At 39.0% G+C, this 54,152-nt stretch overlaps 1 protein-coding gene across 4 annotated transcripts; it reads right to left on the minus strand.

The window, feature by feature from the left end:
* Window positions 1-7,910: 7,910 nt before the first annotated feature.
* MAPK8 (mitogen-activated protein kinase 8) lies at window positions 7,911-47,126 on the minus strand. 4 transcript variants are annotated; one of them, XM_062496876.1, is made up of 12 exons: window positions 47,099-47,126; window positions 27,652-27,818; window positions 24,966-25,095; window positions 23,727-23,785; window positions 23,461-23,599; window positions 18,652-18,817; window positions 14,039-14,110; window positions 12,062-12,244; window positions 11,159-11,283; window positions 10,140-10,203; window positions 9,352-9,429; window positions 7,911-8,914 (listed from the first exon to the last, which is right to left on the minus strand). In XM_062496876.1, exons 2-12 carry the CDS (start codon window positions 27,771-27,773, stop codon window positions 8,769-8,771), a joined length of 1,284 nt encoding a protein of 427 aa, XP_062352860.1. In that variant the 5' UTR covers window positions 27,774-27,818; window positions 47,099-47,126; the 3' UTR covers window positions 7,911-8,768. The 4 variants fall into 4 exon arrangements, 3 of the variants coding, with proteins under 3 accessions (XP_062352860.1, XP_062352862.1, XP_062352861.1); XM_062496877.1 differs by having other exon boundaries at window positions 8,790-8,919; XM_062496878.1 differs by lacking the exons at window positions 27,652-27,818; window positions 47,099-47,126 and adding an exon at window positions 23,881-23,927 and having other exon boundaries at window positions 24,966-24,998.
* Window positions 47,127-54,152: the final 7,026 nt, after the last annotated feature.

Raw genomic sequence — 54,152 nt, forward strand, 5'->3', positions numbered from 1 at the left:
CTCTCTGTACCCACAGAACATAAGATACTCTTCTCCAGAGTGTCCTGTGCCATCTTTGGACTCCAACTGCACCATCCTTTGGCTGGTTCAAGGACAGTGGAAGGCCCTGCAGGGTGGGTGGATTGCCAGAACCAATAGACAAGCTGAACCTGGAGCTGAGGAATTCCTGCACTTGTAGCAGGGAAGGTGGCAGTTCCAGTCTGCCACCACTGCAGGGTGGTTCGCCAGAAGGATTTAATGAGGTGGTTTTCACCCCACTCCCTCCATAAAGTTTGTTCAAATTTTTCATTATTTTATGGAGATATTGTGAAAACAAGGTCTGCAAACATGCTGCAGATATCAAGATCTTGACTATTCACTAAAATTGTCCCTCACCCACCCAGTGGTTTCAGTGTTCCATAAAAAAAACACAGCTTTAAATTAAACTGTGATATTAATAATCAGATTGGCTTCACAAACTCTGTGGAACTTTAAACATACACATTTTGCCCTAGGTATCTGAGGGTTTTCTCAGATGCCAAAAATCTAGCAGTATTAGCTTCAAGAAAAAAAAAAATCTCCCAAGTCAATGTATGTATTAAGGTAGAAGATGGAAGATTCTTATCATCAAAACACATCCAAACATAGCAAAACTTATGGTAAGAGGAATTAGTGCAAGTCGGATGGGGGGTGTCAGGGTGGTAAAGGGGGGAGGATGGGGATCTATCCTTAACCTTTCCTGAACAATATACACTTACCTGCCTTATTTCATGATACCAGCTGATATTTTTGTCGTTAGTTCTTACAGGAAGATGAGGGAACAGGAAGAATACTGCAAACCCCCGCCATCCCAAGTTCCTTACTTCTGCTAAGGAAAAAATACTAGAATGAAGCTGTAAGTTCTGGTAATTTGCTGCCAGGGCTGACTTCCCTTTCAAGTGATTTCAAGAAGTTCTTCATAGCATTTGTAACACCCTGAGCCATGCAGAGCCTGCACACTGAAAATCATTTTACCAGATTCAGTTTGAATTCCACCTGAGAGCTCAGCACCATTCACTCTGTCTTGGCACTCGATCTTTGGCATCCTGAGGTAGCTTGGGAGTCTCTAAGGAGAAAGAATTTTAACAACAAAGTGCCACAATATGAACTGGCTAAAGGGGAAGTATACACTGTAGCAAAGAAGATTGCTTTATTTTAAATATTTTGAAAAAGTGCCCTGAATCCCATTTTGTACTAGAGAAGACTATGACTCACTGTCTGGAAATAACCTTAGAATGGGTCTTTTACATACCAGGAGATAGTCAATATTGAAAGATACACTTTCTCCTCATCATCTCACCCATATCCATGTATTTCAATATTCAAAACATCTGGGTGTTCATTTGTTTCTACTGAACTATAACACTTCTTCCTATAGAAATGTAAACTATTTAAAGTGAGCAAAAAGCAAAAATTTAACCTAATCTTTGCTGTATAAGAAACATCAAGCAAGGTGGTACAAGAAGCAATGTGGATAGGTTCATTCAGTTATTTCAAAACCTTTTCCCTACTTTCCAGGCTTTCCAGCTGCCCTGAATTCCTTACTGCGCCTAGCAGGAGGCAGGTACCTGCATGTTCAGCAGCAGCTGCCTGCCACCTGCAGGCTCGAGTATCATCCCCATCTTTTTTTCCCACTTTTGCCTTGGATTCATTACCAATGGTCACAAGAGATCCTTTAAGGAATAAAAAGACCATTTAAAAGAAGCAGCATCAGATGAATAATGTGTGAGAGAGAAGCATTAACAGTGACAGAGCTGGAAAAGCAGAGTGTGGCAGGTAGCTGGAGGTACCAGGTCAGTCATCACAAAATAAACCTTAATATTGGAGGGTGGCCTGAACCAGGTCATAAGTAGAACAGCAGGACTGATAGAAAACAACACTCAATCCGAGTACCAGTAGCAAGCAGGGCATTTTAACACCTTCTTTTATTTCTGCCCTTCCACTGTATCCATCCTGACAGCCCACGCCTCCCTTGCACTATTTGTATTCATTATGTCCTGTATGTATTGAGTGCAGACTGTTCCCTTTAGTTCACACTACACACTCAAGAACAGAGCCCTTCTGACTGGGAGACTAAACACCAAGTATGCCAGATGAGCAACTTCTGGGTAACTCTCCTAAGTATTTAACCTTAGGTAACTGCTAACAAACCCACCTACCCCCAGCCTGCAGATCCAGGATAGGATCATGAGATCCTATAGCAGGACACAATCTGGTATCCCAGATAAAATTAATTCTTTTTAATATACAAAGAAACTCTATCTACTCAAAATGAGGAGTGAAACAAACCAGTTCCAGACTGGGTGTTGTGCTCCAGCAACATCTATGGCTCTTGTTCATGAGTAATAAATTTTAGCTGCTTTTGAAGATGAGCCACTGCAGTAAATAAACCTGGCAAGAAGCTGCAAACAACCCAGTTCACATTAAAATGCACCACAGTGGGATGTTAACCTCAAGTACAGCAACAGGACCACAACGCTAAATTCCTGATATGGGCAATTATGCAAGAAAGGAGATTCACTTGTACACAGCTTCAAAGAACACTATGCCCTTCTGTGAAGATGATACACCCTTTCCTAGCTTTAACTCCTGTTTCCATATGCTTCCCCACCAATGCATTTCCCCACAGCAAGCACAGGAGACTACTCTTTATTCTGCAGACCTTTCACTTGTTACAGTCCCTGCTTTAAATGTCAGCTTTCTTAGCAAGTGTTTACAAGATAGAGGTTTGGTTATTATTAATTAAACATGACAGAAGGTTCCTGGACTAGATAAATTTTTACTACAGCTTTACCTGTGCCATCTTCCCAACCTGAAATACCCCTGCCAGTATTATGCAGGTAAAAAAACCACCAGTAAAGTTTCCACTGGAAAAAAAAAAAACAAAACCACCACCACAAGCATATGCTTTAGAATAAAGCAAAACAGCAACACTTCAGAATAACAGAAAATTTTGATAGCTCATGGCATTTAGAACACAAAAAGGAAAATTATCAGGGACAGCTTAATGACTCATCTACATTCACAAGGCAGTTCCACTGAAGCCAGCAGCATTACAGAGTGTTTCACTCCTGAGCCACCAGACAAATCCTGGGCAGAGCTACGACTCTCTCTGGCCTTGCTCTGTAATAACATTACCACTGGAAAGTGGCTGCACTTTATGCTGACACTATATGTAAATAAAGAAGAGCATCTCTGAATCTCACCACATTACTAGAAGAGCATCCCACAAACTGCTGGCTGGCCCAGACAAACAAAGCTGGCTGCACTGTGGTCACACTCCCTTTCCCTTGAAACTGGACACAAAGGAATCACCAGCACAGCTCAAAGGCAGCTGCAGTCATTAAGGAAGCACTGAAACCCTGCTGGAAGCAAAAGCAATCAATGGCATCATGTTGGGACTTACTTGTGGGAGAAATGCCAGTGCAGTGAGTGGTCTAGGCATCCAAGTCAGCTCTCCAGAAGTCAGATCCTTCAGGCTTCTCCAACTCACAATTTTGAGAGATTCTCCCATATACTAGGCAGCCCATGGCTTACCTCTTCCAGCAGCTCTATTTCCTGGAATTAAGGTGGCTGGAGCTGGCAGCAAGGAAGCAAGAATGGGGTTCACTGGTTGCAAAGACACTGAACATGTGGCTGTTAACAGTCTGTGGCAGATCCCAAGTCCATGGGAATGTAGAAACAGAAAAAACACGGCACCTGGCCCACACGTGAGCTCACAAGAAGATAGGACACTCCCATTAAAAAACAGATGATTTCTCAGGAAGGACTCTCACTAGTAAGATTTCAAGTCCAGCCCTATTATGGAATCCATATGAAACCCATCGCAACCTGGCAATGAAGAAAAACTAAATGCATGGAGGTCAAACTTTTTTTTTTCTTTTTTATTTAAAATATCATTATAACCAACTGACATACTAGATAACAATGTATACATTCCAGTGGTGCACATGTAATGACCTATGGCATGAATGAGTTAAAAAAAACCCCACAATGTTCTCAGTAATGCCCACCCACAGCTTATTTGGAGGGAATAAAGGAAAAGCAGGAAAAGGTATCAAATGTGGGGAAGAAAAAAAATATTAGTTTTCCCCAGTATTTTTAATGGTGTGTCTTCCCCTTCTTATTTCTTGGGATTTAATAAAATGAAGAATATATTTCAAAAAGGGCAGAAGGAATGATCACAATAACTGGGGTGGGATTTTTTTCTCAACTTTAGTAATAAAAGTTAAAGAACTCTCAAAAATAGACTAGATATTGGGCCTACAAAAGTAATTCATCTGTATGCAAAGCTTACCAAGAATTATTCCTTTTGTAAAATGTAAAGGATGAGCTGACATTACTAGTAAGCTATTTTTACCCTACAAAACCAGACTACAATAATAAAATCACCAATTTACAGCTAACACAATAATCTAGATGTACATTACTGTACACAAGCTATATATTACACATGAACATCTTACATGAAATAGATAAGAAACATACTGATATTGTCTCAACATTGGCCAATAGGTTTGTTTTTCTAAAGGAGGTGTATTTTCTATTCACATTCAGTGTAGTTCCAATAGCAAGGGTTAGCTTTGCTTACTTAAGAAACGTAGAAAGTTTGTGTGAGGTAGTTCAAGAAAACCTAGCTTAAATTTTGAACTGCAGAAGTAGAAACACAATGTGATCTGATTTGTAACACATTTCTATAACACAGACATACAAAAACAAGGGAGTGAGAGAGACCGCTTAAAATACCACTTTTATCCAGTGCCCTTAACTAAGAATAAATAAATTAATTGAAAATTTGGGTAGTCAGTACAGTCTTATCACACTGCTTCAATAAAAACCTCTTTCTAATCCTACTGAAAAATACAGACTCTCCTTCAACTGCACCAAACAACTGATAGGAAAATAAAATGTAACAGCATAGACAAGCTGCTGCCAACAGCAAATAAAAACAGATCCAGAAACTGTAATTCACTCCCTTTAGCAACTTGAAAGAGTAAGACCAAGTATAAGCTGAACCTTCTTCTCTCTTTTTGCCCATGATCTTTATCAAGAAACATTTACTGTCATACATTTTGGATTACTGGCTAGGTAGGACCATCCAGGTAGACCTCCTGTAGGTTTTTGACATTTGTATTCACGCACGGCTGAGATGAATGCTCCATCCATCCATCCATCCCTCCATCCCTCCATCCCTCCCTCCATCCATCCATCCATCCATCCCTCCATCCATCCATCCATCCCCCACAGAGCCCCAGCCCAGGTGCTCAGTGCTGGCCCCACCAGCCCTGGGCAGCAGGGCCCTACTGGCACAGCCTGTGCTGGGGACATGGGACGCCCCCACCACACCACTGGTACTGATGCTGTGTCAAGCTGGAATTCCTGCCCAGGAATATGCTGCTGCATCTCACATAATGAAAGTTCTTCAAAGCTAAAAGCCCAAGATTGGGCAGGGCAAAGATCCACATCTGCTCAGCTGAGCAGAGTGACCCAGGGCTGAGCATGTTCCACCAGGAGTTGTGTCGGGGCAGCAGAGCTGCTCACACACACAAACACATCAGCTCTGACCCGGAGTCTTACACCAACAAAAGACTGTCCAGCACAGCATCCCAGTACACCCTAAGGGTACTAATTCCCTCCCCCATCTCTAGTTCAGATTCTTGAACAACCTACTTCTACAAAAGGAGAGAGCTGCTTTACCCTTGCTGCATGCAACAGCTCTGCCCAGAGAAGGCAGGAATCAATCTTGCTATTACTGCCCAACTCTGAACCTCACCTGAGGTAAGAGATCAGACAGGTCATGGTAATTCAATCTAGACCAACTCCAAATCCCAGTGGATTGGAATGGCCTTAGAAAGCTGCATGCACTTTAGTGAAGACTGTTCTCTCAAGAAGATTTCAAATCAAAGTCTAAAAGAAAACTTTAAAATTGTACAGCATATTGGATAGCATATAATCTAACAACAGACAAAGCTGAATTCCAGTTACCCATTTGTTTGCTATCTGTGACAGTGCACACCTATCTGAAAAAAAAAAAAAAATATTTCAACAAATAAAAAGGGAAGTTAAGACTAGGATGCTGTTGTGATAATTTAATTACTGAATATGATTCTGTCTTTGAAATTTGCCATCACTTTAATTTGCCTAAAATGCAAGCAACTAAAAAAAAGAAAAAGCAACACTCCTGTGAAGATGATGCCAAAAGTGAACTCCCAGTCTCCTCAGGCAAAGGTCTGACCCTACTCAAACAACCCCTTTAAGCACAGCTTGCTCACACTGCACCAGGCTGCAGTGGGCAGTTCCACACATTCACTAACCTTGTCTTGAAAGAAGAAAAGCTCAATTCTCCTTAGCACTTATGAACTCAGTTCAGTTCTATATATTTAGGACACTGGAAAGTGATAGCAAAAAATATTTTTAAATTTCAGGGTATTTCAATCATCACTGCAATCCAGTGGGGTCTAAAATAAATTTAAATAGGAACTATAGTTACCAATTTGTTTTTAACAGCACTGAGAGGCATCAGAAGTTACTTTTGTCAGTCTTAACCTCATTACACACTGACCACACTGTGCTGACCACACTATCATCTGACTCCATATAATGATGGAGTATTGTTGTTCAACCAAAAATTTTGGTTTAATTCACAGCTTAAACTTTGATTAAAAAATAACAAAACAGACTTTTATGTTGGTCTCTGTTCAACATTTTCTACATTCCAGTGCTAGATGAATCCAAACTTGTCCTGCCTGTTCTGAGGTAATACACAATTTGGCAGGATCCTGCAAAAAAATAATTGCCTTAACAAATGTGGCTTAGGAAGGCAATATTGAAATATTAGATACAAGTGAGGAAAGCAAAATCACATGCACACAGCACTTACCAGCAGTCTAGCCAGGCCAGGAAAACAACTGTGCAGTTTATCAATTGACTTATCTTTGAGACATTACCATTCCTTGAAACCCTGCATTTTTTTAAAAAGGACACGTTAGATACTGACATTACTATCACTTCTGAAACTTACTGCAAGGACAAAGCTTCCTCTTTCAGTTAAAACTTCAAAAAGAAGTTTTTATGTAACCCAACAAGCAGAAGGAACCACACTGAAGACCACCAGTCACTCCTGGATGACCTTTGAAGGTAGTTACACTATTTGCTTATGCTCAGCGCCTGGCAAGACTTCCATATCTTTTATGCCCATTTTTGTGAGCTTTACTAATTTAAATTCCTCTTCACATTCTAATTCACTACACAAAATATGCATCTACACAAGGCAGTCAATTATATAGCCTAGCTTCACTAAAAATCTGCATTTTCCAAAGAAATAAATTCCCAATGATTAACTCATACATAAACTTAAGTCAGTTATACATAAATCATTCTGTAAATATAAAATGTAAACAGTTTAAATACTTCTGTGAGGAGCAGCACCATCTTAAATGTCTATTTAGTAACTGTTCTATATATCTCAATATATCTTTTGTTTAAAAAGTGTATTGAAACCTGGAGCTTCGTTGATGAAAACTACTGAATATTTATGACTTAAAATGAACCACTGCTAAGATTTCTGCTACACTGATCTCATGGTGAAATGAAAGAGATAAATATTAATTTATACAGCACTACTTCTCCCTCCTTTGGATGGCATATATTGCTCAATTAATGCATTAGCTACAGAAATCCTGAGGTTCTCCTACCACTTCATGGTTTTTAGCAATCAGTTACTTTTGGTGGAGAAAGAATAGCTGAAGTTTTGCCCCTATTGCATTCATGTCATTCCCTCTTTGACCCAAAAAAGTATTCAAAAAGCACTTGCCTTCGTAGACAAAACTAGTAAGAACCAGAACTCCCAAGAATTACATCTCACATGAAAGTATAGCTACAGCATACTCATTTTGTCTCTTGTCAGTCTAAACATCCTGGATACACTTCATTTTGTGTGTACAAAAACAGGCTACGAGCTAGAAGTAAACAGTTTATTGGCATTGCAATGTATTATTCATGAAGTATCCTCATGTTTTATGGTGATCACAAGATTTGGCATGCCACAACTCTGCAGAAAACATTCACATTACTCTGCTAGGCTGGATATTTCTGCAGCTTTGAAGATACGCTTTGCTTTCTCAAGTTCATAAACCCATTTAGATGATGTAACTTTGCAAAGGATTTTTTCTGTTTCTCTAAAAAAACTCATTAATTGTTGCTTTTGCTGAAATATTATAGGCAAGTGGCCAAAATAAAAGAGGATTTTGTTCACTACCCAGCAAGTAGTATGCCTGAAACTACAGATGGCTGCACTGAATCCTCTCCCCCTCCACCTGGACACAGATGTATGACCAAGCATAAAACTCTTAAGGATATCATGAACAAAACATCTGGAATAAATTCTAATTAAAAAATTGAAAACCTATAAAATCTTAAATAATTCATCATATGGTAATGACCACAACATTAATATGTGCTCTGATAAAACAAATCTTACAAATTCAGTAAAAAAAGATCAGCAGCATAATAGTAAAGCAAATATGCAGATTTTAAAACCACAATAAAAATTACCAGGTTTAATATTTTACAGTTAATTACAGCAAAAAAGTGGCTGCTTGTAACACAACTTACAGTTTGAAATTACAGCACTTTATGATGAATTCCATGATTATTTTTGAAAAAACACTCAAAAATACCACCAAATTTTAAAAGTGCCCTATATTAATGACTAAAAGGACCCCCCTCCCACCCCCCAAAAGACCAAGTAGTCATCTACAGCAACCCAGAGGTCCAGCTGAGGTTTCTAGACTGCTGTCTGTATCAGAGGCCAATGTTGGATCTGTTGACATTGAAGACACATCGTTGACAGATGACGATGAAGATGGGTGTTGAGAGCCATTGATCATTGCTGCACCTGTGCTATGAGAAACAAAACAGCAAATCAGTTGCAGATACAGTTGCAAAGTTCAGTACTTGCATTAGTCTGTCTCTTCCTAATGGCTGTTAATTTTCCCCTGTTTTGGCAAGTTTGAAGAGATGTGTCTCAATCCACTGTCAAAACAAATAAAACCCACAAGTCTTTAATGTGGGGCTTAACAGATGGTGTGTCAAGAACTAAAATGAATGAAGTATCAATTACACAGGGACAATGATAGGGGGATTGAAGAGATCAATAAATAGATCTCAGCCCTGTATATTCCACTCAAATCTGCAGTGTCTCAGTTCAAGAGGTTAGGTCATTTAAGAGCCATATTTTTGAGTTAGGTTACTTTTGGATGTCTTGATCAGCTTTACTTCCCTCCTGACCTACAACTCAGTGGAACCTCATACTGTGCTTTTATTGTAACCAACCTAAAGGGGCTGGTTGGCCACGTATAACCCCGTTCTTGGTTCTCTCCTCCAGGTCCATGACTTCCTTGTATATCAACTCTGAAAATGCAGAGAAGGGAAGGCAAAAGATGAATTTGCAACTGAAGACTAGATCAATAACACATCTCCCATTAAAATGTCCATTTAAACTTAGTAGGTTTATTACTGTTCAGAATTAGTTTTGAACAACAAGTTGTAGGCTACACAACTGGCAAACAATATAAAAAATGTAATCTCTTTTCTGTTGGAGCTACAGTGGCCTGGCACTCTTGAAAACACACTGGCATTGCTCTAAGGTTCTTTCATTCAGGCTGCTTGGAGACCTGAGGCTAAGCTGTGTCTTAAGGCCCACTCAGATTTTATCAACAGCTTCTTTGGGAAGGGAAACTCAATCAGCAGTCTTCAAAGGAAGAGCTAGGAAGACTTGAAGACTTTCATGCTAATTCAGCATTGCACTGCTCAAGCTCCTGCATTTTTTTTAATTGTAGAAGTTTGTCCAGAAGAGCTACCCTCCATAAAAATGCTGTCCTATGGATTGCAAAAGGTGACTGAAATGAGCATATCTTCAGTTCACCTTGAAGGTTCATCTCCATTGCAGGAAAAGTTATTGTCTCAAGAACTGAGAGGCTGTGAAGCACTGGTCTGCTCCCCTGACATCCAAGCAGATGAAGTAAATACTATTAAGTTGCTAAGAAGAACTTTAATAACAATAATCACTGGGGCCCAGCATACTCCCAAAAGCCTTGTTATACTTTATATGCCTTTCTTACCTTTCCACTCCTCTATCGTGTGTTCCCTCTCATCTAACTGCTTATCTGGTATCTTTGGTGGAGGCTGAAAAACAAAACTCACTCATCATAAAGCAATCAAAAAGGACACAAAACCAGTATAAATTAAAAATTAAATTAATAATTCAGAACATGAATCTGACTTAAAAATAAAATTTACATGATTATATATCTGCTCATACTTGGACTTAGCCTGTTTTTTAGATGCTGCCACAGTCTTTAAAGTTCTTAACAAATTTGCTTACGTTACTGTAATAATTAACAAATTAACAGATCAGTCTGGTAGAAGAGCTCCTAAGTGCAAGTCTCCAGCACAAACAGCTCTTTTTAGCTACTTACTGTTAATTATTAAATTTTCTATCTAGCTATTACAGAGCAGCAGAATTACAATTACAATTACAGAACGACAATTGCTCCGTTTACATCAAATAACTTCTTTTATTCTTAGTGGCCATCACCAAACTTTGCTTTTCTAAAAAAACCCACTTTTTTATAAGCTGAAATTATCCTGAAACTAAGTTTTAAAGGAAAAAATATATTAATCCCTGTGTTCATTAGTTTTAATCACTGAAAGCTCAAGATCTTGTATTCAGATTTTGCTGAAACACTTATTTCTAGTTGAAGAAGAGTTATCAATTCCTACAACTGATCTTGCTTCCCCAGGAATAAATATCTCATGGCAATCAAATCATACTGAGACACCTGAAACTCAATACATTAGAACCCTATATAAAAGATTTCAGAAGCATGACTGCATGTTCAGGAGATGATACACAATTATACACCAACACAAATTCACGAACACAGAGACAGGTACCTGAGCCCATTCTGGATGCTATTTCTAATAAGCACATCTATCAACATCAATAAAAACAATTATGGCTCAGTTAAGCTTCTAATGAAATGTGCAACAATCTTCTGTCAAGCAGCTGTACCAAGCATCACAGTAAGATGGCTTTATACAGGAGCTTCCTAAGCAGAGATCAAAAACAAGAACTTACAGCTTCTGCTTCTGATGGATCGTACCAAACATTGATATATGGGTGCTGCAGGGCTTCATCCACAGAGATTCTTTTAGAAGCATCTATAACCAGCATTTTTGATAACAAATCTCTTGCTTGACTTGCTGCAAAAATAAAAGTTTCTGTTCAGATTACTGCCATATATAGAACATATAACTGTGTTTCAAACTTTTAAAGAGAAGGGTCAGAGTAATCAAATTCTAATTAAATGTCTATGCAACCCTCAACATAATATGAGGTTTAGGAGAGTGGTCCATTTGATGGCAAAAGACCCTGAAGAGAATGACACAGTTAAGAAAGGGGTCAAACCTGTTTCACTATTCATTTTCAGCATAGTGTCCCTTGGTGTGACATCCTTATGTGAAACAGCTCAGGTGGTAGTGCAGCCTTGTCTCAAATAGCAGCAGGCAAGCACCTACTGCCCTTTTTTGTCACATGCTTTTAGTCACAGAAAACACTGAGTGACTCCACTGGATAGGTGGCCTATAGAACCCGTAAGTCACTGAAGTAACTACAGGGTATCTATGTATTATGAACATAATCCCTTATTCTCATCCCCAGAGAACAAAGTTCTGCTCTGCCTACACAACTTCTATTCCATCCTCCCCCCACTTTTCTCTAAACTGTGTTGGCATCTGTCATTGAGAAGAATATAGATATTTACTTGTCTTTATAAAGACAGCTCCAAGAATAGGAGCTATCTCATGAAGATATGAAAGTGGAAGCAAGAACATGTCAGCACATTCATCCACTCTCATGATATAAATATTTAGAACCTTAGCAGGAGGATTTTATAGTGAACAAAACCAAGCTACATTTCTGTAAAATATATCACAGTTTTAAAACTTTTAAAACATACAACACACACAAGACAGACCTTACCTTTAAGTTTATTGTGTTCAGAGTCAGCTGGGAAAAGAACATCTGGAAAGAGTTTTTCAAAACTATATCCAGCATATTTAGGTCTGTTCTCCACGTAAGTTCGGACTGTAGGCTGCAGTTTCTTCATAAATTCGGGGCATGGTGTTCCTAGCTGCTCTATAACTTTATTCCATTGATCAATATCTAAGGTTATGCAGCTAAGAAAAACACTGTGTTTGGTTTTCAGCTAGAAAGTTATGCTAAAACCACATGGAATAACCAACAGAGAAAACACAGGAAATTATAATAAAGTATCAAGTTCATCATCATGACTTAGGACTACTTTCTTAAACAGTGAAACAAAGAAAGCAAGGCTATGACAGTGTAGTCAAGGCAATATGTATTTCACTCAAAACCATTACTGGCTAGAAAAGGATATAATTCCGAGAAACAGAATATTAGAAGACTCACAAAATATTTAAACACAACAACTTTAATTCCTTGTCTGGGTTCTGGAGAACTCACTCCCTGATCTGAACACACATTCACAGCAGCCAAGCTACTACACATCACAGAGGCACTCCTGAGAACGACCCCAAGGGGCTGCTTTGTCCTTCACTCTGATCTTGGTACTTCTGCCCAGTCCTGGGCAACCTCTCACCAAGGACGTGCAACACCCAGCACCACTGGGCACACACAGGACCAAGGCTTGGCCCACACAGATCAGTGACAATATTGTCAGGGACTTGAATGAAGTTAAAGAGTTTCAAGGATGCATAAGTTTACACACTGTAAAGGGGAGACTGATCACTTCAGGACAGAAGAATTTAATACACTTTACTGAAACAAAAAAGCAGAGTTTGGGTCAGGAATTCCTAGTTGCAGATGGCTAAATACTGGGGGAGAGCTCAGATAAAATTTATATACTAGTTCATGTTCTTCCCAACTTTTTCTTTTTAGCTGCCATCAAAGACTGGATATCAGGCTACCTAAATCTACAGTGGGTTGAAGCAGACCCTCTCTTATATTCTTAAATTTTAACAGCAGATCTCTATATAAGGATTCTCGAGCTCTGCTGAGCTTTAGTACAGTTTCTGACAAAAGAAACAATTTACATTGTATGGAACTGAGTCTAAATTGAAAAGCCATGCCAGCAAACCAGATGCATGAAGCAAAGCATGGTGCAGCTCATGCAATGACAGAGCTGTGTGAAAGTAAGGATGCTCTGGATTTCCTTACCATGGCTCAACAATCTCCATCCCGTTCCCCCCCTAAATGGTACTGTATCAATTTTTAAATAGCAGTCTGCAGCAAAAGCAGGAAACATTTCTTCTGTAAGCAATAGTAAATCAAACAGGATATCAAAGTCCAGTTACTTTCAGTAATTTTAGCAATGATCTAGAGGTTTCAGTTCTGTTTGTTTGAAGCAGACTCTTTGTCTGAAATACTGTTCACAGGACAGCCCAAACAGACACCACCAATCCATTCATGGAATAGAGAGACAGAAATGCCAGCTATTTCTGAAAGCTGCTTGCAGGATCAATTCTGCATACAAAAAATAAATCTAATGAAGATGGTTAGGAATTTTTGTAAACATTTTTTATGAAGTGCAAAAAACAGTAACTACAAGCATGCTCAGGTACTAAACAAGATTAGTAAATTACTGCATAAAAATGAACTCCAAAGTAAGACCCAGTGAATGTGAACCAAGAAAACACCACCTAAACAAAAAGCAGTCTGTCTTAAATGTGACAACATTCAAAAGTAATGGATAAGGACTGTATTACACTAGAAAAAGAAAAGGAGCGGGGGGGGGAAGGAAAAAGAAAAAAAAATAAGTGTTTGCCCAAGTGATATATAATGGACTCGCAAATTGCAATTTGAAAAGGCAGTTTAAAACCAGTATTTTAAAAATTAGAACCACCTTAATCTGGAACTGTATCACTGCAGTATCTTCTAACCTTTTACAACTACATCCTAGGCCAAGGGTAAGGATACGATCTGTACCAGGAAATAAAACACCACCTTTGATCATTTCTCCCATGATGCACCCAACTGACCAAATGTCAACTGAAAACAAAATGCAATGATATTAACATAAAAGATAGTTACTAAAATAAAATAAATAAAAATATCTAGACACACACATACACATGAAGTGACAATAAAAAGCATGTGCAATGAAAATGAGTGAAGGTGAATGTATGCTAACTACAGGACCAGCAGAGACTATGTCCTACTGCTAGGTGCAGCCTGAATATAAATGATTTTTTTTAAGTGTATCACAAGAAAAATCCATGTTCATTTAATATAAAAAAAAAATTGCACAATATGCATCTTCATGACACAACATCAATAAAAAGGTTAATCACTTCCTAGCTAATTCAACCTGCTGCAGCAGCACAAGGATACAGTCCCTTCCTGGAAAGAGGATTTTGTGGCAAACCATTTCGCCCATAATGCACCCCACAGACCATAAATCCACTATGTTTGTAGCACAAAAAGAAGGAAAAGCAAAGCAAACGGTCATTTAAAATTAAAAGAAGCATAACATGACTGCATCCTATAAATTGCAGAGACAGCACAGGAAGAAGAGCAAGTCTTTGTATTAATCAATGAAAACAGTTTAACATAAACCATGTGGAAGGATCAGCTTTTAACTGTCTCAAATACAAGGCAGAAAAACATCCTTTGTTTAATATAGTGCTTGAGCAAGAGCTTGAGCAGAGAGAGAGAGACACGGATCAAGCAGAGTAAAGCGCTTCTCCAAGGCTGGAGGCTTCAAAGCCACCTCTGCCAAGAGAATAGACTCAAGTACCAAAGCCACATTGATTCCTTGAAAGTAATTCCACTGCAGTTGTGGGAATAATTATAAAAGTAAAGTATCTAAGTAAACTGACCTGCAAAAATATTGCCTACTGAAACTGTTCACATTTTTAGGAGAATTAATTATATATTGCATAGGAATTACAATTTGACATCAAGTATTTCCTAGAAGTCAGATTACCATGCATCTCTCTCTCGCTTTAAATAAAAAGCAAACAGAATCAGTAAAAGATCACTTAGAATTTTAGAGGATCAGTTAATGACAACGTTAGTATGCTCCTATATTTTCAGTTCAAATAATTTGTTTTAATATATTTCTCCAGTTATGCTGAAATAACATTTTATACAAAAGAAAAAGTCAAAAGCAATTTTTAAAAGAATGAAATACGCATTTTCCACATTTCCTTAAAATAAATCGCTCAGAAGACATACAGATGCACAAGTTTACTTTGTACAGGTAAGCCAATTTCCTTTGCAGTTACTTTCAGAGGTATTGTTAATTCCATATGCAAAAGTTTTCTTGAAGTCATAACAATGAAATTTTATTTTTATAAATACTTTTGTCAAATATGACACTGGAATTTCAATTAAGCAGATAAGAGAGGGATGTAAGTGACAACAATTGTATAGTAAGAATTATATATAAGTGTTTTGAATGAGGTCAATAATGTCAAGCAAACAATACTACTTTTTATTTATCAATATTCCTTCTCCTTTATTTTTAAGTTCCTCTAAAATAGTATCTAGATAATATGACAGATCACAGTTGTGCATATTAATAGGTCAAAATTAAGGGCCTTGCTCATTTAAAAAATATTAACACCTTAGTTTAGTGCTCTTTTTCCTTTAAAAACTTTCTTTTCAAATACTTTTCAAATACATATTTTTTGGCTAAGAGACCCAAAGAAGCCAAGTTTTGCATTTGATTTTTAAAATAAAATTCTAAATATTGACTTCTTGATCTGCTAAACAACCTGCTGCCATCACTACCCAAAATATACCCAAATCTCTTGCAATTAGCTTGTGTCCAACATGATAAAGTTACTGTTCTCCTGGTATCCCTTCAAAACCAAACCTGAGATGTTTTGTGGTGTTTTGATTTTCTGCTTTCATAAAATCAAACAAAAACCTGTCTAATTACAGGTCTCTAACTTTTGTAGCAAGCTGAACTAATACTACTGTGAATACTTTTACAGAAACTAAAATCTCATTACAGATTTGAAAAATACTTTAAAAAAATCTGTTGCTGTCATAAGGAGTCCATTTTATTCTTAACAAGCCTGTGACCTTACTGATTTTTATAACTCTAGGAGAAAAAATATCATGTGAAAATGAAGTTTAAACCCAACCTACCTAGTAGGAAATGTAAAAGTAGTTGTTTCAGAGTGTTTAGGGCTTTCCTTGTTTTTCAGTGTTTCCTTCCTGATAATCATGGACATAAGAGGGCATAAACCTGTTAAGGAGCGTATGCACAAACAGTTCTGATATCCTTTAGTTGGTTTCTGTGACACCCCAGAAACATCCTTCAGTAACAAATCCTATGTAAAAGTTAACTCAATGGATTTGCTTGGGCTCCTTGCTAGCTCTAAAACAATTGAAGATTTTGCATCTGTGTAATATAGCACCAAAAAAAGTTACTCGCAGTACTTTATCTCAGTCATCAAAATAGATACTGCAATCCTCCCACAAGTTCAGCAGGGCACAAACTGCAGGAAACTGCCAGACAACCTAGGAAACATTAGATAACTGTTAATTTTCAATATGTAACGCCACATTAAGTAAGTTCCCAGTTAATTTAACTATGGGTGTAATGGGCTATAATAAGCATCAATACTAACAGGTGTGTGGCTCCTGGACAGCCCATGGTTTTTACTCTAAGTGCATCCTTGATACCCATCTCCCTGTCATGGCAGCTCCACAAACTCCTTGGCTGAGAAGACTTCACAGCTCACATAAACTGCCTTTTAGTGAGAGCAGTACGTACGGAAATGCAATTGTCTTTGGACTCACTGCGTACATTTATATTGTCCAGAAGTGCCACTCTCATTTCAATGACCATGTATTTGGCTTTGGGAAGACATGGTAGCTTTTCAAATGAAAGTAAATTACTACTTAGGAGGCATGACATAACTCATGCTTCCACAAGGAACAGGATTGTCACAAGCTTGACAGGATGCTCTAGAACACAATCTATCTAACTCCAGTAGTGGAAAGAATGTTTCACACTTCTTCTTTCCACCCCACAAAATTACTTACTATTTTAGAGAAAAATTTAAACTGGGCAAACTTAGTCAGAAACCTTGTGGCTTTCATTTTATCAACTCCTTCTGTAAGGCAGCTGCATGACTCACTACTACAGCTTTAGGTACTTGAATGTACCTTAAATAGCCAATATAAAGTCTTGGGGGAATAAAAAGGCAAACTTAAATTTGCAAATCTAGAAAACTTTAGCAATTAAAAGAAATAACTAACTTGCTCTACTCAGCCTGCGGCTCCTAAATTGCTGGAAAAACACTCAGCCATTGAGGATATTTGAAGAAATTTACATCCTCTCATACACACTAACAATCCAAAAAAATAAAAATCACAGTCTTGCAATAAATACTCACTCTCATTCCCTTGAGCTGGCTTCTTTCATTGCTAGCAACACTCACACACAGCCCGAAGTCACTTCCCTCACTGGCACGCAGCTGCCAGGCAGCTTTGCAGACTGTATTGGGAACGCTGAAAGGCAGAGCAAGCCCCAGCTGTGTCCAGAGGTGAGGAGCCCCACCTCACGTCCCCAGGAGACAGCTCAGGGACTCCCTGGAAGCCTGGCCAGCAGAGTTTGCCACGCGCACGGTGATCTGTGGACAGCACCAGCCCGAGGTGTTGACAAGTGAAAGCAGGGAGCTGCCTGAGCTCGGGACAACACAGCAGCGACATGGCTGCAGAACCAGGCTGCTCCAAAGGAATGGCACGTCCCTTTGTTCTCCTAATGGCTACCACTAGCTGTTTCCTTGAAGGTGCAATGTACTTGATGCTTCCCTCAAATGACAGATCTTTTTTCATCTTCCTGTAGAAGATACCGAGAGGCAGATTGGTCACAAAGACAACATGGTGGAGAGGAAGTGTACAAAAAGTAGAATTCCCTTGGAACTCGTCAGGACCTCAAAGAATCTATGATGCATCGTGACAGTACTCTCTGTATGCTTGTCTCAAGTATGTTACTGAGTTTTTCTTCAGCAACATAAAGAACTTGGTGCTAAAGGCTTAAAGGAAGCTGGTTTTAATAAAAAACAATGCCATAATAGATAATCTTAGCTTGTTTGTTCCTCAGTAGACTTTATGTTCCCTACTTCCTGAAAGGCCATACCCAATACAGTTACTTAGCATTGAATTTGGTACACGTATCTACTGATGAATTACAATTTACACCTCCACCAGGAATAAAGTCAGATGAAGGTATGTCAAAGTACATACCACATATTAAGGAAATATATTTCCAGTTCTTCCTGGATGTCATGTATGCAATGGATGTCCTGTATGTCATGGATGTAATCTACCAAGGAAGTTATTTAAATTTTTAAACAAACAAGGCCCTCGATTTCTTCTCCTATTAAATGCAAACATTTTCTAATGGGTTGAATTGAATAAACAAATTGGTGTATCCAGAATCTGCATTTTGGTCACAAGACTAATTTATAAAATTGCTACAGCTTGAAAAAAAACATTAACATGTAAAATGTGGTGTGCCAAACAAAAAAAAAATAAAGCTATGCCAAAGAAAGACTGTATTTGCTGACCGTTTTCTTTGTATCCCATCCCTAGGATGACCTCTGGTGCTCTGTAGTAACGAGTCACTACATAAGGCGTCATCATAAAACTAGTTCCTGCAGTTCTGGCCAGTCCAAAGTCAAGAATCTTCAAAGTGCAGTCTGACTTTACTACTATATTACTGGGCTTTAAATCCTTTAAAAAGAAACATCATATATGACTGCTAAGACAAGCACAAAGTACTCTGTGGTTCACATTTTAAAAAGATAATATTGCTAACATTAAATCCCATGCACACAACTAGGTTATTGCTATAACTGCAGCTTTTTCCCCTTTGCATTAATTTATGTGCATTCAGCAGACTACAGAATTAATTCCTTTATTGTGCTTGTAGATTTATATAGCAATTAAAGAAGGAAAATACAAAAAAGCATTACAAGATATTAGCAAAGTCTGAAGTAAATTGAGGTTAGTAAGAAGTGTTAGCTCTGAGGAAAGATCTAGAAACTGCTCACTGGAACAATAGCTATTACTACAATGCAGAACACAAGTAACATGACAATCACTTCATTCAATAGTCATCTTGATACAAGAATTACTAGAATTATAATGAATGTAAAAGGTTTATTTGCTAGTTGAAGTTACATTACCCCTTTTGAACCAATATATTTCTCTGAACAGAAAGGAAACCTCCATGCCCACATGGTTTTAATTTCCAATTCAGGACTTTGTTTTATACTAAGTTTGGCAACCAAACCCAAAAACACACCATTGAAAAACTGCCAAAAACGAACAATTATTAAACTGGAGTGGAAAATGCTGACATATCTTCAGATCATTTTGGTTAGCAACATGGTAACTATTCTCTATACTTGAACCCTATTGACAATAGTGGCTTTGCAACATTTATTTATACAAACACCAGACAGGCTTTCTCTGACATGGCCTCAGCAGGATCTTACACACATTTGAATGTCACAAAGTAAATATTACAGAATACTTCAGAATAACTTTGCAATCATAAAATCATTCACAGCACACAGGACAACACAGATAAGAGTAAGATAATTCCTGCCCACACTCTATTGAGATTAATGAGAGAAAAACTTGAGATGTGACAGAGGACTCCAGCACTAGAGCTGCAAGCATTTGATAAGTAGTTCTATCTGTCATTGTTTCTTAAAGACTTAAAGGTGGATATCTGCAAGATTTATGTAGTTTTCATTTGTACTTGGATGGCTTTCAGCAACTTCCTCATAATGCTAAGAAAACTGCATTAAAGATAGAGAGGAAGTAGCTAAGAGTTCCAGAACAACAGAATTTTAATGACTAGTTAAAAGTCATGCATATATACACATTCACACATGCATTTCCACACAAAGACTCTGCAGACAACTTTAGCTTAAAACATTCTCAAACACCACAAATTAAAGTTCTATAAGGGATTTTGGCCATTTAATATGCATGTTTCAGATTCTGTTACAGTCCTTTTTAAGATCAACTTTATATCTGCACACTTCTATTATTTTTAGGACATTCACTGCAGAATTTAAGGTGCATGCTCATGTTATTAACTAAGCTCATCCTTCCCAAAACTGCAGGATTAACACTCAAAATGTTAAGAGATCTTCTCTTTGCTTACCAAACGCTGTCCATCCTTATTTCTGAACACCATGTAGCTGTCATGAAGCCTAGGATCAAAATGATGAACTGACTTACACTACATTCAAATTCATGCAGAGATGGAAAACCTGCATCTGTTAAATACATCTTCTGTTAAATAAACAGAAACTCAAAAGCTCCTTTGGGAGTGATCAAATTAATTAGGATGGATAGAACCTATAGCAGAAAATCTGTCACTGAACCATGAAAATGTAAAATGTCAGTGCTTAAGAAACAGATTCTTGCATGGCCATCTCCCCATTACCCAGACAAGGAGACAGGGACATCACTAGAGGGTAAGCCATGGCTTCTGTGGGTTCTTCTCTTTCTAAGAGAAGATTTGTGAAGGGCTTCTCTAATTAGGCCCCTTTGTTATGTACTCAAAATCAGGCAGAATTCAATGTTTCAGAGCCTCCACACGAGACTAATGAGACACTCTGTGTCCTTCAGAAAGTCAGTGAGGCACAACTCTGCAATACTGATCATTCATCTTCAGATTATGAAATATAAATTAATGTGTACTTCTATATTGGCTGGAAATTGCATCTCTGCAAAATGTTGGAACACAGTAATGTTGATTTGCCAACATTTGTTGAAGTCAGTGCAAAGTTATGGTCAAATCTTGACCCACTGATGTGGCAACTAAGTTTGCCCCTACAACTTTAAGGTGAAGTTGACCAAAACTCTTTGTTTCATCTCTGCTTTGTTCCATGCCTCTAGCTTGCTATTAAAAAACCCATTTATTTCTATGGCAAGTAGTATCCAGTGCTATAAGGCATACATACAGGTTTTTGTGATTTCAGTCATTCAACAAGCTTTGAAAAAGTTACTAAGATGCTGACATTACCACAGCTATATTGGAAGCTGAAGAACTCAGTCAAAAAACATGTGAAACTACCAACACCAAAAAAAGCTTAAAAGGTCACTAGAGTAGAACATTAGATTTGTAGCCAGAATGCTCCTTGGGCAGCTGCAGTAGTTCAGGCTATGTTGAAGAAGTTTCAATAAAGTAATTAGCTTTGGACATTAAGGACTAGTGCTGAAAGCCCAGAAGAGTGGTACAAGGAGCTACCACTGCAGTCTGTGTGACACATGTCCCTTTGCAGGATATCTTCCTTGCACTCCAAAGTTTCACTCAGCTTCCGCCACAGAGAAACAAATCTTTCATATTTTGCACCTTGAAGTAAAAAAGGCACAACGCACACAGCAGGTAACACTGTGCCTGAATATAGTCAATATTCTAACAAAGTCTAAGAAGGAGCTGTCAGCTGAAAATCCTGCTTCACAGGAAGACATGCAAGTGCAATGTCCTTCAAAAGCATCTGCACATGTCCTTTAAAAGCATTCATGCACACATATGGTGCTATTTACATAGCAATTGTATTTAGTTCATCCCTGTATGATAGGAAGCATTTCAAAAACCGAACCTGTATTTACAGAGGCAGGAATTCTATCCTCAAAGCTGTCTTTACACTTGCCCAGCTATTTGTTACTTCTTTTCTACAAATGTAAAAACGTTTAAATTTATCCACAACTTCTGCAGGATCAATGCCCACTTCAGGACTACAAACCACCCTGAGGCAAGCACACTTTTAGAAGCTCCCTTGAGCTTGTGCTAAGATTCACGGAGAGACATTCTTACCTACCTACTCTAGCATGTGCAAGCAATATACTGTTTTCCAAACCTAAAAAAAGACCTAGAAAATACACAGCATTAAACTTGCATAGCTAAGTTTTGAAGAGGAAACATGAAACTGCATGCAAACTATTAATTCAGACCCACAGATGCTCACATTAGAACACCATGGGCTGCATAATTTCAGTCATAAGCAATATAGTACCACAACAGTAAGTGAAACAACCTAGTTTTGCCAAGCATTGCCAGAATAATGCAAAAAGCCCAAGTGACCTATTTCAAATGCCCAAAAGTAGACCAAGCAGCATCAAGTACAATGCTTGGTTGCAGGCAATGCTTCTTCCTTCCTTGCCCATCTCTTCCAAAACAGCAGTTCAGGGAAATTGCATGCAAGAAAGAAGGTTTCACCTTCATTCTCTGAGCTCCTGCTCCTCACTGGAATGGAGCAGCTGATGGGTACTAGAACTAATTGAGCAAAAGGAAGAAGCATTTGCCCATTCAAGCTCTATTTTCTATTCTAATAATTTTCCCTGTTTCCTGGGGAAAAGATGGCACACTGAACAGGAGTGTCAGACTGCAGATCCAGGTTGCAGACCATGCAACACCCCAGTCACAATGTGGTGGACCACTGACCTGGACAAGCATCCTAACATAGCAATTCCTGTGGTAGGGCACAGAACTGGCATTTGTGATCTGCTTTCATGTGCACATCATGAGGAAGACTGTGTAGTAAGGGCTGAAACCTCCCCACATCAGTAAGCTTAATTAACTCTTTTCTATTGCTTCAGAAGTGAGAACTTCTCAAACTCTTAAAAAAATTCACAACAAAAAACGTAGTACGAGAATAATACAAGCTTACCATTTCCCAAACCAACAAGATTATACTTGAGAAGTTATAACCAGACAATCTCAAGCAATCTTTAATCTATTTAACATTATATACAAGATGATCAACTTGAACAGGCAACTTTTTATTCAAAATCTCTTGACTAGACTGCAACACACATGCCATTTAAAAGCTGGGGTTGGTTTTGCCTGTTGACCATTTGAAAGAATGATTTGTGACACACAGGTGTTATCCAAGTTCCAATTACAAGTCTCTAATCATCATCTTATCTGGAGATTTCAGATAGTTATTCATTACTTTGCTAGTAAAGGAGCAGAAAAAATGTGCAGTTCTTTCAAAAGATGGGATTTCAGGTTTGGTTACCAAAACAATAAAGGCAGAGACACTTCCAGATATCCTTTCCTGCTGTGACTACTAAACTAGAATAATATACAGAATTAGAGGAGGTAATGTAACTCACTGCAAAACTCTTCAGTTTGCTCTGTGCAGATTGTTATCAATCATTTAAACATTCAAAAGGCTCATTCCAGAATTACCTGGAAAAAGGTGTGATGATTTCCTTTCAGCTTTCTCTCCCTGCCTAAGGGACAGGCTATGAAACACCCTTCATGCTCCTATTTCTAACTTTTTATCTTTTAAAAACTGAAGATAAAACCAGGTGCAATGCAAATTATACAGTTTATTTTCACTTACTCTATGAATAATTCCAGCTGAATGAAGATGTTTGATGCCACACAGCATTTGATAAAGAAGATAGGACATTCGTTCATGGTCTAGCTCCATCTGAATCACTTGGCAGAGATTTGCATCCATGAGCTCCATCACTATGTAGCTTGTGAAGAAATAAAAAAAAGAACAATCATATAATATTGCCATTTTACTGTATTCTTTCTTTTGCTCATCTTTTCATATTAATACTTTAAAAATAAATTCTCAGCTTTAGCTCAAATCTGACTTACACATCTTGAAATTCTTCCAGGGATTTTTGTGGTGTGAACACATTCAGTAGGCCGATTATCTGCAGGGAGGGGGAGAGGAAGGGTAATTGTACCACAGCAATAGCAAAGCTGCAGAGTCAACATTTCAAAACTGGTAACTATTATTCTGATCAACCTCCAGGTATACACCGAAGCTCAAGATGCTCAGTAGCTCCACCAGGCCTAAGATGATGTAAACAGATACAAATGATTTTGGAAGGACTATTTTTCCTCCACAAATCACATAATCTAATGACACTCTGTGTGTTAACATTATGATATTCAAATCTTAAAACCTAAGGAGCTTAGTCACTCTTCCCCTTCCTCCTACTTTCAGTTTGAAGACCTGGTAAGAATTTTTTCTACATGAGGAATAATAAAACTAAAACTTGATAAAGACTCCCTAAAAGGCACCACTTTGCCACTGACAGAGGTGAAGAAACAACTTCATCCAAACAGAAAAACAGGCTCTTAAAAATGATTTAGGACATTTTGCATTAAGAATGGATGGGATGTACAGAATGAGGTCAAACTACTACTCATCAAGAATTAGGCAGGCTTGCAATGGTTTATTACCATACAAATTATGCTATTAGGTGGAACATCCTCCAGAGAATCCACATATAAACCATCCCTATCTGATAAAAATTACAAAATTTTTCCTAAGAGCTAGAAGATAGAGGAAGTTTCCAATTACACTCTCCCTCCCTAGCAGCCAGGATAAATTTTATCTTCCTGATGAGGGATTAAAAGAGAAGGTAAAGAAGACTGCTCACATCTGCGTCTGAAGGAAGAGAACTGCTGACACACCAGCCTTCTGCAGTTCAGCTCCAAAGCTTCATAAACACTGCACATCTACTGCTGTCACAACACAAGATTCTAAACTCATTCATGCACGGGGGAAATAAGGTATTACAGCCTATTTATTTTTTCTCTTATGTGTTTAGCAGCAGGATGCACTTACCAGCCATGGTACTCTTATTTGACAGCTGCTTGTAAATTTTAGCAATGTAACACTGACTCCCTTGCTGAGTTTGAAGGGGGTATTTAAAGCTTGGGTAGGTATTAAAAGCAGCTAATAACAGTTCTTCTGCAAGACCTTTCTGTACTTATCATGGAGGTACAACCATGCAATGGAAATCCCCGGTCACTTTCCGGACTTTTACAAAGGATAACCTTCCAGTTAATTCTTTAGCATCTGAAGCAGGATACTGCACTCACATTTTTGTGATTAACACACTTCATAAGAACAAGCTCTCTGTAGGCTCTTTTAGCGTGGGTTTGGTTCTGAAATGGTCGGCTTAACTTCTTGATTGCAACATTCCGCTCGAGGATGGCATCATAAGCTGCACTGTAATTAAAAATAACATTATTACATCTCTAGTGTAAAGGTATTCTAAGCTGTGGCAACTGCAAATATTTTCCCCTAATTTGTATCAAATCTGCAAAAACCACAAATTTCCAGTGTTATCCAGCTTTAGGAACGTGATATAGCAAAGTGCTCTTGTATGCTGAGTGATTCAAAATTTAAAAATACTTCCCAGATTCAGAGCATTAGCACATGACAATCTCTACAACATAATGCAGTATTTCTGCTTTCATAGATACTGAGTTCTTGCCACTCACTGGCATCAAGAACAGACCATCTATAAAGATCCAAAACACTTCAAACATAAAAAACACGTCAATTTTATATAAAAATCTTCCCAGTACAAGGGAGAAGGCAGAAAAAGTAGGTTATAGAAAGGTTCCATGCTTTCACTTACGTAGGTGCTTAATATCCTGATGACAATGACAGCATCAAAGTCAAGACAAAAAAATGTTACAAAAGCTTTAGCCTCTAGATGTCACTGGCTTTAACTTGGTGATAAAAAAATAACATTTTGTTTGAGGACTAATGCCAAGATTGTCATATGATTCAGTGACACAGGCTGTTTAACTGATGAAGACTGTTACTGGAGACAACTCCCTTACATATCACATTTCCACCATGGGAAGGCATGGCTTGTTTTTCCTGCAAGAGCTAATACAACAGCTGACTGCCATGCAGACTTAGGAAATATTTATCAGTTACTAAAAAAGTCTCAGCAGGAAAGATAATATTTTCTTGCCTCTTCTCAAGACTGGTACTCAAATCAAATGAAGAATATCTGCCAGTAAACAGTAGTATCTATTAAATCCAACTCACTGCTTTTAGAAGTGGATTGTCTGTGTAGTATGTAGGCTCGAATGATTTGTAGTTTATCATCAACAAAACCTCTAGACACTACTAAAGGAAAAAAAAATGGGAACAACACATACTGGTAACTTTTTTTGATGTACATTTTCCACTGTATCTGGAATTCCCCCACCTGCCCCGAAGATAAGGATTATTTTAAGAAAGGCTGCTAACATACCACTCCTGTTCTAATATTTAAACTTCTGCATTCTCTGTACATAGCAGCCTAGAGCCTGTTTCAGTATCAGACCACCTACTTAATATTCCTCCGAATCTTGCTGGATCAGTGACAAAACAAAACAAAACAACAACAACAAAAAAAAAAAAAAAAAAAAAAAAAAAAAAAAAAAACCCACCCACAATCCAAACCATCACCACTAACAACAAAAACTCCAATCCAGAGAATTGCACTGTATGGAGATACATAGGCATGATTAAACCACAGTCCTTATCTGGGTAAGCTGTGATTTAACCAAAAAGGTTTCAATTACCACTAGCAGGGATTACAGAATAGCCCTAGAGTAATTACAGGGTCAGTTTTGGGATCTCAGCTCTAGGAAGGGCAATAAATTGGGAAAACAGGCAGTAGTAACATATGACTGGCCATTAGAAGGACAGTAGTAACATCTAAAGCTTTTATTGGTATTTCTATAGCAACCAACTAGCCAAGCAACTGTCTACATTCTCAGTACATTAACACACATGGAAACAAAATTCAGATCACTTTTTTTGTTGCTGCTAATGCCAGAAGTTGCCATTTCAAAACCAATTCTTTCTAGAGTTCAGTCTTCAAGTTTCCATTTGCACTTATTACACTGTTTCATTAACCCTGCTAAAACACAAATGTGAATTAAAACCCACCTGTACTACACATTCTCTTTACACTGATCAAGACAAGATCATGGAGGTAAAGAGGTGACAGAATTGAGATAATGCTTTCCCCTAACTTTCTCTTCCTTGATGTTTTTGTATTTTTATGTACCTGGTTAACATCTTAAGTGTTACAATAAACTGAATAATCTGCAAGGTCCTGTGATATTTACATCCTTCTCAAACATTCAAAAAAGCTTCCAGGAAAGTTAAACCAACATTTCTCTTTGAGGCAATGGCCCTGCACAGGAACCAGAGCCTACAAGCAGCTAGTGGTCAACACCTTAAATCAACTGGACACTTTACAGTTCACACAGCAGAGCTCTTATTCAAAGAATGACATTGGCAAGTTATACTTTCCCAAACTGCATCAGGCACTCACATATGACAGCCAGCATCCCAAATGCTCACTCACTGATATTGAGGACTACCCAGATTACGAAACTAACTCCTAACAAAAAACTCCTAACAAACCATTTCAGGAAGTGCAAACATTTACAAGCAGCAAATATTATACAGAGTATTTCTGGCTTTTGTTTCACTGCAAGCAGTGCGGTTTAGGATTAGTTTCTTTATCCGCTTTCTTTTTCCCCATTAATTTACAGGACTCAGCACAACTGGCTGAATTTGCACAGAAGGACATCAGTTTTAAAGCTGAACAGGTCAAAAAGCAACAGCAACCACCCTTGCTGAGGAAAAATGACCACCAGTTACCATTGATGCTTTACATGTAAAAGATAATTCTCTATACTCCTGCTCTGTAACATATAACACCTCAAAAAATTATTTTTGGAAACCCAAAGGTTTATTTAAACTTACCATACTATCCCTTGTGCTCCTGATCCTATTGGTTTCAAATTCTGATACCGTTTCAATACGGTGAAAGTTGAATCTCCAATTTCAACACTGTAGAAATTGTTGTCTCGCTTGCTCCTGCTCATGACGGCGACTTGGATAGTTCACTTCATCCAAACTTTGCTTCTGGCCTATGAAGAAATAAAATTTGAAAAAGTAAGATTTTACGACTATATATGACCTGACATAAGGCAAAACTCCTTTTAAGACACAAGACACTTCCCAAATAAGTCCCAAGTGCATGTGGAAGTTATTTTTAACGTCTGCAGGAGTAAGATGGCATGCGTTTGAAACGTTGTATTTTTAGGAGTGTTCCTAAGGTAAGATTCTAGAAGGTCAAAATAATAGAAAAACTGAAAGTTAACAGATGGTAGCAAAAATCTTAGGTGGAAATGACAGAAGATCAAAAGGCAGGAAGCCCCACATCATCCAGAGAGCTCCGAGAGTCCTACCATCCCTTCATATGCACATGGTGCAACAAGGGAGCAGGGCTTGGGCCAGAGACTCTCCAGAAGCCCCATTCAACCTGAACTGTTGCATAATTCCATAAATAAAAGAGAGTGACAGAACATGAACTAGTCTTCCAGATATTGTAATCATTAAAATACTCTTGGTCACAACCATCAGGAATACCTGACATGGATATGGAAACACACACAGTCCGTCGAAGCCAGAAAAGGAAAACTGACCTTGTCAGACATATTTCACGAGGAAAATTAATAATCACAGACAGAACAAAAGCAAGAAAAAAAGGATGTATATTCCACCAAACTCCTCTTGTATTAAAAAAAAAATGTGACACCTCAATGCAGATGTCCAGAGAATAAATAAAACTGTACTGTGGCTTTTGCAGTAATATTTCTCATTTCTTTGATGCTAACTGTGCACTTCTAACTTTGGATTTACACAGGTTTTGAGTGTAGCTATAAGAGATGCCTTGTAGTGCAAGTATTTGACTAGAACTGTACTTGTTTCGACAGAGCATGCTGTTTTCCACTGTAATTAACCTAAGGAACATTTTCCCATATTATTCAACAGCCCCAAAGAGATTCTTGCCTTCCATATGCCACAACACTATACATTTGTTAAATTTTAAGCAAGCTTTGAGAACACAGACACTGCAAATGTTGCCTCCACAAAAAATAACAAATATTGCACAAGCAGTATTCTTTTAAGAATCTATGTATTCCACCTTTCAGCTAACCTGCTTCCATTTTGCAGCTAGAGGTACAATCAAAACACACTGATGTTCTTCAAAGGAGACATTTTAAACTATTTTATATATCATTAATTTAAAATGCACTACCTTAATTGGCATTTACCTCAAAAGAAATGTCAATTTGAAGATGCCTTTTCCAAAATGCTGTCAAAAAAACCAAACCTCTGTTACAAAGAGTTAACTAAATACCAAAGCAGGTTCTCTCAGTATTTTGGCAGTTTTGTTAAAGGCTTCCTTCCCCAGTTGACAGGGGAGGCACAACTGGGGACTAGGGTTCCTTAACACAAGGAAAAATCTATTTCCAGACCATACTGGTAGGGTGCAGGTCAGCTTACTGGAGGGAGACCAAAAGCCTAATTTCTTAGCAATACATGACCAACCCCAGCTCTTTCTTCCCTAACCATCTTACCACTATATCTTTGGATTCTGCCACTTTCTCAACACTCTTTTCACAGATGTACTTGCACATAGTTTCAGAATAAAAATGCCCAACAACATATAATGATAAAAACCCCTGCAAATTAGAAAAGAGAAAATTTGTTGTTGACAGTACGCAATCAGCCAAACACATCTCTGAAAATCAGAAAACAAAGAACCAAGGCACTAATTAATGTAATCTTACATTTGTTCATCGTCAGCTGAGAAAAAACCCAGCACCTTCAGTTTATCCAGTGAAACTGTGTTAAGATCTAGTGACATTGAATAATGCAGGATTAGATGGCACAGATTAGTAGACAGAGCTCTGTTGTTTGGTATCAGCATCAAGATAATGGAAGCTTAATAGTTCACTTTGGATAATTCCTCAGAAACAAATGCAGGAAGGACTGCTCCCCTCCTTCCAAGGTTTCCAGGTGAATGAACACCTTTCCATTAAAAGTCAGTATTTTGAATAGCCAAAGACCAGTGTTTAATTGCGTCTTCTTTCATTCTGTTGGACTTCACAGAATCAAAGAGTGAAACAAAGCAAGCAAAGTTTAAGTAAAGGATCTTTAGAGACCGTGTTCTCTGAGAAAATAATTCCTTTATAGTAACAGATTTTACATATATACCATACATAGTATTATAGCCAAGCAAATTTTATTGCCTTGAAACCTTGTAATTTGCTACAAAAAATTGTAATTCGTTCAAAACTGTAAAATATGCTTGCCAATATATACAAAGAAATTTGTATTTACTAACCATTTAATAATTCATAACAGTATTTTAGTATACAGCAGCATATAAAACAACTCAATGTTCATTTTTACTAATAATATGAGAAAGGAGGGAGAGGTACCCCAAAGTGAGGAAGGAGTGTCTCCACTAGCTGTTAAATTAGCATTCCTTTTTCTGCAGCCCTACATGGCCTTCACCAAAATTTATCAGTTGTGACAGCAAGAGGTTCAGTCTCTCTCTTCATTTTAAATGCATGCTCTCCTAGCATAAAACAGATTTACTCAGTGACTCAGAAGACATGGAGACAATTCTCAGAAAAGTAATTTCTTCTTACACATTTTGTGTGGTGAGTGTGGGATATAAATAAGGCACTTGGATGTAGTGCAGTATGATCAGCAAAGAGGTCTTAGAAATTACATATGCCTTACCCCTGCCTCCAACCCTCTGGCTTTTCATCTGGTTATTAATTACAGCAGTCTCAGATTGAAGCAGCCCTGCCATCCATCTCCTCTGCAACCCTTGCTTCAGTTTCTTGTAACTTCTACACATATTTGCACATCAGCCATGGAGAGTGTCAGCCTCTCATTTTACAACCAAGCTTACTTCCATTCAGTGCTTTGCTCCCACTTGGCTCAGAACCCACTGTAACCCCCCTTTCTTCATCTCAACGAAGCATCCCCACAAATGCCTGGTCCTGCCCAGCTGTGTGAACACAGAAGAAGGCCAAATACTTCTTTTCTCCTATCTGTTAATTTACTGGCAACTAGTCTTATGAAGCCTAGCTTCAAAGATCCACAACACCAAAAATCCAAATATCTTTAAATATTAAAGCAAGTCTAAATTCAGAAACTGTCAGGCTTTTAAGATTCTTGCACAACGTATGTGTGCCGTATCCTTCATTAAAATATGATTAAGCTATATCAGATAAATTCTCCTGTCTGAAATTTGACATTCTGTTCCATTTTTCTAGCAATTTTGCAGAAGCACTCATATGGAAAAAGAGGGAGGATGGAGACTCCAGATTTCTATTATTAATGAGGAAACTAATAATACATTTGTCCCATTAACTGTCAACTTGCTGGAATAGTGTCAGTGTGGAAAGAATCCCACAAAAAACTTCAATTTCCTCTCACACATCAACCATTGTGCCTTTCCCTGAAAATACCATGCCTAAGCAAATTATACTACATGGCAACCTTTTACTGGCAGTCTGCAGTCAGTCAAGAAAAGGATATTTTAAACTGAATTCTATGATATTCCTATGTGGTTACTGCTTCTTCATATTTCCCTAAGTGCAATTTACCCAAGGAAGCACAACAAACATGTAAGAATTTGAAAGTAACACTGTATCCAAGTGAAATCCCCTAGGGGATCTGCAAGGCTGGGTGTAAGTTTTATTCTGAATTCACTAAGAGCAACTACAGTTCAACAGGAGACTTTAGGTGGTCAACAACTTCCACACCTCAGCTCTGAACAGCCTGATACAGCTGTAAAAACAAACATGGATGTGTTGAACATAGAGCTCCGTGAAAACACAAGTAGCATTTATCTATGGAAGCATCGTGGCTAACCTTAAGAAGTATGGACATTTATAAATTGTTTCAGACACCTTCTCACCCACAAGTGAATAATACTAAGAATGAAGTTTGACCAGAAGTCTTCACCCAAGTTTAAAATAAGCATATTTAAAACAGTAAAGAAACCATGTATAGCATTGTTCATACCCAATATGCACACATTTGCCATTTGCTTCTGCTTAAAGAAAGGCACGTACCTTTAGCATGTCTCAACAAGACTGTTCTTCAAAACTTGCTGAGTTCAAGATATCAGGAAGACAGCACAATGCTGCACTTCAACACTGTATTTTGCCTCTAATATAGAAAATGTTCAATTTATTAATCAAGATACAGGACAATGTACGGAGAGTGTATGTTAAATATTTTTTTCCAGTACAGCCTAAATATATTGGAGAAACAGATGGGTTTGGGATAGAAAGATACCATGGGAAAGGGAGGAGATAATTCTTTGTTCATACAGCTGTCAATTTTAAAGCCCTACTGCCGGTACGTTGAAAACCTTAGAAATGGCCAAATTAAAAAAAAAAAAATCAAAACACAAAAATTTGCAGTGGAAAACTATAAAAACATTAGAAATATATTTGCTAAACTTGTTTTTGCAGAGTGTATAAGTTGATTTCTTTAGACAGCAGAGAGTGATGGCTTGATGCTCATTCCAGACCCTGCCTCATTTAATGCTTTTTACACATCTGATACTACTGGTCAGAGCTCTAAAGGGACCTCTGGGGTAAGAAAGCTTTAGCTCTGAAGAGCACACTCCAAAGTGCAACAACATGTTTGGACCAGAGCTGGCACCAGCGTGGCTCCATGGAGGCTCACAGCTGTGCAGAGCTCGTTGGGACAGCTCATATTTTACCTTCAAAATTCAGTCCAGGCTCACCTGCACCAGCAGTCCAAGAAGTGTAGCTGAAACAGCAGGCAATTAAACACTTGCTCAGCTCATGGGCCCCTGATTAAGCACAGCAAGTTTATGTATCCATAATTAGAAATTAATTGGAAAACCATGTGCTTGCCCCAAGACATCTGGGTATTTGCCTTCTGCACAGCACCACTAGGAAACAGTATTTTCTTGACTATGACACCTGCTAGCCTTCATATCAAATACAGACCAAGACAGTGCTTTTGAAATCAGAGATTACTTTGAAAACAACACATAATTATGCACAAGGTTACTTTGCCTAGGCAGTGACCTGAATGCATGCATTCCAGGCAGAAAGAGGAACAGAAATGGAACAGGTCTTGTGAAAGAAAGCCTCTCTCACTTTAAACAAGAGCACAAAATATCTGACAACCTCTTCTGCACTTTCCCATCACTAGAGATACTGACAATGAACAGGAAAGCTTCAAAGGTTGCATTAAAAACACAAAAACCATACATTTGAGAGGCATCTCTTCTGTTTAGACAAAGAAATGGAACACCAGCAATAATTTTGCCAATAGGGACATGGCAATAGAATAGGCCAGAATACTGCCAACTTGAAGGGTGGAGAAACATTTGCTCTATACAGCTCAGTCTCTAAGACTACTCTTAAGTGCTGGTTTATACATTCATTAGACACACAACATGAAAATCCAGGATTCATCCTACACTATAATGCAGAATCCCTTACTCTACGAGTATCTTTTTGTGTAAGAAGTTAAACATATTCAGCTTATTTCTACTGCAGGAAGAAGTACAGCTGAGAAGATATTTTCATACCTCAGTACCCTGAAATACAATAAAACATAAGAAATGAGAAAAAACACAGATGGGAACAACCACCATTAACTACAAGTTTTGCATTAAATCAGACTTAGTTTTCATGTTTGTGACTTCTAAAGCAATCCTCTCCTAAACAAGCAAGCATCAAGTGGGTTTAGTTTTGGAAGAAACTTTGGACGCTAAGCCATCAGTCTTTAGGGCAAGACATGTCTGAGGTACAATACAAACACCAACTAACAGCAATCCATCTGTATGTGCTGGAAAAACTGTTCTACAGTGAAAGATTACTATATGAGCTGCTCAGAAGTAGAAGTGATAAAAGATGAAGACCATGACAGTCAAAGAGATTGCAGAAATGGAAGAAGGCAATTTTAAAATAAAACAATTACATATATTAACACACCAAATAGTAATATGATCAACATAATATAACAACATAAGCTCCCTTATGATGATTCAGTAACTCCACTTAGAAGGCATCTAATATTATGAAAATTAATGTTCTGAAGGAATCTGTGGTTGACCTAGAAAAAGCCAACAGTTCTTCAAGTACACGCTAGTTTGCTACTGAATGCAAAAAAACGGACAGTGTATATAAAGCCCTTGTAATAATGAATTTTATTTAATTTCTTTGTGAAAATACAGTTCACACATAGCTGATTTGTATGCATCATGTTTCTGAATGATTGTCTAATTTTCAGCTGTCATGTTTAAAGGTTTCTGGACACCTGCTAAATGGATAGTGCAAACACAGCCTAGTTTTCACATAGGCTGGCTTCAAAGGCTCAAATTTCGAAAACAAAATAATTGTTTCTAAAGGTAACTTCATAGCTCATTCAGTTATTCTCAAAAGTAATTATGGTTTTAATGTTTTGTTTGTCCATGCTGCCCGCAAAACAGAATGCTGTATTTTGCAATACTTTCAGCTCTGTTAAATATTAATGCAGATAGAGCATTTGGAAAATTTGGAAAAGGGAGTTAACATTAACTGGGTGAAAACTGAACCAATATATTACTAAACCATTACAAATGCCAAAGATGTCTAAAAACCTGAAGCTTATTCTAAAATGGAATATTCTCACTGATGACTCTAGGATTTGCATGGCTTTCAAATTATGCTTTCACAGATCAGATGGTTTTAAGCTGAACAACCTCCCCAGGGCTATCTGAACTACTCCTAATGTTGAGGTGTGTTTAATGAGACCTCCAGCTGATGTGCACTGGACATGGCAGTGCCTCTCCTCTCAGATACAGCACACCTGCACTACACAGAACTCTGCCCTGCTCACACCACTCACGGGACAAGTGGCACAGCACAAACTGAAAGTCTACAGCTCTGATCCCAGGAGCTATCTTCTACTTGCAACTATTAAACAAAACCACAAATATACTGGAGTGATTCTTGCATAGCTCAGGTCTGAAGCACAGAGCAGGTCCATTTCTTAAAAGAACTACATTTTAACGTATTTTTTGTTCATCAGGAAGTCAAACTTCACTAGTTACAGATGCAGTAAAGCAAAGGTGAACACTAGATCTCAGTGTCCACCAAGAAAAGAAGTACTGAGGCTGGGAAAACCTGCATGAACACAACAAGGGCACATTAAGATTTAGATGTTATGACTTGCCTACTGCTTTCAAGTTCAAACAGAAAAGGGTAGTGTCACTCCAGTTTGCTCAAAGACAAGAAATTTAAGGCATATTTAATTTTTTTAAACTTTAGGACTGTTACATTTTTATATGGAGAATTCAAAGCCAATTACTTGATTTCTCAGAATCAGTTGAGTATTTAACAATAAACAGATGGCTTTTTCCACTAAAGATGGTGATTTCAGAAGAGATGCCAGGTTTGGTAAAGAAAAATAAATTTGGCTGTAAAGTAAAATATTCCTGAGTACACAATAGCAAATGAAACTTAAGAAAACATAATATGGGCTGTTTAAACCAAGGAATAACTTCACTGGTTTGGCAAACATTGTTTCCAGATTGATAAATCTCTTGCAAAGATTTAGAGCCCTCTGTGTTATCTAACTCTGTCCTAGGTACAATTTAACAGGAATTAATACGAACAGGAATTCCTTAATACAAATGCAATCCTTGCCATAATTTAATGTCACACTTTACAGGTTCATATAGTGACTAACAGCATGCTCCAGCTGAATCACAACTGTTTCTAGTCATCTAGGAAACTAGACATAGTTTTGCTCATATATATCTGCCATACCTTAATATACCTTATTAAGATAGTTACTGTAATTTGAGGAATCTACTAGAAGGGGAGGACATACAGGGAAATAAACCACCCCCTTCTCCATTCCAGCAGTCTTTTCTTGGCTAGCAGTCACCTTATTACAGCTTCCATGAAAGACCATCTACTTGAAGGCAACTGCAGTGGACTGAACTTAATTATGCATTTCAAGTCACCTGGAGGACCTTTAATAACAAGGAGGTGCCTACCACTTAAACAGCACAGGTTCACAGTGCCTGACAATGTGATTTTAATCTTCACGACTGATGCCTTTCCCCAAGTACCAGTTCTGCTTGGAACAGACAAGTAATCCTATTACCTTACCTAGAGGGAGCTTTCTTGACATGCTCAGCTCCAGATAGAAGTATATAAAAAGCATAAAGGGCCTCAAGAGCCACAAGGTCGTAAGAGTTTTCACCCTGATTAGTAGTGACTGAAGAGTTTTACCAGATCCTGAATCAAAACAGAAACAAGTATTTAAAATTTACCAAGGAGAACATGAAGACAGAAATAACAACAAAGCAGAGCCTGAATTAGTAGAGGAACATCTGGGTGGATTTTAACCCCATCTGTAAAACACACAATGAGGATGATGCAGGAGATTAAAATCCAAGTGCCCTGAGGATGAACTGAGGATATTCTAGGGAAACACCAGAGCTACTGATAAATGCTATTCAATTTATCAAAAATTCTTCAACAGACTCCATGCTCAGCCCTCTATTTTTTTCCTCTTACAAAAACAGGTGAACTTTTACTTTTTATACTGTTGTAGTAGAATTTCAGGGGCAGGAAAGGAGAAAAGTTCTTCATAGAAAAAACAACCAGCAACTTCTTCCTTTTTATCTACATTAAATTTAGCGAGCTTCCTGAGTTTTAAATCTTTCCCCCCTAATATTTATGTACTTTATAAACTACAATGGAATGGGGCAAAATGAGTCCATAACATTTCACATCTACTGAAAGCCAGTTTGCAGCTCAGAGACAGACCAGGAGTCATTAAAAAAATATATGCATACAGCAAAAAAGGAGCTATCCTTTGCAAAAAATGCATGTTTTGTTTTTCATTGTAATTAAACTGACCTGCTGTTTCTTTCAGTCACTTCAGTTAGCCCACAGAGGGGCTGTGCCAGCAGCTACAGCACAGGCAAACAGCCTGTTCTCCAAGCACCACTAACACTGAGAGCTTCCCTGTTTGCTTTGAAGGGAGGGACAGGAGAGGGGAGTTATTACTGGCAGGCAGGCAGGCAAGAATCTCTCCAGGAAAGAGGAACGTACTTATTTCCCAAGAAGAGCTCCCAGAAGCAGCTGCTGGCAAATGCAGCCCCTTAAGTTTTCCCTTTTCATGCTGTTACTCAGCCTCTCTTGAAAAAGCCAGTTTCACTGACACTGAGGACAGACATGTTCTGTGGTGTCACTGAAGCAGGGATGCTCCAGGGATTATATTTGCAGAGTTAGTCATACAGATAGGAACTGAAGCTGGCATGTTCTCCAGCACTTCTCCTGTCAAACTTACCAGATCAATACTATAGCATCTAATCAAAAGTAAATGTTTCCACTAAAGACTCTGCTATTTTGGGAACCTCACCCCAAATGGTTTCAAAACTCACAATAACAAAATCAGGAACTAGCTCAAACAGCTAATTTTCAACATTATGTTTTTGCACCAGTGCTGGAACTCCCTGCAACAAATTACATTCAAAAAATACTCAACCTGAGATAGCAATCACTCACAGATGCAGTCACCAGTGCCAAAATAATAACAGCTGAACCTGAAATTAGGGAAACCTGAAGTTGGAGGCAGTGATTTTTGTATTAGACAACTGGAACATGAGCTTTTCCACTTCCATGTCTCAAGTACCATTGAGCAGACTGGTACACTGTCAGAAGTAACTAAGGATTCAGAAGCTGTTTAAGGAAAGACCTGTGACTGACAACAATAAAATTAAGACTGTTTACTAGCAGAATACTGTTACTGCCTATAAACAGGTAGTGTAGGATCATATGCAAACATGCAGAAAGCCACAAGAAACAACTCATGTTGTTAAATGCTGCTCCAGGTGAGCCACTTCCGAGCACTGCAGGGGCAGCTGGAAAAGACAGAACCACCAAAGCTCCACCAGGGATTTCACATAGTGCTCCCTGTGGAGCACCTCCACATCACATTTCCTTCAGAAGCTTAAAGCAAGCATTCCTGCAAACCAAGTACAACATACCAGCATTTTCTCATCCTGCCTGCTGAACAAGGGCTAGCAGCATCAACTTCAACTGCTGAAGCTGCATTCACAGCTTCTGAATACCCTTTATACACAAATCAGTATCACAACATATTTCTTAAGCCTAGCTGGAGCCCTTAAACCTAGCTGGAGGCCATAACCCTAGCAGGAGCCCTTAAGCCTTGCTGGAAGCTTTAACCCTAGCAGGAGCATCTAAAAAAAAAAAAAAAAAAAACAAAACAGAACAAAACAAAAAAAAAAAAAAACAGGAAAAAAGCCACATGGTCTGTATGTTTCTGTTTATCTTACACACACTCATATTACCTAAACCAGTCAGGTAACTGTTTCACTTCTGGCACTTCGAGCTACTCAGTTTTAGCTCTCTTTTACAACTGTGACTAAAGCAGCTGGTCATAGAAGAAATTATCCAGACTTTTGGTTTAAAGCTTGCCTGCCAATTAGGTAAAACACAGATTACAGCCACCAGCAGCTTTAACTTCATCACATGGAAAGTTAAACAAAATTAAGATTCAGAAAACAAAAAAAATGTGAAGTCAAAATACAGAGATAGTAGCTGAAGACAAAGAAAGAAAGACACATAAGTGAATGCATGCTATCAGCTCCATGAAATGGTGAAAATTTGTTCTTGCTTATCTACCATTCCTTCAGCCAACTCCCTCTCCTCTAAGCAAGCTGGAGAGTCTGCCTGTTTGCAACAGGGAAATGAAGCCTCACATTTCATCATCTGTGATTATTACACACCACGTGTTATCCTGAACTCCAGGTTTCTGAAAGACAGTATCTTTAAAGGTGAGAAATCTAAACATGAAGTCATCTCTAGAGAAAGACCAACATAAACACTTAAATCCTGGAAGCTGCACTAAGAGTTACAAAGCTTAAGATTTACTCAAACTTTATCTGAGGCTTTCAAGTTGATTTTGGTGATAGACACAGTCCTGGTAATCCAAATCAGCAGTAAGAAAGACAGCAACACATACAACTTCCCAGCATTTCTCATGGTCAACTCCTACAACACAGCTGCTCTGGAATACCAGTGCACTCTCTCTGGAAAACCCCCACCTGTGGCCAATAGCACTTAACTAATTCTTATCAAGTTACAGATTACTTCTGATCTAGTTTACTACACTGCCACTCTGCTGCAATTCTGTACTATATGTTTTCCAGGGGGCTGTATTTTGTGATAAGGCTACATGTGACACAAAGCTTAACAAAGGAGGTTGTACAGTGAAATTATGTATTGGTAATGGAATACACTGCAGAGTTCCTCTATTCTTAAATATTCTTGTTTTATTAAGTCATTAGACATCAGCAAAGATTCTCTGAGAGAAGTATCTTCTGTTTCCATTAAAACAGGTCTTAGATTCAAATGCCAGGAGGCTGTAAATGAGGCAGACAGGCTGCAGCATGCAATACTAAACAGCCTGTAAACTGGCATTTCTAATGATGAAGATTCTCATCCTACCTTTCCTCTTGAATTTTTTTAATGTACTCCTGGACTGTGATTTTAATTAACCATGAAGAAATTTATTAGGCAGCATTTTTCTAGGACAAACATTATCAGAATGAATAGTGCTATACCGACAGAAAAAATATCACTCTGCAAATTCTGCTACGTTATATTTGATAGGAGAGCATCCTACAGCTTCTTCAGTGTAATGTCACATGAAGCTCACTACAGATCGGTTCCATGATGAATTCTATTATCACACTATATTAAGCAACACGCTGTGTCTTCCAGGTCAGTTTTGTCACAGAAATCATACACCACAATAGCTTCAACAAAAGAAAACTCATGTAACTACATTTTGGCAAAGAAGCTCTTATGACAACAGATTAAAAGACTATTCTTAGCAAAACTCTCCTTTTCAGAAATAATAGGATAAGACAAGGATCTTCCAATTCCTTAATCCTTTTTCAAATAAAAGATTATAAAAGAGAATGGTAAATGGGGAGAAAAATCAAGGTACACGTTTTTTTAAAAGCTTAAAATATTCAGGTTTATTGCAGGGCACTATTTGTCAATTTAATTTGGGTTTTTTGTTTGTTTTTTAATAATGCTCTTAAACATCTGAAATCAGTGAAAATTCAGTAAAGCAACAGTTCAACAAGCTGTTCTATTTTAAGCATCCAATTTAACTGTCAGAAGTGCAATCCCAGTGCCTGCTGCAGGACCCAGAAAACATGTTTCATCATAATCATGACTGAAACTACTGCATTCTAGGGAATGCCATTCCACCCTGCTTTATGTAGCTCCCTTTTGGCAGAATCATGTGTCACGGCCCATTCATCTTCCTCAGGTACTTGAAAAAGCTTAACCATATATAACTTGAATTAAACAAGAATAAATTACTAATCTGAACACAACACTGTTTCAGCTGACTACCTAAGGGCCCATTAATTCCCACCACTCCACAAAGGCCTGCCTGCATATGATAACTGCACATCCAACAACCACTGGCAAAGAAACAAAGAGGCAAACCATCAGCAAAATAAGACAGTGAACATAACTCAGAGCGCTTCAATAAAATCACACAAGTTTATAAGCAAAATCCCACTCCAGGATTACTCTTGGGGTAGGAGGAAATGCTTGCTCATTAACCTCTTCTTGCAGGGCAAAAAAAAAGGCATTTAAAAGACAAATGTTTCAGAAAAAAAAAACTGAATGGTTCTTTAATTGTTTTAAAGGACAACAGCAAACAAAAGTGACCTAAAATAGTAATTAAATATCAGTGATCAAGAGGACAATAGCTATAGAACAGTAGAGGAAGGAAGGATTTGGGTAACAGCTGGGAAAAAGAGTTCTCAGAATGTTTTAAAACCACATTAATCTTAACTTTTAATCCCAGCTACAAAAATTTAGAATCCAATTATGAATGTGCTACTTTTGTTAATTCGTGCATTTATCTGTGAAATACAAGCAGGTTAATGCGGTATGAAATCCTGTCTAAAGTATTTGGCATAAAATACCTTTATAGAAAGAGCTTTAGAATGGAACAAAAAACTCCAACACATGACAACTTCAGCACTAAGAATTCCTTCAGAGATACCTCTTGTAACACAATACAGTACTTTGCACAATAACTTCTTGGAAGTGGGGAGGGAAGGAAGGCAGTACATTTCAAAATAAAACAACTACTTTCTGAGTAATTTGTAGGGAACAACACCAATCATTACTAATAGCTATAGTCTGTTCTGTTGTCCCATTTCTCTTAGACTTCATGCCCTGCCCCATGCATGGGGTTTGCATGGCCAGGTGTTGGTAGCACGGGGACTACAGGGGTGGTTTCTGTGAGAAGCTGCCAGAAGCTTCCTCCAGACCCAGCAGAGCCAACGTCAGCCGGTGCCAAGACGGACATGCTGCTGGCCAAGGCTGGGCCAGTCAGGAATGATGGGAACACCTCTGTGCTAACAGCTTGTACTGAGCCTGGCTGAGCCACAGCTCATTTTCCCACACCAGCCCTCAGTGCTGTGCTTTGCCCTGGAGCTACAAAGGGGTTGATAACACAACAGAGTTGAGGCTGTTACTGAGCAGAGCTGGCAGCGCCAGCGCTGGCTCTCCAACATTCCCCCATCAAGGGGCTGGGCAAGATCATGGGAAGGCACACAACTAGGCCAGCTGACCCAAATTAAAAAGAAATATTCCTTATCATATGACAGAAGTTCCCAAAAACAGGAAGAGTTTGATAATTTCCACTCTTTAAATAATAATATTAGCCTTCAGAAGCACTGCTGTGCACTGTACACTAGTGCTGGTGGATATGCCTACAAAGAGTTGTGATGAGAATTTTTCTGAAGAAAACTAAGAAAGAATTTCAAATAAAGTAAAATAGGGGGAGAATAAAGTAGCCCTCATCACATCAAGGTTTTCTGATTTTCCCACAATGCCATGCTAGCATTAACAAAACCTTTTTATGTTCAATATAATCTTATTATAAACGCAACTGTCTTTTTTCTTCCACCATCTTAATACTTAAGTGGCACAAGAGCCTTGTAATGATTTTTTAAAAACAGCAAAAGAAACCCTGCCTATTGTTCAACAAGGAGGAGTTTTGCACTGTGCAACTGTGCAAATGAAAGTCACCCGCTGCTGGAAGGCTCTGCTGCTCATTAAATGAGCCACTGCCATGCACAAGGACCTTCCTGTTACAGTGTGTCTCCCCAGTATTCACTTCTTGGCACAAAATGAAACAAGTGAACCTAGCCCACATCTCACTAATACATCTTTTTATCTTTTCATGTATGTTACCACTCTTCGTCCTGTGAAGGTGACCAAGATGTTTGCCACCATCCAAAACACAATGAACAATCCAGAACATACCAAGATTTATGCTGGTTGGCATGTCAGCCATGGCATTCACTTTTACTGTTTCCATAGTAAAACTTAACATTAGGATTACATCTTCAAAATTATGCATTTTTACATGGCACTGCAAGTAAGCATTGTGACTCGTCCTTACTCCAACATCATCTTAGGTGTTAAAGCTACTAAAAAATACATCTAGGATTCCCAAGGATGTGCCATCCCTAACACCAGATTTCCTACACAATTCTCTCAAGAGTAATGCATGAGCAGCTTTATTCACATACTATAATAGTACAGGTTCATACCAGGACAGCTGCTTTGTTAAGATACAGAACATTTACTCTGGGCTGTAACTGTACGGCTCACCTCAATTATAGTAGGACTTCTGGTTTTGCTAAACAAATATCTAAGAACATATATAAGACATCTTCTCTAGGCAGCACAAGCATTAGAGAGAGATGTATGGATCTACCATAGCCCTCTTCCTTTTTTCCAGCTGCCATTAGCCCTGCCACCCCTCTGCAGTCATGGACTGCTATTGTGACCAGCTGGAACTCAGAGCTGGTTTGCTCCATGAAGCTGCTTGCTGGGATGACCCCACTCCACCTAAGCATAAGGAACCATCACCCACCCAGCAGATCAAAGCCATGCAGCAGAAGCTGCCAACTTGTTCCTCCAATACAGAAACCAAGTCCTGGACTAACTTCAGCTGGCTACCAGGCGGTTGCCTGCCAGCTGTTTCTTTGGAGATGGGTTTCTAAGTTCATCACAGTGACCACAGGCATGACAGGTACCATAACCCTTTTTTTTTTTGGCCTTTATGCTAGCCTGGAAGCACTTCTGGTGTAGTCAGCTGGGAAGTTCAATGCAGGGCAGAAAAATCTGTATTGCCACCAGCAACTTGAATTAAGATGCTTATCACATCCTTGCTTTTCCTTTCACAACTTCTAACACAGTTCTGAGCAACCTGGTCTACCTAAATCACCATGTCTTTGTTTTGCCAGCTTCCTCAAGCTACTTGGAAAAAGTTTTTAAACCTATAAACAGTAGAAATATAATATGGCTTGAAAGCAACCTCTACAGATTATCTAGAAAACAAGTAGAACTTCATCTGTACTCCCTTGCTGAGTCTGAAGTCTCTATGGATGAAGATTCCATGGCCCTTCTGGGCTCTTGATCCATAAGAAGGGGTGACTGCTACACCAAGACACTCATTCCCTCACAATCTATGAAATTTCCATTTTTGTTGGCTCTCTCAGAGGGACAAGTGGCTCCATCACCACTATAACCCCTTGCTTAGAACTGGTTAAATGCAGCAATTATGTTCTCCCTTAGCCTGCTCTTCCTTGGGTGGCAAACCCAGTCCTTTGTGCACCATCAGGTACTGGAGCCCCTGCCCACCTGCAGTGTGGATTCCCCATTTGTGTCTCTCACAGTGCAGGAGTGTGTGATCCCAGCAGCTCTGCAGGGCAGCTCCACAGCTGGGAACAGATCCCTCCAGTACCTGCTGGGAACAGATCCCTCCAGTACCTGCTGGGAACAGATCCCTCCAGTACCTGCTGGGAACAGATCCCTCCAGTACCTGCTGCTCAGGCCCTGCCCAATGCAGCCCAGGCAGTGATTACCCTGCAGGGCTACAACAGGGCGCAGCGCTGACAGCTCCTCTTCTACCAGCAACCAACAGCTGAGCAATCAGTTTCATTTCATAAACCTGGCCATTTCCATGACTTTTCAGATTCCAGTCAGGAAACGCGATACCCACTGTTCACTCTTATTCCACAAAAATTGAAACACCAAACTTTAGAAATTTAAATTTTTGTTCAGCAGATAAAGGGGAAGGCAAATGTTTGAATGGTTAGACTACAGCGATGTGACACTTTAGCCATAGTTCATAGTTAGAAGAATAAATACTGTGTTAAGAAATTTTCCTGCACACTTTTAATCTATATATTCTTATTAAAAAATACTTGGTATAGCATCAATAAAGTAATGGAAGGTTGTCAGAGTTGTATGCTTTTTATTTCTTTAATACTCAAAAATCAGTAATTACAGTAAACAGACTGTCCAGTAGCACTGCAGAAGCAATGTTTGCCCTTTTGGTTTATTTTGAGTGTATACACAAATGAGTTTGTATGCAGTATTTGCTTTGTTTGCAACACAACTGACCATTGAGCTGAAGTATATTTTTCTGTCAGTCCTCATTTTACATTAGTCTGCAATATTCAGCTAAGAATGATTAATAAGCATCCCATCTGTTCACATATCAAGCAGCATTTATCTAGCAACAAAAATGACAGTATGGGCAACAACAATTTTAGTATCAAGCTTACAGGCCATCAATTTGAACAGAAAAATAATCAAGAATTAGTCCTTAATAACTTAAAAGAAAAAAATCATTTACAGTTAAGGAGAAATGTGTAGCTGTTAATTATAAGGTTGGTATACCAAGATCCTTATCTCTTCACACACAAGAATACCTTAAAAAAGTATTTCAGAATCCATGGCAAAACTGGTGAATTTCACAGCAGGCAAGCAACGTAAGTAGCCTCAACAGGATTTTTACAGAGCTTTCAAATGCCAAGAGATCTTTCTGTAACATAAATGGAAGCCTGCTTCTGCAGGTTTTGAACTAAGGACTAACCTTTTTTTAAAGGAAACATTTACAGTAATAAGCATTTAGCCTTTATTTTAAAAAAAACAGGCTCAAACAAGATTGGTCTAACTTCCAAAGTGAAACACTATATATATATTGAAAATAACAAATACAGTAAAATTCTATGCATACAGACCACTTTTTTCCCATGGGAAAGAATTGGGAAGGTGGGAAATGGAGGTTAAGAAATTTTAAGAAGGACACTTTAAAGAAGGACATTTGTATTTGTGCAGAATGCTGGATTAATCTTCAGAAATTAGGAGCTAAATGTGTACTTTCCACGTGTCTTTTAAAAAATAAGCATTCAAATAATTTAGGCAGCTGAGGAAGGATGAAAAAGAAACCAAAACACATATACAATAAATAGCCATTTCAGGTAAATAACAGGCAGAAATTAAATTCAGTTGTTACCACCTTGAAACATTTATTCCTTAATATTTGCATAACAATTCTACTTAAAGCATTTGCAAAGAAGGCTATACCTGCACACCTAATAAACCATCAAAAGCCTTGGTCCTTAAAGAGCAGGGTTAAAAGCAAAAATACAAAAAACACACACAAAAGTCAACTCTATTTCTACCTAGAATGCACAGTCCAAAAACTGTACAGAACCTGGAACCCTCTTAGATCACCTTATTAATATTTCTGATTCAGACATCTCCATGAAGTATATGGTAGCCCACAAGATTGCTCTGAATGTTTATATAAGCCAGTGGCCCAAAAACCTTGGGAACTTTTGCAGTGGAAGACATTAAATTCCTTGTTTCAGAGTACAACTTTGTACATCCTCTGCACCTTAATTAGTTTTTGTTCAGCAGATAATTCTCTCTTCTCCTATCACAGTTTTGCCCAGCTGGCCTTGAAAACCATCAAGATCTGTGTGTCTGGTCCCTTCCCCGGCGTCCCATGTCACTCATCCTACTGTCAAACTAGCCTGTGTTACACATCTTTGAACCAAGTGGGGCAAAAAAGGAACATGGCTGTGCCCAGAGTCTGAGATCAAAGCAGGGGACTATTTGAAATTCAACATTTTTATTAGCTACTATTTGAAGAATCAAGAACCTCCCTTCATTATATATGCGGAACACTCAAGTAAGTCAGTGAAATCACTTTGACAGCACCCTTAAATAAGTTTGGCCGAGATTCATTTCATGTTACAGTTTAAACCCTTCCCAAGTTGTGAAATACACAGATATACCCACAGACACGTACTGAAGCACATCAGTTTCTATTTTGCCCTGGAAGTGTATTTGTTGGCACCTCCAGAGCTGAGACCAGATCTCATAACACCTGCAACACCATCACTGGTTTAGTCTCCACACCGCTAAGTGAAACCCAGCTGCAAAGAGTGAGCTTGCTCAATTCCACATGCACATGTCCTAGGGCAAGTAATAGTTTCCATCCCCGAACAAGCATAACACCCTTTGTGTTTGTATTATCAGATAGGCCAAAGCGGGGAGGATTCGACAATTGCCTGAGAGCCTTCAACAAGCATGTTCTGTACAACAGTGAGATGCAAAACCACAGCACACGTGCAAAACCATTATTGTCGCTGGGGAGTGGAACAAATAATCAAGTGCAATTTGGTTTCTTTAGGTTATTAAAGGAGCTCAGGTCAAACTTCGCTGACGGAAGCGCTCCAGGCAGAAAGGCATAAAGAAACAATCTTTGGAAGGAAAGCTGGATGTAACGACACAGAAGTCAAAAGCAAAAGAAATACTGCAAAGAGACAGCTCACTCCGTTTGAAAGAAATTTAAGAATTAAAAGGCAAAAGAATCAAAGACGCTGCCGGTCACCCCCAGCCCGTGTATCTAGAGCAGTTGCATTATCCCAGAGAAGTACTTTTCGCTTTCAGAGGCATTTTTAAGAGCAAGGTCATGGTGGTTGCCCAGGGAGGGCTGCATTCCCACCGCCCCGCCCTAGAACGCTCCTTCCCCGCGGCCGGAGCGGCCAGCCCGGCCTGCCCGGGTGCCCCCGCCGCCGGGAGGAGGAGGAGCCCCGCGCCGAGCCTCCTGCCCCTCCTGCCACACCAACAAAGAGGTCCCCGCCATTATCCACCGCACCGCTCCCGACCCCCAGCCTCGAGCAGGCACGGAATGTCACCGGCCCGGAGTGCCCCGCACCGCCGCCAGCCCCCGGGCAAGGGCACGGCCGCCCTCGGCTCCCTCCCCGCCCGTCCGAACGTAAACAAAACCGCCCGGCCCGGCCCGGCCCCGGGCCCCGCCGCTCTCTCTCTCTCTCTCTCTCCCGCCCGCCCGGGACCGCGCCGCCGCCCCGCTGCCCTCCGCCGCTCCCGGGCGCTGAGGCCCCGGCACCGCTCACCGACCACCGCCTCCGGCCTCGGCCGCTGAGTAATGAACCGGGCCCGGGCCGCGCACACGCACCGCGCTCCGCCCGCCGCGGCTGCGGCTGCACCGCCCCCTGCGCTCGCCCCGCCCGGATCGGCGCTGCCCTCTCCGGGCCCGGCCCCCGCGCCTCCGCCCGCTCCCCTCTCCCCGCCCGCCCCGCTCCCCGTTCCCCGCTCCCCGTTCCCCGCTCCCCGCCGCTCCTGCCTCCCTGCGGCGGCTTTGGCGCCCCGGCTGCCCGGGCCCGAGCATCCCTGCTGGGAGCCGGCATCGCTCTGCCGCCTCCGCGCGCTTTCCCCTGGAGCAGTTCCTTTCCTGGATTACGCCCGGTGGCTCAGACCTCTCTTCCTGCTGGGGCTTTCATGAAATACTTGCTGTTTTCAGGCCTTCGCCCTGGCGTTCTGGCACTCCCTCGCACCCTGGCATCGGTGCTGCTCCCAAACATCTTTACGGCCTCGGCAGCTCCGGGCTTCCCGCTGCATGCCTGGCATGGCAGTGCTCTATCTCATTAGTGGGCACCTGGACTGCTGGAGCGTTTTCTTGTTCCGTGCCTGTTTTGGTGCCGTTTTTCCTCTAAATCTTCAGTAGCTCTTTCAGTTTTTCATTACCATTGCCTTTGGTTCCTGGCACCTGACATGAGTACTCTCTCCTTAGACTTTACATATTTTCCTTGGTATATCCTTGTGGGCTTCTTTTTTCCCCCCTTTTTTTTCTTTTTTCCTTTTTCTTTTCTTCAGGAAGGTCCCCACTTAGAGACAAAATAAGGCCACTCAGCAAGCTGCAGCAAGCCTTTGTATATTTTTATTTTTAAAAAATGCCCTATGAACAGTATTTAGAAATACATAAAATCTCCAGTTAGGCACAGGGTACTGTGAAAATGGACATTTCACATTTAATTCACTGTCAAACATGTGGCTTGTGTCACCGTTTTGAAGATGCCAATCTATCAAGATTTTTGTTGGTAACAGCTTTTATCCTTCTTTAATAACCATAGATCTTTACATGCTAAAGGCAGTATTTTAGAATATCCATATTTTTCCCTGCTATCTTGGTATTGAAAGTTTCACCTCCATAATTCTGTCCATATACTATTCATATGCCCGTTTTGGTGACACCACTGCATGCTGCCCCCTTAAAACTCTCACTTAATTTAAGCAATTTCTTTCCATATGTTCCAGAGACAGATACATGATGCCTGCTTTACATCTACACAAAAAAAAAAAAAACAACAAAACAACAACAAAAAACACCAAAACCCAACCAAACAAAAAGCAACAACAAACAAAAAAAAAAAAAAAACCAAACAAAAAAAAGAAAAAAAAAACACCAAGAAAACCTACTCAGACTCCACCACCAGTCCTCCTTAGGTGCCTCTGGGCTCTGTTTCTAAGACACACCTCCCACATTGTCTCGGCTTATTTCTGTGAGACGGCCCCCAAACAGAATTAAGCAGCTTTTAGCTCCAAGGCTTTTTCTTACTGCAGTGTGTTAGATCAGACCCAGATATTGCATTCCCTTCCATGTTTACATATGCCAACAGCAAAGCTCAAGAAGGCACAAGGGGCAATATAAATGCCCAAATTACACAGCAGGCAAAACTTAATCTGGAGAGGTCATCTTCATCTTGGCCAGGTAATTAAAAGAGCCTGCGGACTGGGACTGATTGAGGTCATGGCACCTTCAGATGTTTATATGAGTTGGCACACAGACTTCCAGTGCTAACCTCTGGTCTCTGCACAGTAAGAAACAGGTGAGGTGATGTCATGTTTGGCCAGTTCAGTTACTTGCAACAAGTCCTATGGCCTTACAGAACTGATGTTACTCCAAATGATTTTGAGAGAGTCATTGTTCTGATCATCCAATTTGATGAAAAATTGCACTGAGATTTGCAAGTGGAGGACAACAGTCCCTTTAAAGTATAATATGGTGTTTTGCTGAGGATCCAAATTTGTCACATTCTTTTTTTCCTTTTGGGTATAATCAAATTCTCCTTAAGACTTTACAGTTTACAAAGTTAGTGCTTTTGGAAAGATATATATTTTTGAGAGAATTTTTAAAACTACTCTGTACAACCTTGTATACAATCAGCATCTATTGCCATATTCAATGTAAAGCTGATAAGCAACAGAAATAACAATGCAGAAATTATACAAAAAGATCAGATTGGTATTGTTGGTCATGATAATAAAGGCTGGAAATTATGTAAAGTTATTATGAAGGAAAACTCTGAAAGGAAAAATTTCATACCGTAAGTTTGCTGTTTACCAGTACGTTGCTTTAAAAATAAAGATAATATGATAGATAAGCTATAAAGTTCCTGTACCTTACGCAAAATTTCCAAGACATTGAAATAGTAACTCTTCAAGTATGAAAGAAAAGTACTTTTGATTGTGTGTATAATTAATTTTCAAATTAAGTTCCTACATAAGGAAAAGAAACTTTGAGAATGTCATTGAGCATCACCATAGTATGGTTTTCAAGCATTGCAGAAGAATCTTCATATAAACATTATGGCTACACTCCTCTATTACATTTGTCTGGGTGGAAACTGTTTTCTGGTTTGTCATGACCGATACCCAAGAAAATACAAAACCAAATTCCTGATAATCATGAAAGTAAACAGGTATTTTGAAACAGGCTGCAACATAGCCACCATTTTTATCTGGAACTCTCAACAGATTAGAAGGATACAGTAGAGAGCAGGAGTACAGATTCATTAGGACAGAACATACAGATAGACAGGAGAGGAGGTTCTTATTTCTTCATAGGGAATCAGTAGCAGAAAGGGGGATAAGTTTCAGGGAACAATATAAAAAGAGAAAATTGTGAAAAGAAGTGTGGTTACCTGCAGGGGCCAGGTCTTTCCAGCAAGGACTGGCCCTGCTGAGGCCCCAGAACAACATGAACTTGACAGGATTTTTGGTGATGGGTTTGACAAGGTGCATAGTAAAGTGAGAAAAGCTGAAAGGTGGTAAGTGTCTTTGAAAAAATATTGGAAATCACCAACCTCACAACTTGAATCTTCCTTTTCAAAATAATTATGAAATTTTATATGTGAGAAGAATCTGATGAGCAAGTTTATTTAGTAATAAAAACTCCAAAATTAAATCAGCGAACAATCTGGAGCATGAAAATGAACCTCGGTCTACATGTAACAGTTAATCATTCTCTTACGTCCTCAGTTTCAGTGTTTATGTAGCAGTAGTCTTGGATTTGGACTGCTGCTTTAAAATAAACAGTTGTTGAGTGTTTAATAAATATTTGCATTTTAAAAATGTCAGTAAAATCTGAATTATGTCAAAATACTGCAAACTTTCTCACTCCCCTGCACTAGCATACAAGTAGGTTTATGAACATTAAATTGTTTGGATTCAGCAGTCATTAAATTACATCCAAAATGTCTTTTTGCCTTTTTAAAAATATTTTCATTAACTTGTCAATTACTGTACTCGGGGTAGCAAACAAAGTTTTAGCATATTGATGTTTATAAACTGCAAAGCGAAAAATTCAGACTGAAATCTTTGGAGACAAGGAAATAGATCTGAATGTCTGACACAAATTTTGATATACAAAAATCAAAATGTCAAAAAAATGAGATTCTATAATATAAAATAATGGGTCAGAGGATAGAAGGAGTAGTCATTTTTGTCCACAAACCATCCATAGTAAAGAACAGTGATTTATTTTTGCACCAAAATGGATTAGCATAATACACATAGTAACTCGGCTGAGTGGGTCTGTAGTGACCAGACACGAGGTGGCTTAAACCACAACAGCTATTTTGCAAGTAAATGCCCGATTATGTCAGTAGTCACTTTTAGACAAGCTGAAAATAGAAACGAGATACCCTAGGCGTGTGCCCTTGCAGAACCGCTTCAGTGCTCTGCAGACCGAGGAGGAAAGACCTTGTCACATCGGGAGAGGTGCTGGAGCTGGGTGAGGCAGCCCCATCTGCTCCCGGAGCAGCAAGCAGCGCTCCGAGGAGAAGTGACAAGTGACAGCAGTAGATGACTCTTCTGGAGGCACGGAGGCACTGCTTTGCTGACCTGACATGCTCTCTGGAGGGGTGGGCTGCTTCCCAGGAGTGTCACTGGGAGACTGCCAAGCCTGGTACTGCCCACGGGCTGTCCCCTACCTGCTACCTACCTGATTTCCACGTGAGCTCTCTGGTGCTGCTAGGAACAGTGAGGAGTATGGAGAGGCATTACCGGGCCCTGGGAGCAGCAGTAAGGGACTCTGGAGCACGAGCAAGTTTTTTATCTCTCCTCTAGGTCAAAGGGAAGGTGTTTGAAAGAGCCACTTCATTAAGAAGAGAGCAGTATGAATTGTGGGTTCTCAGGGGGCCCAGTTTTACCAAGCTAGGGCTTGAGAAGCCACATCCACATCCTCTTGTGCAAACAGATTGATAAACATTGTTTGATGAGAAAGACAGATTTATGTGGAAAGACAATACCGACTATGAAAGTTTTTAGAAAATTCCAGAAGTAATACAAATAGAAATAAATAGTGAATTTTTGGTATTAATATATTTCTGAAACTTTTGTTCACTATTGGTTGTGGCAAAGAAGCTGCATTTCACATAAGAAAGTGAAATGGAAATTTGCTAACCCAAATTAATAGACATATTACAGCCTAGAAAGGTGTACAAAAGAAATCACTGCTGATGAATACAGCTGATGATAAAATGTTTCTTTTAATAATGAAAATTATCTAATAAAAGAAACATTGCAACAGCTAGATTTTTAAAATTAATTATGTCTTGCAAAACACTATGAAATCAACTCCAAGGGACCACCTAGAGAGACCTGTATTCCCTCTTTAAATGGAAACAGACAGTAGTTGCAAAATGCAATTATACACTTGAATTCTGACTGCTAGCAAATAATGATGAACTGGAGCAAATATTTTTTGTTTAGTAGTAACCAAACTGAATGGAGCCCTTGCTCTCTTGAGCAAATGTAAGAGGAGGCAAGCAGCCACCATGGGGCACCCTGTGACAGGTTACGGACAGGAATGGGAGGGTGGGGCCATGCTCACAGCTGATACTGAAGCTCAGACATTTCTGCACATCTAGTCAAGAAACTTTGTTCTCTCAAATGTCATTAATGCTATTCACCCCTTCTTTGTTGTTCCTGAAAAGTTCTTCCTGAACTGCCATAATTCCACGTACAGCCAATTTATATTAATTGTTACACTGAGTAAATAGGCAGCAAAGTATGTGCAATCATTAGATGCATTCAGCCAGCTGGAAATTGTTGGTGGAGGGACGTGTATGTTAACTGCTAGCAAACAGTGTTTATGGGGTCACATATCTCATATTTCTACACAATGATATTTTCACAGCATAGGGTATTCTTTATTTATACTATTATTCAGTAGAAATTTTTCATAGGCAAATTCAAGAAAAGTTCTTGGGGTTTGACATTATCTTTCTAAATTGCATACTAGCATCAACTCCTGCACCCTTATCAAGGAAAACTTAGAATTTGGCTTTCCAAGAACAATTCCAGAGCAAAGGGCATTTTCAGGATTAAGAACAAGGCCATAGAGAATTTTTATATCAGCTTTTTCTTCCTTGTTATTACAAAGTTATCATAATTGGAAAAGCTCCTGTAGTATCCTCTCTTCATGGTTTCTGCTACATGAGACCATCCAAAGTTGACCAAATTTTAGTGACCTTCCACAGAACACCATTGATGACTCTGGCACTGAACACAGGGGACACTGAAGGCAAACTTTCAGTAAAGGTGCCTCCAACCAGCATTCAGTGTTCTTCATCCCTGACCTTGCCCTTCTGGTTAAAAAAAAATACATATATATATATTTCCCAGGAGGGCACCAATTCTTGTCAAAGTTTTTAAATTTTAACTCCTAAATGCAAACACCCGTTCTAGGTTAGATAATGTATTGTACATTATCTCTGAAAAGAGCTGGAAAATGAAATTGGCCAACACCAATTGTCTTACATCCTGTATAAATGCTAGATGAATCTAGCATGGCATATAATGCTTCCAATACAGAACCTGATAACTTCAGAAAGTAGTTTTGACAAGTTAGTGAGCTAAATGGTAGGTAGAAGAGGACACAGACAACTTAATCTCTTTCCACTTGGTAAATCTTGTTATTTTTCTGAGGCATTTAAAAGATACTTCATAGTGTGTGTTAAGTCTATACTGCACAAAACCTTACTTAGTACCCAGTGAACCACAGTAGGCAGAATAAGTAGTATAACTTCAATAACAAATGATAACCTGTGGGTGAAATTGTACCTTTATGCTAGTTTGGTGCCTGCACACATCTCTGCCTTATGGAATAGTACCCTATGATGACTTATGCACACTCATTCTAGGATTTTGAAATGAAGATATATTTTCATCACTTCAGCTAAAAAATTACTTTCACTCTATAAGTGTTAATCTGATATACACAAGTATATGTTAATGTACACAGGTTTCATTGTGGTGACAAAAAGCACAACTAATAGAATATCTTTATTCCAAAAGAGAGAAAAGATGACTTTTTTCCCCCCTTACAACCAGCATCCATGTCCTCACTGGGTAAAATGGGTATTTTTCATGAAACTATACATTGGATATATACATGGAATTCCATCCCATATCCCAGAAAACTTAAAAGTTTCAGTCTTTCTTTCCTCAGATTAATGAACCTACTTTTGTAAGTTAGAAAGCAGCTCCATTACAGTCTGAGAGCATTTGGCATTAAATAGTAATCACTTCACAGCCTCTCTTCTTGCATCCTAGATGGATGCATTGGAGGATGTATCATAGGAATACTGGCCGCCCATTGAATTACTTCTGGGGTCAACAGAGCTGTAATCAGGTGTCATAAAGAGGGAGCTAATTGTTCAATAATGTTTTCTTACATCACATCTCAAAAGCAGTGTACGAAGCAAAAACAAATTAAATATGCTGATCCAAAAGTGGTATTTCAATTGGGTCTTATCTATTCATAGAACTTTACAAAGATTTAGAAACTCCCAGAGGTTTGAGCCAGCTGTTTTCTTAAGAAAA

The sequence above is a fragment of the Cinclus cinclus genome, chromosome 7 (assembly GCF_963662255.1).
Source record: "Cinclus cinclus chromosome 7, bCinCin1.1, whole genome shotgun sequence".
NCBI classification, from domain to species: domain Eukaryota; kingdom Metazoa; phylum Chordata; class Aves; order Passeriformes; family Cinclidae; genus Cinclus; species Cinclus cinclus.

Coding starts and splice junctions, on each gene's coding strand:
- MAPK8 (XM_062496876.1), bottom strand. CDS start 27,773: ATGAGCAGGAGCAAGCGAGACAACAATTTCTACAGTGTTGAAATTGGA. Junction 23,786..24,965: donor AGTGTGTTAATCACAAAAAT/GTGAGTGCAGTA, acceptor CCCTCCCTGCAG/ATAATCGGCCTACTGAATGT. Junction 23,600..23,726: donor CTGGAAGAATTTCAAGATGT/GTAAGTCAGATT, acceptor TTTCTTCACAAG/CTACATAGTGATGGAGCTCA.